At 70.3% G+C, this 62671-nt stretch overlaps 2 protein-coding genes across 5 annotated transcripts; both read left to right on the top strand.

The window, feature by feature from the left end:
• The first annotated feature begins 8810 nt into the window (after positions 1 to 8810).
• Positions 8811 to 26557, top strand: NADSYN1 (NAD synthetase 1). Of its 4 annotated transcripts, none has more exons than XM_084907063.1 (21): positions 8811 to 8936; positions 10257 to 10317; positions 10479 to 10595; positions 11067 to 11120; positions 11411 to 11500; positions 11625 to 11676; positions 12255 to 12343; positions 13114 to 13231; positions 14506 to 14637; positions 15089 to 15163; positions 16443 to 16567; positions 17250 to 17298; positions 17920 to 18022; positions 18264 to 18432; positions 18972 to 19107; positions 20501 to 20607; positions 20823 to 20954; positions 21197 to 21266; positions 22062 to 22190; positions 25648 to 25824; positions 26296 to 26557. In XM_084907063.1, exons 1-21 carry the CDS (start codon positions 8852 to 8854, stop codon positions 26344 to 26346), a joined length of 2121 nt encoding a protein of 706 aa, XP_084763189.1. In that variant the 5' UTR covers positions 8811 to 8851; the 3' UTR covers positions 26347 to 26557. The 4 variants fall into 4 exon arrangements, with proteins under 4 accessions (XP_084763189.1, XP_084763190.1, XP_084763191.1 ...); XM_084907064.1 differs by having other exon boundaries at positions 8815 to 8936; positions 10257 to 10287; XM_084907065.1 differs by lacking the exon at positions 8811 to 8936 and adding an exon at positions 9002 to 9432.
• Positions 26558 to 37773: 11216 nt separating this feature from the next.
• MRGPRG (MAS related GPR family member G) lies at positions 37774 to 38628 on the top strand (the record flags this gene model as incomplete). Its single annotated transcript, XM_084907113.1, has 1 exon — positions 37774 to 38628. One exon carries the CDS (start codon positions 37774 to 37776, stop codon positions 38626 to 38628), a length of 855 nt encoding a protein of 284 aa, XP_084763239.1.
• Between the last annotated feature and the right edge of the window lie 24043 nt (positions 38629 to 62671).

Raw genomic sequence — 62671 nt, 5'->3', positions numbered from 1 at the left:
AGGGGGCCACGCTCCGGGCGCTCACGTCAGGGGGCCACGCTCCGGGCGCTCACGTCAGGGGGCCACGCTCCGGGCGCTCACGTCAGGGGGCCACGCTCCGGGCGCCCACGGCCTCTGTCACGGGGCCACGCAGCCCGGCGCTCCTTCCGGCAGAGCCCGCCAGCAGTCCTGCCGGGACAAAGGTGCGGAGGACACTCAGGAGCTGACCCCCGGGACCCAGGGCGACGCAGTCAGGGCCACGCTGGAACCGTGCGGGCACACGCTCGCTCGCTCGGGGCCCCTCATCGCAGCGGCTCTGCCGGCACACGCAGGGCCCAGACAGCAGGTACTAACAGCGGGGGTGTGGATGGAGGCCCTCCCGTGGCAGACACAGCCCTGGCCAGTGAGGCTCCGTGGGGAGAGCACCGGCTCTCGGAGGGAAGGGTCCCAGGTTTGATTCCGGGTCAGGAGCCTGTATCTCGGGGGCAGACTGAAGCCGTGGCCCGGGTCCCGGCCGGGCGGGCCAACCAACAGCGTCTCTCACATCGATGTTCCTCTCCATCTCTCCCCGTCTGCACGCCCGCTGACCCATGCCCCTCCTGTGTGTCCAGGCACATGCCCACGCACACGCGGTTCTGCGGTCAGAGCTGAAGCGAAGGGAGGGTGTGTGAACCCCGCCTGGCCATGGAGTGGCGCCACGGGAACCGAGGGGCTGGCACCCCCCGGCGCCCCCACAGCTCCCTCAATGGGAATCTGAGCTCCAGAAACAGCTGAAGGAGCCGTGGTCCTGAGCATCTGGGGTGACGCGGTGACACGGCTGAGGGTCAATGTCTGGTTGCCGCCCGGCCCACGTGGCTCAGGGCTGAGCATCGACCGAGGAACCAGGAGGTCAGGGTTCGAGTCCCGATCGGGGCACATCCCAGATTGCGGGCTCCATCCCCAGTGAGGGGCGTGCAGGAGGCAGCCGGTCCATGATTCTCTCTCATCATCAATGTTTCTCTCTCTCCTCCCTCCCTCCCTCCCTTCCTCTCTGACATCAATAAAAATGTTTAAAAAGAAAATGCTTTTGATTGCTGATCCGTTGTTTCAGACACATCCATCCTTTACTAAATGTTTACGTCGTCAGGCCCATGGCAGCTTTCGGGGCGTCTGAGGCGTAGGAATGCGGGGCCGCCCCACAGACCCACGGCCAGGGGCAGGGGCGGTGACTGCCCAGGGGCCCAGGGGTCACGGGCAAGGCTGGACCCGCTCCTGCTGCCGCTCCGCCCACCAGGGTTCCGGTGTGTGACCGGAGCGCCTTCTCACACTCGTCACGGAAATGAGGTCGGGGTGCTGAGCCCCCCCCCCACCCAGTTCCCCTAAGAGCATGACCACAGGGCTACCTGGTGCCAACACCGCCCCCCTGGGGACCATGCCAGCACGGCACCCATGCCACCGCGGGGGTCACGCGGGCCCGGGAGGCTCGGCAAGCTCTGGTTCCCACTGGCCCTGAGGGGGTGCGCCCACAGCCCCCTCCGTGTTTGGTTACCCCTCAGCGCAGTGGCTTACACAGTCTTACCGCCCCTCACTGTTTCTGTGGGTCGGGAATTGGGGAGAACCTGGCCAGGCAGCCATGCCTGGGGTGTCCCGGGGCGGCTGCCATTCAGAGGGTCCCCCAGGGGTTAGTGGGGGGGGGGGGTCCCCCACAGCACAGTGGCCTTGGGGCCGGGGGCGGTTGGGGACCGGCGAGGCTCCCGCACGCGGGACAGAAGCTGCCTTTCCTGACCACCCCGCCCCGAACACGCCGCCCCTCGGGGAGGCGGGAGCGTCAGAGGGACACGAGCTGTGTCTCCGAGCACCTGCCCCGCCGCCACCGTGGCCGCCCCAGGCCCGCCCAGGCCTGGGCAGCTGGCACCACCAGCCCATTTCCCAGGCAGACAGGTCATTCTCGCTAAAGGGGCGCAGCTGGAACCGGGAGCCCCACCCGCCAGGCCCGGCCCCGCCCCGATCTCGGCCATCCCCGCGGCCATCGGGCAGCGGGCGGTCTGCTCCGGGGACGCCCGCGGAAGGCGTGGCACAGACTGAACAGCGGCAGCTGCGCACCGGACTTCGGACGGCACCAGCGACCAGACCCAGGACCCCGAGCAGGGCAGCTGCTCGGGAGGCCAGGCAGGCCCCCCACACACACCCGCCCCCGGAGGTCCAGGCCACGCACAGGGGGCAGCGACCCTGCGGGGGTGAGAGCCACAGCGGGTGAGCTGTGCACACGGGACACGCGGGCGGCGGTGGCACGCCCTCGCTGAGATCAGGTGTGCCATCGGTGAGATCAGGTGTGGGCGGGCACGCCCATCCACCGGCACCCGGCCGAGGACAGGCCGCCATGAGAGACGATTTAAAAAGCCAGGGACCAAACCCCTAAACTGGCCACAGGGGGTTCTCCCTCTGTGCCTGGTCTTCTGGCAGAAACGCACTCCTTCTCTAAACAGTGTCCGCGTCACTGCCACTCTGCCCGCGTTCCCAGTATTTCTTCCCGTGTCCTGCCGTACTCACCGGGCGTACCTGCACTGTACAACCTCGTTTGTCAACACTCTGCTCTGAAGCTGAGGAGCTACAAGCACTTGTCTCCCAACTATGGTTTACTGTTTAGTGCTCTCTTCAGGGAAGTCCAGTGAGCTGTTAGAATTCCGAGTGAAAGGGTGTTTTTTTAAGACAGCTCTCGGAATTCTAAGAGGCAGAACCCCGGGACCGTGTGTGTGTGGCTCTAGCTGTGGGTCCCCTGTCCCCACCGGACGGTGAGTGGGCTGTGGGGTGATGGGGTTCACCTGAAGCCGCCTACACCCCGCCCCGCCCTGCGCAGGCTGTGTGGCCGCCCCCGGGGCCCCCACACGCCTTCCCAGGCCTCCTTGCCCGCCGCCCCAGGCGTGCGGCCCCTCTGAGCCGGCACCGGGGAGCTCTGGCCCGGCTGACCCTGGCAGGGTGGGGTCCTGGACTGGGGTCCCAGCCGGCCCTCTGGGCGGCCTCTGGAGATGGGCGTGTGCCGAGGGGGAAGGAAAGGCAGCTCAGGCTCGGCTCCGAGAAGCCGGACCCTCCGCGCTCAGGATCACACAGGTTAAATGTCGGACACGCCGGCCGCGCCCAGGCCAGCACAGCCCACGCCGGGATGCGTGAACTCCGGCCTGCCTTCTCCCACGCGGTGTCCCGAGCTCTTGCCCAACACACACCCACACGCCTCCTCCTTCCCACACCCCGTTCCCACCCAAAGCCTGGGCTTCTCCCCTCGGCCCTGCCCGGGCACGGCCACCAGCCACCAGCCACCCACGTTCACTCTACAATACGGTGGCCAGACGTCCTGCTTTTTCACAATCTGTCCTGAGGCTAAAAAATCGGGACTTTTTTAAAACACCGCAGGACAAATTGTTAAAAACCGGGACTGTCCCACCGAAGCAGGACGTCTGGTCACCTTCCTCTACAAACCTGCCCCCCCCCCCGCCCCCAATCAGGGGAGAGGGCTGTCAGGAGTCCACGGGATGGCTGGGTTCCGCCTGCACACCCAGCGGGCTTCCCCGGGGCAAAGTGTCTGCAGGCGGAGACTCCATCCTCCCCGACCGGCCCTGCCGCCTCCTGCGCCCTCAGAGGCCCGGCCTGCCCGGCCGAGCTCCCGGCTCCCGCAGCCGGACAGCCAGCCCCCGCCGGGGGCTGAGGCACCCACAGCCCTCGGCAGGTGCCTGGCGCCGGGACAGCCCGGGCAGCGACAGGCCACACGCTGCCCTGGACGGAAACGCCCCCCATCGCCTGCGCCCTCCTCTCGGGGCCTCTGGTCAGAAACCTTCCCGGACCCGCGGGACCCTCCCCCAGTCACCGATCGGGAGAGGCCGCTGTCCTGGGGCCGGGAAGGGAGAGAGGGCCCCACTGACCCTTCCAGGGAGTGGGGAGCGCCTCCCCGGCCTCCAGCAGCTCCTCCGCGATCTCCCCGTCAGAACCGGCCCCGGGGGCGCCCCCCAACGCCCGGGGACACTGCGTCCCGTCGGGCGTCCGCGGTGAGCCAGCCCCGCCCCCAGTCCCGGCCTCCCCGCCCCTGGCCGCCGCGACCCCCGCCCTGCGCGCGGCTCCGGAGCCCGGGCCCCGGCCTCACCTGCGAGCACCGCCCCCGCCCCGGCCCCTCCGCCCCGGCCCCTCCGCCCCGGCCCCTCCGCCCCGGCCCCTCCGCCCTGCGCGCGGCTCCGGAGCGCGGGCCCGGCCTCACCTGCGCGCACCCCCAGCCCCGCACGCGCGGCCGCTCACCTGCGCCCTGTGATCCGCCACCTCCGCGGCGCGCGCAATCCGAGCCGGCCGGAGCCCCGCCCCCGCGCTCACGTGGTGCGGCGGACGGCCAATCGGAGGCGGTTCCTGCGGGCCGAGCTCCCCGGCGCCTCACGATTGGCCGCTGGGCCTCGCCCCGCCCCCTGGGCTGACGCCTGGCCACCGCACGCGCCAATCCGCGGGGATCCGGGCGCGAGATTGACGGCCGGGGGGCCGCCCCGGGGCCGCCCTGCGGGCGAAGGGCGGGAAGCCGGCACGGGGGCGGGGTAAGCCCGGGTGATCGCGGGCCGCTGCGGGCCCCGCGCCTCCGTCCCCTCTGCCAGGAGCCTCGGAGCAGGGCAGACAGAGCGTGCGGGGGCCGGTGCCGGTGCCGGGGCGCACACCGGATTAAGGCGACCAGACGTCCCGCTTTTGGCGGGACTGTCCCGATTTTTAACAATGAAAGTCACACCGAAGCCGGTGTGGCTCAGTGGATAGAGTGTCTGCCTGCCTACTGAAGGGTCCCAGGTTCGATTCTGGTCAAGGGCAATGTACCTTGGTGGCGGGCACATCCTCAGTGGGGGGTGTGCAGGAGGCAGCTGGTCGATGATTCTCTCTCATTGATGTTTCTAACTCTGTCCCTCTCTCTCTGAAAAAATCAATAAAATATATATTTTTTAAAAACAATTAAAATCGGGACTTTTTAAAAACGCTGCGGGACATATTGTTAAAAATCGGGCGCAGGCAGTAACCGGTAGACAAGCCGGTGCGCTGGAGTCAGGTGCGCGGAGGGTGGGCGAGGCCGCAGGCGGGCCCAGGTGTGTGGGGAGCGGAGTGGGGTTTGGGGCTGGCAGGCCGGGCTCTCTGCCGGGGGGAGGCCATCGCAGGGCGGTTCCCGGGAGGTGGCCGGACCTGGACCTTAGGGTGTTGGTCACCCGGTGCAGAGATGGGGGGTGGGGGGAGGAAGCCACATGGCTGGGCACGGGAGAAGCCGAGTGGCCAGGCACGGCCCTCGGCCGTGGCCAAACGCATGGGAAGCTGGGATGGACAGAGAGCCCCTCAGAGCCGCCCCACTGGGCAGGGAGGGCCCGACCCTGCGCTCAGGCCTCCACCGTCACCGGACACCCATCGGTCCCGGGAGATGGGGCATCCTGGCCAGGGCGTGACCTTGAGCTAGGCCGCTGTGCAACGGGGCCCTGGAGAGGGTGGGCAGCTGCAGGCCCGCAGGACCCCGCTTCCCACATCGGGGTGCCGGGGCATCTGCGTGGCACCTCTGTGCTCCTCACAGAGACCCTGGTTTTTCTGCAATTTTTTTATTTAGAAAAATATCAAACCAGCCAGCCAGTTGAACATACACTGAAGGGGCGCCCCTCCACGGAGATTCTGCAGATTCATCGTTCCCCTCCCGCTGTGTGTGACCCCCACCCCCCCAGGGGAATCAGCGGCCGGCGAAACTCCCTCCTAAACCCCAGCACCGCGTCCTACAAACCAAGGCGTTCTCCTTCCTGGCTGGAAGTTACCACCTGGCACCGCCGGCACCCAGTGTCCTGTCCGTGTTCCGTGCCCCCTGTGCCGGCTCCGTGCCTTATAGCTTTTCTAAAACCCCAGGATCCTGCCCGGACCCACAGGTGCACTTCCTGCCACGGCTCCTGAGCCTTCCTGAGCCTGGAGCGGGGCCCAGGCTGCTAACTTGCGTGTTGCATCTCTCCGGGCCTCCGTGCCAGGCCGGTTCAAAGAGCCGCGGCCGCGTTGGCTGCTGGCCGGCGTGGGCTTGGCTGCTCTCCTCGCCGGGCACTTGGGCTGCGCCCTTCGGGGTGGGATCCGGTGGGGCCTGCGGCTGTCCTGTCCCCGTGTCCCAGCCGGAGGGCACGGGCCGCCTTGTCCGCTGGCCGAGGGGCAGGGGGCTGCGTGGACCGGGAGCTTTGCCTCCATGCTTCCTCGCGTGGTTAATAAGTAACCTATGCAGTGACACTTTGAGACCGGGTCCACCTTTCACCCGGCCACCCAGCAGCTAACCGCGGCTCTTGCCAGCTACTGAGTCACAGAGTCTCTTTCCCCTAGCCAAGGCCACTTAGGAGCAAATAACGTACACGCCAGACGGAGCGCGTCAAACTCCAAGGCTGACACGGGCCAGATAAACAAGGTTAGAGCGGAAGTGGCCGCAAAAGACAAAAGCTTCAATTTTCATTGAAATGTGGGTTCATTTCGATAGAGACATGCTGAAGACAAAGGGCTGAAATAAATGAGTCATCGTTAGCACAGAATAATAGAACATTTTATTTTACTTTTTAAAAAAATGTATTTTATTGATATTTCACAGAGATGAGGAAGGGAGAGAGATAGAGAGCTAGAAACTTCGATGAGAGAGAAACATCAACCAGCTGCCTCTTGCACACTCCCTACCAGGGATGTGCCCGCAATCAATGCACATGCCCTTAACTGGAATCGAACCTGGGACCTTTCAGTCCGCAGACCGACGCTCCACCACTGAGCCAAACCGGCCTCGGCTTATTTTACTTATTTTTTATTTTTATTTTTAAAATATATTTTATTTTACTTATTTGAAAAGCATATATATATATATATATATATATATATATATATATATATATATTTACAGGGAGGAAGGGAGAGGGATAGAGAGCCAGAAACATCGATGAGAGAGAAATATCCATCAGCTGCCTCCTGCACATCCCCCACTGGGGATGTGCCCACAACCAAGGTACATGCCCTTGACCAGAATTGAACCTGGGACCCTTCAGTCCGCAGGCCGACGCTCTACCCACTGAGCCAAAGCGGTTTCCACATAATAGCACATTTTAATAAAAGTCAATATTTTTTCTTGAACATTCACTTACCAGACGCTGAATAACTGCACACATTAATAAGCGTAATGCAAATAAACATATTTTTCTCGTTCTCCGAAAGGGAAATATTTCCTGTTGCTCACACCAAACAAGTCAGTCCTACACTAATGATGTGGCCACCGGCTGCTAAATATTCTCTCTTCGTTATTACTGGAGAGAAATGGTGTGCCTGCGCATAAGGCGTGTAAGGGAAATGAATGCAACACGTTCGTAACCATCAGTCGTTAGCGAGCATTGTAGTTTGTTATTAGTAATTATGTGTAACAGGATATTGTAAACAGTAAGTTACAAAATTTTTATTAAAACGTTTCTTACAACCCTGGCCGGTTTGGCTCAGTGGCTGGAGCGTTGGCCTGAGGACTGAAAGGTCCCGGGTTCCATACTGGTCAAGGGCACAGGCCCGGGTTTGGGCTCCATGCCCAGTAGGGGGCATGTAGGAGGCAGTCGATCAGTACTTCTCTCTCATCATTGATGTTCTATCTCTCGTTTCCTCTCCCTTCCTCTCTGAAATCAATACAAATATTTAAAACAAAAACAAAAACGTTTCTTACATACCGTTATCTCGGCGGGGCCGCAGTATTCCTGTGTGCCGCGAGTTTGACAGGCTCGCTCCAGACAGTCCTGGCCCCTCTTCCATGACATTCTTTAACGATGAAACTGCCGCTGAAACCCGTGTGGCTCAGTGGATAGAGCGTCCCAGGTTCGATTCCGGTCAAGGGCATGTGTCTTGGTTGCGGGCACATCCCCAGTGGGGGGTGTGCAGGAGGCAGCTGATCAGTGTTTCTCTCATTGATGTTTCTATCCCTCTCCCTTCCTCTCTGTAAAAAATCAAAAAATATATATATATATGTATATATATATATTTAAAAAGATGAGATGGACCAGAGACTGCCGCGCCCCCTGTGCACCCGTTTCGGCGGGTCCCCATGCTGGGCACCCGGCACCTCGCACAGACTCTGCTGAGACCCCAGACCTCCCGGGTGCCCGCCCGCGGAGAACCTCAGGCCGGAGGAGCGCTCCCAGCACGGCTGCCTCGGCCTGGCCTCTCATCTTCCTCCGAAACCTATGGGCCCCCAGGTGGCAACCAGGGGAGCAACGGGACGGACAGCCGCAGCTGCCCCCCGCCCCCCACAACAGGCTCTAAGGCCCATGGGACAGTGGTCGGCAAACTCTTCAATCAACGGAGCGGCAAACCGTGGCTCGCGAGCCGCAGGCTGCGGACCAGACCACTGCCTGGACTAAACGGCGGTGAAATCTCTCTGCAGCCCCGCCCCCTCTGGTCACAGCGGAGCGCCGTCGGCGACCTGGCGACCAGCCCGCCCGCCCGCCCGGGGGCGTGGGAGCCGCGGGCACAGCGGGCGGGGCGGGGCCGGCGTCCCTCAGGGGCGGGGCCTCCGTGCGCACGCGCGGCGTGGTCCGCCGGCGGCTGGGGGCGGGGCCTGGCCGGGGGCGAGGCCTAGCTGGGGCTCGGTCCGGTCTCCGCCCGGCCTGGGGGCGCGGCCCCGGGAGGCCGGCAGAAGGAGCCGAGGGCGCAGCGGGCGGGGGCGGGGCCTCCCCTGCGCATGCGCGCCCGCGGTCCGCCTGCGTCTGCTAGGGGCGGGGCCTGTACGGGGGCGGGGCCTAGCTGGGGCTCGGTCTGGTTCCGCCAGGCCTGGGGGCGGGGCTGAAAGGGGGCGGGGCATAGAGGGCGGGGCCTGGCCTGGGCGGGGGCGGGGCCCGGGAGGCCGGCAGAAGGAGCCGCGGGCAGGATGGGCCGGAAGGTGACCGTGGCCACCTGCGCGCTCAACCAGTGGGCTCTGGACTTCGAGGGCAACCTGCACCGGATCCTAAAGAGTGAGCGGCAGCCGTACAAACAGTAAAAACGCCCGTTTTTCAGAAAAGTCCGAGGCAGAGAGGGGCGGGGGCCGGAGGGGCCGGAGGGGCGGGGCCAGGTCCCCCTGGCCGATCGCTGGCTCCGGACACACAGCCCCGCCCGCGGCGGCCACGCGTGTGCGTACTCCCGGGTGCTGGGGGCGTGTGGGTGCCGGGACACGCGGGGCGCACACCTGGCAGGAAAAGTCTGGTCGCAAGTGCAGAGCGGGGGTGGTTGGTGGGTTGGGGCGTTCCCGCCCTCAAATGTCTCTGGGGTCCCACCTGCCATCTGGAGCGGTAGCTGCCCTGGGGGGGCTTGTGAAAGGGGAGAGGGTGCTGGGATGTGTCCCACCGCGGGTGGTCCCTGGTGCGGAGGACCTGCCTGGGTGGGCATTGGGGGAGCGCCCAGAGGAAGTGGAGTAGAGCGGAGGAGCTGAGAGACAGGGTGCTGTGGCCAGGCGGTGGGGTCACTTTGAGGGTGAGTCACCCACCTGCCCTGGGCGCCCTGCGGGGGGTGGGGGGGTGGCCCTGCGGGTTGTCGGCACAAGCTGCTGAGGCTGGAGGGTCGCCAGGGGCAGTAAAAAGGGGACTGGTTTCAGTGGGGACTGGAACCATTCCTCTTCATCCTTTCTATTTTCTTTCTTTCTTTTTTTTCTAAAAAATATATTTTATTGATTTTTTTTACAGAGAGGAAGAGAGAGGAGTAGAGAGTTAGAAACATCGATGAGAGAGAGCCATTGATCAGCTGCCTCCTGCACACCCCCTACTGGGGATGTGCCCGCAACCCAGGTACATGCCCTTGACCGGAATCGAACTCGGGACCTTTCAGTCCTCAGACCGATGCTCTATCCCCTGAGCCAAACCGGTTTCGGCAATCCTTTCTATTTTCTTCACCAACTGCTGTCCTCTCCTCAGCTCAGAGCAGATCTGCACACAGCGGCCTCGCCGGGCTGTCCTGGGGAGGGGCTGGCTAACCCGGGTTCATGGTGCAGCCACCCACTGTGCCTCCACGCCGCCGCCTCCCTGCCGGGCGGGGCCTCCCGCCTCGCTGGTTAATGGTCCACCAGGAGCGACTCCTCCGCCCAGGGCCCGCCCAGGGCCGGTCAGCGGGCAGCAATGCCCGTCTCAGGTCTGCAGGCGTGAGCGGGTCGATGCCCTGCAGCTGCCTCGGGGCCAGCGGGTTGCCGGGCGCGTCCTGCATTGGAGGTTGGGTCTTCTCACGCCTCCTCAGCAGGTGTGGGTGCCCTCGAGTGTGTGGGTGCTGACGTTGGCGGTCCCCCCCTCCCCCGCCCGTCCATGTAGGCATCGAGATCGCCAAGCAGAAAGGAGCCAGGTACAGGCTGGGCCCAGAGCTGGAAATATGGTGAGAGCAGAGCTCGGGAACACAGTGTGGAGGGGTGAGGGAGGGGGTGCAGGGAGGGGGCCGCAGCAGCGCACCTGGGCCACTCCCGGGCGCTCTGACTTGACCGGCCCGTGGGCTGCGTCCCCCTGTCCCCGCCTCACCGTCTGTCCCTCCCTCGGCAGCGGCTATGGGTGCTGGGACCACTATTACGAGTCGGACACCCTCCTGCACTCTCTGCAAGTGCTGGCCGCCCTGCTGGAGGCTCCGGTCACTCAGGACATCATCTGCGACGTGGGCATGTAAGTGCTGACGGCGCGATGACCGGCCAGTGCAGGTGGAGGCCCTCAGGTGGAGAGGGAGAGACAGGTGCAGGTCACATGGGTGGAGGTCACATGGGTGCAGGTCCATAGATGGAGGTCACATGGGTGGAGGTCACATGGGTGGAGGTCACATGGGTGGAGGTCACATGGGTGGAGTTCACATGGGTGGAGGTCACATGGGTGGAGGTCACATGGGTGGAGGTCCACAGGTGGAGGCCCACAGGTGCAGGTCACAGGGTGGGCCCTGGCCTGGGTCTGGGCCACACGTTACTAACAGCTCGTTGGCGGCCCAGGGTCAGCTCTGCCCTGTCTCCATGAACACGGCCGCCTTCGCTCCCGCTCCCCCGGCATCAGCGTGCCTGCTCCTCCCTCCTCCTCCTGTGCTGTGACGCTGGCCATGGTCTGAGCACACGGGTGGGCGGGCGTTCACGGGGCGCCCTCTCCCCGCAGGCCCGTGATGCACCGTAACGTCCGCTACAACTGCCGGGCGATCTTCCTCAACAGGTGGGCGCGGCTCCGCGGGCGCTGGGCGGGCGGGCGCTGGGCGGGCGGGCGGTGCCGGCCGCGCTGCCCCTCCGGCCCGCCCCCTGACTCGGGCTCCGGGGTGTTAGAGAGAGACCCCGGTGAGGTTTGGGCCCTGGGCCCGGGGGAGGGAGGTCAGCGCAGGAGGGTGGGCTCCCCCTGTGCCCCCGCAGCCCCGCAGCGATGCCCGCCGGGCGCCAGCCTCCTCGCCGGGGTGGCCGTGGCTGCCTCGTGCCGGCCTCGGCCTCAGGGGCACCCCGGCCCGGCTGCAGGCGCATCCTGCTCATCAGACCCAAGATGGCCCTGGCCAACGAAGGGAACTACCGCGAGCTGCGCTGGTTCGCCCCGTGGTCCCGCAGCCGGTGAGTCCGCCCCGCGCGGTCTGGGCCTCGCCTCCGCGTGTCTTTTGTTGGCCATTTCTGCCGGCTTCAGGGAGGGCGGGAGGGAGACCGCATGACCAGCCTCGGTCCCGCCGTCTCCCTGCAGGCAGACGGAGGACTACTTCCTCCCGCGGATGCTCCAGGAGGTGACCAAGCAGGTGCGCTGCGGCAGGAACGCACTCCCGCTCCGATGCGGCCGTTCGGGGTGGGCGGGGGTCGCGGGGGGCCGCGGGGGGCCGCGGGGGGCCGCGGGGGGCGGGAGCCCCCACGTCAGCTACAGTGACAGGACCACGTGAGCCGTCGGCCGTTTCTGACCCGCATGGGCGATTTCCTGGTGTGCCAAGTGCGTGGGCGCGCAGAGGAGGCAGAGGCGCTCGGCACCGGGTGGGAGGGTGGGGGAGAGCGGGGCAGGGGGAGCCTGGAGGGGCCCTGGGCGAGGGAGAGCTGTTGTCAGCGTAACCGTGGTGACGTGGCCCTTTGCACCCGAGCACATGCGGAGCGGATCCTGTCGCTGCAGCCACGGAGCTCCGGGCGGCTCCGGCTCCGGCTCCGGCTCCGGCTGGTGGACGTGGGACCAGAGGCCCCGAGGGGCCGCGGGGAGGGCCCCCCATGCCGGCTGAGGGCGCGTTGGGGCTGGGAGCAGAGTGGTGGCCCGTGTCGGTCCCGGCAACAAGGAGTCCTAGGGCAGCACCAGGCCTGACGGCGGCCACGCTCCCCTCTCTCGTCCCGCCCGCAGGAAACCGTGCCGTTCGGCGACGCGGTGCTGGCCACGCGGGACACCTGCATCGGCAGCGAGATCTGCGAGGAGCTCTGGACGCCCCAGAGGTCAGCCCGGCCCTCCTGGCCAGCGGGGGCACGGGGCTGGTGACTGTCCGGAGCCGGCCTTGGGCCGAGGAGACAGGAGATGCCTGGGAGCTTGCAGGCTGGGGGTCGGGCTGGGGGTCGGGCTGGGGGTTGGGCTGGGGGGCGGGATAGGGGGCAGGCTCGGGGGCGGGTTGGAGGGCGGGCTGGGGGGCGGGCTGGAGGGCGGGCTGGGGGGGTGGATTGGGGGGTGGGCTGGGGGTCGGGCTGGGGCGGCGGGCTGGGGGGCGGGATGGGGGGCAGGCTCGGGGGCGGGTTGGAGGGCGGGCTGGGGGGCGGGCTGGAGGGCGGGCTGGGGGGCGGGCTCGGGGGCGGGCTGGGGGGTGGATTGGGGGGTGGGCTGGGGGGCGGGCTGGGGGCGGGCTGGGGGGTGGGTTAAGGGGGTGGGCTGGGGGGCAGGCTCGGGGGCGGGCTGGAGGGCGGGCTCGGGGGCGGGCTGGGGGGGCGGGCTGGGGGTGGATTGGGGGGTGGGCTGGGGGTTGGGCTGGGGGTTGGGCTGGGGGGCGAGCTGGGGGATGGGCTGGGGGGCGGGCTGGGGGGCGGGCTCGGGGCGGGCTGGAGGGTGGGCTGGGGGGTGGGCTCGGGGGCGGGCTGGGGGGTGGATTGGGGGGTGGGCTGGGGGGCGGGCTGGGGGCGGGCTGGGGGTGGGCTGGGGGGTGGATTGGGGGGCTGGCTGGGTGGGGTCGGGCTGGGGGCACCGCGGTCTCTTCACCCCTCACCGGCTCCGTCCGCAGCCCGCACATCGCCATGGGCCTGGACGGCGTGGAGATCTTCACCAACGCCTCGGGCAGCCACCACGTGCTGCGCAAGGCCCACGCCCGGGTGGACCTGGTCACCATGGCCACCGCCAAGGTGGGCACCGCCGGGCGCTGTGTCTCGCTCTCACCCAGGTCCCGGTGCCTGGCACAGGCGTGGCCCACGCACGGGGGCCACTCGGTCCTGCTGGTGCGGCCGGCGCTCGGCAAGCGGCCTGGCTCCTCGGCGAGGGCCACCGGCCCGGCCTCCTTCAGCCCTGCACCGCCCTGCCAGGCCGGCCGTGACGTCCCTCTGGAGCGGGGCCCGGGCACACCTCCAGCCTCCCGCCCTCCCCTGGCCTCCCCTCCTCCCCTCCCCCCTGCCCTCCCCCTCCCGCCCTCCCCCCGCCTCCCCCTCCTCCCTCCCCCCCGGCCTCCCCCTCCCGCCCTCCCCCCGCCTCCCTCTCCTCCCCTCCCCCCCGGACTCCCCCTCCTCCCCTCCCCCCCGCCCTCCCCCCGCCTCCCCCTCCTCCCTCCCCCCCGGCCTCCCCCTCCCGCCCTCCCCCCCGCCTCCCCCTCCTCCCCTCCCCCTGCCTCCCCCTCCTCCCCTCCCCCCCGCCTCCCCCTCCTCCCCTCCCCCCCGCCTCCCCCTCCTCCCCTCCCCCCCGGACTCCCCCTCCCGCCCGGCCTCCCCCTCCCCCCGGCCTCCCCTCCTCCCCTCAAACCCCCCCCTGCTTCGGGACAGGTGACACGGGGGTGGGGAGCGGGCTGAGCCATTGGCCGTTGGCTTCGTGGTGGAGCCGGGGACCACCCACACGTTTACTCTTTTTTTTTTTTTAATATATTTTATTGATTTTTTACAGAGAAGAGGAGAGGAATAGAGAGTTAGAAACATCGATGAGAGAGAAACATCGATCAGCTGCCTCCTGCCCGCCCCCTCCTGGGGGTGGAGCCCACAGCCCGCACACGTGTCCCACGGGGACCCGCCCGCACCTCTCGGCCCGTGGGGGACGCTGGTGGCCGGGCCACTGCCTCTTGCTGGCCACGGAGGCCGTGTGTTGGGTGGCTGGCGGGACAGGTGCCTCAGCCGAGCTGGGTCAGGACCTCGGCTTCGTCACTGGGTCTGTCTTCCCGGCACCTTCGTGTCCCTCCTGAGTGGGAGGGCCAGCGCCCTGGGGGGCTGGGGGGAGCATGGACGCTCACGTCCCGCCGGGGACCCCTGGACAGCGCGGGTGGCCGCAGGCTGCGGGCTCCTGTGCGCGTTTCCTGCCGCAGACACGGCCGTGGACACAGCCGTGGCCGCGGACATGGCCGTGGGTGCGGGCAGGGTCTGCCGCCTGCGGGCGGGGGCGGCCACGGCACCGGCCTCGCTGACCGCCGGCCTGCCCGCAGAACGGCGGCATCTACCTGCTGGCCAACCAGAAGGGCTGCGACGGCGACCGGCTGTACTACGACGGCTGCGCCATGATCGCCATGAACGGCGCGGTGTTCGCGCAGGGCGCCCAGTTCTCGCTGGACGACGTGGTGAGAGCCGCCGGGCCCTCCCCGTCGGTGCTTGTCCCCCACAACCGGGCTGTCCGGTGGGGCCCCGGGGGCCGCCTGGCGCTTCCCCTCCACCCGCTGCACCTGCCCCGGCACGCCCCCAGGGGTGCCCTGAGCGGCTGTGGGAGGAGGAGGCTCTGTAGTAACGAGGGGCGACCTGCCCCCCCCCCCCCCAGCCTGTGGCGGGCGGTTTGGGGGACGGAAGCGCTGGGGGCGGGTTCGAGGCGGGAGGCAGGTGGAAAGGCCTGAGGACTGTCCTCCCGCCTCCCTCCGTGCGAGGGACCGCGGCTGTGATTGCCGAACGGACGGGACCTCAGTGCCCAGGACCCCACGGCTCTGCGCCCGTCCGGGGCCACAGGCCCCCCCTGCCCTGGGCGCCCGTTCGCTCTCAGGGTCAGCGGAGCGGCCCCAGGCCTCACCGTCCTCCCCGCAGGAGGTCCTCACCGCCACGCTGGACCTGGAGGACGTCAGGAGCTACCGGGCCGAGGTGTCCTCCCGGAACCTGGCGGTGCGTGGGCCTCGCAGGGCGGGGCGTGGGCGCCTGACGGGGCGGGGCGTGGGCGTCTGAGGGGGCGGGGCCTGGGCTCCTGGCCGGGCCGTGCGTGGGTGCGTTGATTCCCACACCACAGCTCTCTGACCCAGCTCGGCCCGTGGTTTGGTGTATTCGTGCATAGACTGCAGCCATCACCAGAATCAGGGTTAGAATGTTTATTTTCTTTTTCTTTTAAAAATATATTTTATTGATTTTTTTTACAGAGAGGAAGGAGAGGGATAGAGAGAGTTAGAAACATCGATGAGAGAGAAACAACCATCAGCTGCCTCCTGCACATCCCCACCTGGGGGTGTGCCCGCAACCAAGGTACATGCCCCCGACCGGAATCGAACCCGGGACCTTTTAGTCCGCAGGCCGACGCTCTATCCACTGAGCCACACCGGTTTCGGCCATTTCTTTTTTTTAACTTAAATTCTTTGTTTACAGTATTACGTAGTCTCCTTTCGCCCCACTGACCTCTCCCCGGCCGCTCCCACCCCCCATTTCTTTTTAAAAAACTTGTTTGTATTGACGTCAGAGAGGAAGGGAGGAGAGAGAGAGACATCCATGAGGAGAGAGAACCATGGATCGGCTGCCTCCTGCACGACCCACACTGGGATGGAGCCCGCAACCCGGGCCTGTGCTCTGACGGGATCGAACCCGACCGCCTGGTTCTGAGGTCAATGCTCAGCCCCGCCGTTAGGGCTGGGACATTTCAACACCCCGGGAGGGATCCTGACCCTCACTCCGCCGCCCTGGCGATCTGCCTGGGGCTGTGGCCCTGGGTCCGGGCAGCGGGCGGAGGCCTCCCTGTGTGCTGGGCCGGCTTCCCACGGGGCCGGCTGCGTCCACGCTCCTGCACGTGGCGGGCTCCACGCCTCCTGCTGGCTGAGGACGGGCCAGGGCGGACGGACGGCGCTGTGTGTCCCTCGTCCTGGGCCGGCCCGTGGCCTGCTCCCACGTTGTGTGCGGATGACCGTGCGCAGGGAGCTCGGCCCCGGGGCTCCCGGGTGTGGCCGCCCAGAGCGCTGGCTCCCGGGGCCTTCCACGGTCCGCCCTCCTGCCTCCTCACCGGGCGCAGGGCCGAGGGCCCGCCCGCACCTCCCGCCGCCCTGTGCGGGGGCCTCTCTGCTGCGGCATGGGGGGCGGGGGGAAGGGTCTCCCTGCGGCTGAGTGCATCCCACGGCGGGCAGAGTCCACGCTGCCCTGCGGGGCCCTGAGTGGCGCCGGGTCACCATCCGCCTGACCTCCCCAGGCCAGCAGGGCGAGCCCCTACCCCCGCGTGAAGGTGGACTTCGCCCTCTCCTGCCACGAGGACCTGCTGCAGCCGCTGTCGGAGCCAGTGGAGTGGAAGTACCACAGCGTGGGCGAGGAGATCAGGTGGGCGGGTGACCAGGTGGGCGGGGAGGTCAGGTGGGCGGGGCTGTCAGGTGGGCGAGGACATCAGGTGGGCGGGGAGGTCAGGAGGGCGGGGAGGTCAGGTGGGCGGGGAGGTCAGGAGGGCGGGGAGGTCAGGTGGGCAGGGAGGTAGGTGGGCGGGGCGGTCAGGTGGGCGGGGCGGTCAGGTGGGCGGGGCTGTGGAGCCCTTGGTTGGGGGTACGCCTCGCACTGTGGGCTCACAGTGTGGATGCTGCAGCCACAGCACCTGGGCCACCCCAGCTCTGAGTGAGCTCCCCCTGAGACCTCGGGACAAAGGCCTGTGTGCTCCCTTCGGAGTCTCAGTTTCCCCATTTCAAAACGGGGCGATGGCAGCACCCCCCTGGCCAGGGCCGTTTCGAGACTAAAAATCCACCAGTTCAGTGAGGGGCTCAGTCAGACCAGGTCCACAGGGCCCAGGGCTGCAGGCGGGTCTCCCTGACCCACCTCCCCCAGGCACCTCCCCCCCTACCCCCCCAGGCACCTCCCCCCCCCCCGGATCCCCCCAGGCACCTCCCCCCCTACCCCCCCAGGCACCTGCCTTCCCCCCCGCACCCCCCCAGGCACCTGCCTTCCCCCCCCTGCCCCCAGGCACTGCCCCCCCGCCAGGCACCAAACCCCAAACCTAACTCCCGTGTGCTCCCAGCCTCGGACCCGCTTGCTGGCTCTGGGATTTCTTAAGACGAAGCCAACAGGTGAGACCTGGGGCTGCGCTGCTGCTCACTGGTTTGCGTCCATCCCCAGGCCCGTGGTTTGTTGTCAGGCTGTTTCCTTTAGATGCATATTTACTATGTTTCAAATTTTAATACATTTTTTATTTTATTGAAGGGAGAGGGAGAGAGAAGCATCGACGATGAGAGAGAATCACCGATCGGCTGCCTCCTGCACGCCCCCTAGTGGGGATCGAGCCTATAACCCTGGCCTGTGCCCAGACCAGGAATCAGACTCTGGTTTCCTGGTTCATAGGTCAAAGCTCAACCCCTGAGCCGGCCTGATGTTTGGTGTTTAAGCGCAGGCACGCCGGCGTGTCCCGTGGGACGGGGCTGGAGCTCGGTCTGTGCGGCCAGGCCAGGGCACGGAGGCTGGGCCCCCTGGCCAGCTGTGGGTCCGGCCGTCTCCGATGCCGTGGCGTCCACCTTGGCCGCTCCCCCCGCGGAAGGCCTGCCCCTGGGGCCCCCGTGGGGTGCGGGCCCCCGCGCAGTTTTGTGGGCGCTCGTCGAGGCTGGCGGGGGTTGGGGGGGGGGGTGGGCAGGTGGGAATGGGGCTGGGCGCTGCGTCCCCAGGCCGGGCTCAGGCGGTCCGCTCGGCCCTTGCAGGCGGGGTTCTTCCTGCCCCTGAGTGGCGGCCTGGACAGCGCGGCCACCGCCTGCCTCGTACACTCCATGTGCCACCAGGTCTGCGAGGCCGTGCGGAGCGGAAGTAGGTGGCCCCTGTGGCTGAGGGAGGCGGGGGATGGGGAAGGGATGGGGAAGGGCTGGGTCCGAGCTCCCTGCCCGTGGGCGGGGCCGGAGAACCAGGTCCCGGAACGCAGGGGGCTGGGCTGATGCGCTGAGCCGTCCCAGTGCCGGGCCGCGGCCAGCAGGCCGTCCAGGTCCCGGCTGGTCCTGGCCCGTGTGCTGCACGGCCCAGACGCCGGCCGAGCTGTGTCGGCGTCTTCCAGATCCCGAGGTGCTGGCCGACGTGCGGGCGCTGGTGGGCGAGGCCGGCTACGCCCCCCAGGACGCCCGTGAGCTGTGCGGCCGCCTGCTGACCACCTGCTACATGGCCAGCGAGAACTCCTCCCGGGAGACCAGCGACCGGGCCCAGGAGCTGGCGCAGCAGATCGGGAGGTGAGGGGTCACGGCGGCGGCCGGGGCCGCGCCCACATCCGGCAAACACGCTCCGGGGCTGAAGGTCACTGCCTCGCGGCCTGAGCCGGTCCCGGAGCCCGGGTGTCCGTGTCCCCGCCCCCTTCCCGCCCTCGCCCCACGTCCCCTGTGCCCGGGGAGGGCGGGGACCGGCCTCTCTCCAGAGGGGGACTGGTCCTCTGTCAGGGCCCCCTGATGCCCCATGTGACCCACGTCGGAAACATCCTGGAGGCAGAGCCAGAGGGATGGGGGTGGACGAAGTGGCCTCGGGCTGGACGATGGGGAGACAGCTGGGGTCCAGGGTCTCCTTTGGGGTGATGGAAAGTTCTGGAGACAGAGGTGGTGACTGCACAGCACTGCGGACACACCACGTGCCACTGAGCCCTGCATTTGTAATGGTCAGCGTGATTGTGTGCTGTGTGCGCTTCGCTGCATGCACAGGCATACGCGCCCCTCACGCTCACTCTCACACTCACCTCTAACGCACGTGAAAACGCCCCTCACGCCCGCCTCGCCTGCAGCCACCACATCGGCCTCAGCATCGCCCCCGCGGTGACGGCGGTGCTGGGCATCTTCAGCCTGGTGACGGGGAAGAGGCCTCTGTTCGCGGCGCACGGCGGCAGCAGCAAGGAGAACCTGGCCCTGCAGAACGTGCAGGTGCGCCCCCACCCGCCCCCCCCATCCACCCCTGCCCCGCCCCATCCCCCGTGGGGCCCGGGGAGCCCCAGAGACACTGACCTGCTGGTCAGGGCCCGGCTGGCGTGTGCCCATGTGTGAGCGTGTAAGAGTCAGGGTGCACACAGCAGGCATGTGAGTGTAAGTGTGCAAGAGTAAGCAAGTCTGAGGGGGTGGGTGGGTGAAGGTGTGTGTGAGCAAACCATGTGAGTTGGAAAGTGTGTGAGTGTGAGTGTGCATGTGGTTTGTGATCATGTGAGTGCACGAGGGTGTGTGCACATGAGTGTGGATGCATGGGTGTGAATCGACATGTGTGCGTGTGAGATGTGAGTGTGCACGGTGTGTGTGTGTGCTCAGTGTGTGTACAGTGTGAGTGTGCAGTGTGTGTGTGTGCAGTGTGTGTGCACAGTGTGTGTGTACAGTGTGTGCTCAGTGTGTGTACAGTGTGTGTGTGCACAGTGAGTGTGTGTGCACAGTGTGTGTGCACAGTGTGTGTGTACAGTGTGTGCTCAGTGTGTGTACAGTGTGAGTGTGCACAGTGAGTGTGTGTGCAGTGTGTGTGCACAGTGTGTGTGTACAGTGTGTGCTCAGTGTGTGTACAGTGTGAGTGTGCACAGTGAGTGTGTGTGCAGTGTGTATGCACAGTGTGTGTGTACAGTGTGCGCTCAGTGTGTGTACAGTGTGAGTGTGCACAGTGAGTGTGTGTGCAGTGTGTGTGCACAGTGTGTGTGTACAGTGTGTGCTCAGTGTGTGTACAGTGTGAGTGTGCACAGTGAGTGTGTGTGCAGTGTGTGTGCACAGTGTGTGTGTACAGTGTGTGCTCAGTGTGTGTACAGTGTGAGTGTGCACAGTGAGTGTGTGTGCAGTGTGTGTGCACAGTGTGTGTGTACAGTGTGTGCTCAGTGTGTGTACAGTGTGTGTGTGCACAGTGAGTGTGTGTGCACAGTGTGAGTGTGTTCTGCATCCTCCCTGAGGGGCTGCCTCGGGGAGCCGGCACCGGTCGCTGTGCTGAGCTCGCGGCTCGGAGCGGCCTCTCCGTCCCCTCTGCCGGGCGTGCGGCCTCCGCTCCCCAGGATGGCCGGCTCCCCAGGACGGCCGGCGGGAAGGGAGCGGACGGGGTGGCCACATCCCTCCGGCCGCTGCGCGCCGTCCCCACCGACTCCCGGCCCCGGGCTTCCGCCCCTGACTCTCCCCGCCGAGCGCCCGGGGCCCGCGAGACGGCGGCTCAGGAGCCGGCGGGCCCGCAGCCGCCCTCCCGGAGCCAGGCGCCTCCACGGCCCGCGTTCCCGGGCTGTGTGGGAAGCCCCTCTGGAGCTGTGCTGGGACGGGTGTGAGGCCGCGCCCGCACGTGCCCACGGTGCCGCTCCCCCCGCAGGCGCGGCTCCGGATGGTGGTCGCCTACCTTTTCGCTCAGCTGAGCCTCTGGGCCCGGGGCGCCCCCGGGGGGCTGCTGGTGCTGGGCTCTGCCAACGTGGACGAGAGGTGCGTGTGCCGCGGGCGTGGCCAGGGCCTGGGCACCCGGCTCGGGCGGCAGGTGCTGCCCGGCGGGGCGCCCACCGCCTCTGCCGACTGAGGTGCACGGCGGGGGAGGGGGGGCGCCGAGTCCTGGCTCCACGGCCCCCGGAGAGGCCGGGCCCCCCACGCAGGGGGGCTGCACCCCTCGGGGCGGCCGCACGGACCCCCGTTCTCCCGCGCAGCCTCCTGGGCTACCTGACCAAGTACGACTGCTCCAGCGCCGACATCAACCCCATCGGCGGCGTCAGCAAGACGGACCTGCGCGCCTTCATCCAGTTCTACGCCGAGCACTGCCAGCTGCCCGCCCTGCAGCGGTGGGTCCCCGCCCGGGCCCGGGCCCGGAGCCGGCACCTGTCCCCCGTGGCCCCAGCCTCCTTGTCTCTCCGCCGCCCAATCAGGCACCGGCCGCCTGGTCCCCACCCCCCGCGCCCCACCCCCGCGCTCTCCATCCCTCCCTCCGTCCCTCCGTCCCTCCGTCCCGGCTGAGTGGGGAGCCTGGCGGTAAGGTTGACCTGTTGGCGTCTGGCCGCCCTGACGCTCCTGTGTCTCGTCCCAGCATCCTGGCCGCCCCGGCCACCGCCGAGCTGGAGCCCCTGGCCGACGGACAGGTGTCCCAGACGGACGAGGTAACGTGTGGCCTCCGTGTCCTCTGTGGCCACGCCCGTCTCCTGCCTCCCTGCCTCTCCGGCCTCGGCCTCCCTGCCGCCCGCGGCCGCCTCTGCCCCCTCCCATCTCCGAGGAGGACCCTGCTGGGTTAGGGTCCACCTCAGACCCAGGCATCTCTCCCGAGATGCTTCACTGCACCTGCAGGACTCTCTGCAGATAAACCCACAGTGTGCAGGCCCTGGGCGCAGGGCGAGGGCCGCAGTGCCAGCCTCCACACTACATGCCTGGTTCATCCTTTTTAACTTTTACTTTTCAAAAAGGTTTTTGTATTAATGTCAGAGAAGAAGGAAGAGGGGGAGAGAGAGGAACATCAGTGAGGAGGGAGAATCATGGATCGGCTGCGTCCTGTACACGCCCCCCACTGGGGATAGAGCCCCCCACCCGGGCTTGAATCAAACCCAGGAATCAAACCCAGGACCCTCCAGCCAACACTCTACCTACTGAGCTAAACCAGCAAGGGCATCTTTTAATTTTCAGAATTAGAGAGGGAGAAGGAGAGGGAGGGAGAAACGGGGTTGTGTTCCACTCTAAGTGTTCACGGTTGACTCCGTGATGGGGGGATCGAACCCACAACCGTGGCGCATGGGGACTTTGCTCTAACCACCGAGCCCCTGGCCCGTCCTGCTTCCTGACAGTGGCCTCCTTCTCGGCCCGTCGGTGTTGGGACCGAGGCCTGGGGGAGCCCTGCCCGGCCCGGCTCCTGACCCTGACCCGCCCGCCCGCGCCCGCGCCCGCGCCCGCGCCCGCGCCCGCAGGAGGACATGGGGATGACGTACGCCGAGCTGTCTGTCTACGGGAGGCTCCGGAAGATCGCCAAGGCCGGCCCCTTCAGCATGTTCTGCAAACTGCTCCACCTGTGGAAGGACATCTGCACCCCCCGACAGGTACCCCCCCCGACGGGAACCCCCCCCCCGACGGGAACCCCCCCTGACGGGTACCCCCCCCACGGGAACCCCCCCCGACAGGTACCCCCCCCTGACGGGTACCCCCCCGACGGGAACCCCCCCCCGACGGGAACCCCCCCCGACGGGCACCCCCCCGACGGGTACCCCCCCGACGGGCACCCCCCCCGACGGGAACCCCCCCCGACGGGAACCCCCCCCGACGGGAACCCCCCCGACGGGTACCCCCCCCCCGACGGGTACCCCCCCCCCCGACGGGAACCCCCCCCCGACGGGCACCCCCCCCCCCGACGGGAACCCCCCCGACGGGCACCCCCCCCGACAGGTACCCCCCCGACAGGTACCCCCCCCGACGGGCACCCCCCCGACAGGTACCCCCCCTGACGGGTACCCCCCCGACGGGCACCCCCCCGACGGGCACCCCCCCCGACGGGAACCCCCCCCGACGGGAACCCCCCCCGACGGGCACCCCCCCCGACGGGCACCCCCCCCGACAGGTACCCCCCCCGACGGGAACCCCCCCCGACGGGCACCCCCCCCCGACGGGAACCCCCCCCCGACGGGAACCCCCCCGACGGGTACCCCCCCCGACGGGAACCCCCCCGACGGGAACCCCCCCCGACGGAACCCCCCCCCCCGACGGGAACCCCCCCGACGGGCACCCCCCCGACAGGTACCCCCCACCGACGGGACCCCCCCGACGGGAACCCCCCCCCCGACAGGTACCCCCCCCGACGGGACCCCCCCCGACGGGAACCCCCCCCCGACGGGAACCCCCCCCCGACGGGTACCCCCCCCGACGGGTACACCCCCGACGGGTACCCCCCCCCGACAGGTACCCCCCCTGACGGGTACCCCCCCGACGGGAACCCCCCCCCCGACGGGAACCCCCCCCCCCCGAAAGGAACCCCCCCCCCGACAGGAACCCCCCCTGACGGGAACCCCCCCCGACGGGAACCCCCCCCGACGGGTACCCCCCCCCCGATGGGAACCCCTCCCTGACGGGAACCCCCCCCCGACAGGTACCCCCCCTGACGGGTACCCCCCCGACGGGAACCCCCCCCGACGGGAACCCCCCCCTGACGGGAACCCCCCCCGACAGGTACCCCCCCTGACAGGTACACCCCCCGACGGGCACCCCCCCCCGACGGGTACACCCCCCTGACGGGTACACCCCCGACGGGCACCCCCCCCTTGACGGGTACCCCCCCGACAGGTACCCCCCCGACGGGAACCCCCCCCGACGGGAACCCCCCCGACAGGTACCCCCCCGAGGGAACCCCCCCGACGGGAACCCCCCCCCCGACGGGAACCCCCCCCCCGACGGGAACCCCCCTGACGGGTACCCCCCCGACGGGTACCCCCCCCGACGGGAACCCCCCCCCGACGGGAACCCCCCCCCGACGGGAACCCCCCCTGACAGGTACCCCCCCCCGACGGGTACCCCCCCCGACGGGCACCCCCCCGACGGGAACCCCCCCCCCGACAGGTACCCCCCCCCGACGGGCACCCCCCCGACGGGCACCCCCCCCGACAGGTACCCCCCCCGACGGGAACCCCCCCCCGACGGGCACCCCCCCCGACGGGAACCCCCCCCGACGGGAACCCCCCCCGACGGGTACCCCCCCCGACGGGAACCCCCCCCGACGGGAACCCCCCCGACGGGAACCCCCCCCCCGACGGGCACCCCCCCCCCGACGGGAACCCCCCCCGACGGGCACCCCCCCCGACAGGTACCCCCCCCGACGGGACCCCCCCCCGACGGGAACCCCCCCCCCGACAGGTACCCCCCCCGACGGGACCCCCCCCGACGGGAACCCCCCCCGACGGGAACCCCCCTGACGGGTACCCCCCCCCGACGGGTACACCCCCGAGGGAACCCCCCCGACAGGTACCCCCCCTGACGGGTACCCCCCGACGGGACCCCCCCCCCCCGACGGGAACCCCCCCCCCGACAGGAACCCCCCCCCGACAGGAACCCCCCTGACGGGAACCCCCCCGACGGGAACCCCCCCCGACGGGTACCCCCCCCCGATGGGAACCCCTCCCTGACGGGAACCCCCCCCGACAGGTACCCCCCCCTGACGGGTACCCCCCCGACGGGAACCCCCCCCGACGGGAACCCCCCCCTGACGGGAACCCCCCCGACAGGTACCCCCCCCTGACAGGTACACCCCCGACGGGCACCCCCCCCGACGGGTACCCCCCCTGACGGGTACACCCCCGACGGGCACCCCCCCCTTGACGGGTACCCCCCGACAGGTACCCCCCCGACGGGAACCCCCCCCCGACGGGAACCCCCCCCGACAGGTACCCCCCCCGAGGGAACCCCCCCGACGGGAACCCCCCCCCGACGGGAACCCCCCCCCCGACGGGAACCCCCCCTGACGGGTACCCCCCCGACGGGTACCCCCCCGACGGGTACCCCCCCCCGACGGGAACCCCCCCCTGACGGGTACCCCCCCCCGACAGGTACCCCCCCCGACGGGAACCCCCCCCGACCGGGAACCCCCCCGACGGGAACCCCCCCTGACGGGTACCCCCCCCCGACGGGAACCCCCCCCGACGGGAACCCCCCCTGACAGGTACCCCCCCCGACGGGTACCCCCCCGACGGGCACCCCCCCCGACGGGAACCCCCCCCCGACAGGTACCCCCCCCCGACGGGCACCCCCCCCGACGGGAACCCCCCCCTGACGGGTACCCCCCCCGACGGGAACCCCCCCCTGACGGGTACCCCCCCCTGATGGGTACCCCCCCGACGGGAACCCCCCCTGACAGGTACCCCCCCGACGGGCACCCCCCCCGACGGGAACCCCCCCCGACGGGCACCCCCCCCGACGGGTACCCCCCCCGACGGGAACCCCCCCCGACGGGCACCCCCCCCGACGGGTACCCCCCCCGACGGGAACCCCCCCCGACGGGGAACCCCCCCCGACGGGCACCCCCCCCCCGACGGGTACCCCCCCCCGACAGGTACCCCCCCGACGGGTACCTCCCGGGGCTGGGGGCGGCAGGTGGTCACCTGGCAGCGGCGGGTGTGACGGGCAGGGCAAGTGGGAGCTTAAACAGGACGCTCTGCCTCACCGACACCGTGGGGCCTCCCTCGGCCCTGCCTGGCCCCGGCCCCGGCCCCGGCGGGCTCACCTCCCCACCCCCCCCTGTGGGGAGAGCATGGGCCGCGGTCGGAGTGCCGCCTGTCGCCGGCCTCGTTAGGGCCGCAGCCCCAAACCCCGTCCCCCGGCACCCGGTCCCCCAGCACCCGGTCCCCCGGCACTGCTCAGCGCTCCGCCTGCTGTGGAGCCGCGTGGTGACGGCTACCCCGCCCGCCCGCGAGGGGAGTGCCGCTTTGCCCTCTCCCGCCTCCGGGGGGCTGTGCCAGGCAGCGGGCCGTCAGCGGGCGCCGCCGGGTGACGTGCCGCCGGCCTCCCGCCCGCCAGGTGGCCGACAAGGTGAGGCGCTTCTTCTCCAAGTACGCCGTGAACCGGCACAAGATGACCACGCTCACGCCCGCCTACCACGCCGAGAGCTATAGCCCCGACGACAACAGGTTCGACCTGCGGCCCTTCCTCTACCACGTGGGCTGGCCCTGGCAGTTCCGCTGCATCGAGAACCAGGTGAGCGCCGGTGAGGCCGGGCCGGCACCGTGGCCGCCTCGGAGCCGCCAAGGCCCAGGGCCGGCACCACGGCCGGCAATCTGCCACCCTCAGAGCCGCCGAGGCCCGGGGTCGGCACCGCAGCCGGCACTCTACCGCCCTCAGAGCCACTGAGGCCCGGGGCCGGCACTCTACCGCCCTCAGAGCCGCTGGAGGCTCGGGGCCGGCACTCTGCACCCTCGGAGCCGCCAAGGCCCAGGACCGGCACCACGGCCGCCAAGGCCCAGGACTGGCACTATGGCCGCCTTGGAGCCGCCGAGGCCCAGGGCCGGCACCGCGGCTGCCTCGGAGCCACTGAGGCCCAGGGCCAGCACTCTGCACCCTCAGAGCCGCCGAGGCCCAGGGCCGGCGTCGGCGTTCGGCACGCGCGGTCCGGGCTGCTGAGGTTCCCGGCGTCTTGTCCCCCAGAATGAGCGGCCGGCCCTCCTCCAGGTGCTGCAGCTGGAGCGGAGGGAGCGGCAGGAGCTGGACGGCGTGGACTGACTGGCCCGGCCGGCGTGGACGGCCCCTCGCTGCCAGGGTCCCACGGGGTGGCCGCCTCGCTGGTGACCTTGGCTGGTGACCTCGGCTTTGACCTTGAGCGGGAGCCCAGCCTCTCCCTGCCCCGGGCAGGGGAGTGTCAGCAAGTCTCGGTTCACGGGAGAGGGGTCTGTAAGTCTGTTCCTTAAAATAAAAAAGGCTGCAATACAGAGAAGGCGGTTTCTAGCCCCTGACGTGAGCGCTCTCCCGGCCTCTGTCCTCGCCCCTGCGTGGCCCCGGCCCCCGTGGACCAGGAGGGGAGGGAGGCGGCCGGGCAGGGCCCTGGCGGTGCTCCCCGCGGCCCCTCTGCCTCCTCCCCTCGCTCCTGACCCGGCTCCCACCCCGTTCCTTTAGGGCTGCTCTCCCTCGCGGTTCCTCGGCCGCCACCACGTCCGTCCGAGCACAGGGACCTGCCGGGGACACGCCGTCCTCCGGTCTGGCCGTGACGCAGATGGGCGCGGGGGAGGGCAGGCGGTTCGGACACAGCGAAAACCCCGCTGTCCTGACCCGGCTGGGGCTACAAGGCTAGAGGTGTGCCCCCCGCACGGCCGGGGGAACCTGGGGGCTGGGCAGGGAAGGACTAACGCAGACAGAGAGAGAACACAGCTGCGGCCACGGGGACGCTGCTCTCGGGCGGAGAGACAGCGCCAGGCCTGCATGCCGAGTATTTTATAGCCGATGCCACGTGGCAAAGGAAGGGCGTGGTCGAGGTGTTTACAACGTTCTCGTGGTGTCGGATCCACTCAATCCCGTGCACCTGACCTCCACCCAGCCTTGTTCTGGCAGCACCTGCCCCGCCTCCCGCAGCCCATACCCCTTAGCCACCCGGGACCACAGGTTCGGACCATCAGGTCACGCTGACAGCCACAGCCTTTGGCTGTCGTTGGGCCGGCAGGGCTCTGCCCTCCACGCTGGGACCTGCCCGGGGCTTTGCCATGAGAGGACTGTGCCCTCTCGTCAGCCCGAGGCTTGAACCTGTCCAAACGCTGTAGGCGCTCTCCACACAGGCGGCCTGGCCAGTGTTGTTCAGTGGTTAGAACGTCTGCCTGCGGACTGAAGGGCCCGGGTTTGCTTCCCGGTCAAAGGCAGTCAAGGGCGGTCAGGGGCGGTCAAGGGCAGTCAGGGGCGGTCAAGGGCGGTCAGGGGCAGTCAGGGGTGGTCAAGGGCGGTCAGGGGCGGTCAAGGGCTGTCAGGGGCGGTCAAGGGCAGTCAGGGGCACGTACCTCGGTTGCAGCTCAATCCCTGGCCCGGTCAGTGGACGCAGGAGGCAACCAATCAGTGTGTGTCTGTCTCTCCCCGCCCTCCCGCGCTCTCTAAAGGTCATCGGGGAAAAAACATCCTCAGGTGAGGATTAACCAAAAACAAGTAAATCAGGAGAGAACGGCTCTTCTCTCTTTGGAAGGAAGCAGCCGGGCCCCCGGGCACCCATAGGCCTCCCTGTGGCCGGTGCCGGCCGCCGTGGGTCCCCGCGGAGGGGAGGGTGGGGTTCCGGCCTCTGCAGACCGCCGGCTCCCTCGGCTCCCAGCACCGGGCCGGTGACTCACTTCCCCGGAAGCCGCCTCCGGCTGCACGGCGCTCTGGCCGGCCGGCCGGCTCCCCTCGCACGGTCCGCGGCCACAGAAGGGGAAGCGGGGGCCCCGTTTCCTTCCACACGTGACACCTGCCGCCCGGGCCAGTGACAGCCCGGGGGAGGAGGGCAGCCCGCACGCACGGCAGCCGCCGGCCGCCGGGAGGGACCGCGTGTCCTGCTGTGGGACCTGGGGGGGGGACTGGCTGCGTGGGACCGAGAAGGCGTGGTCACTCCAGCCCGTGGGCCCTCGGCTCTGCCGGCAATTGTGGCGCCTGCTCCTCCGGTGTCACCCTGGGAGCTGTGGGAAGAACCCCAGCGGGACCGGCGTTGCTGGCATCACGGGGACCGGTACCCGGGCCACGCCAGCACCGTGTGATCGGTACCCGGGGCCACGCCATTAACGTGTGATCGGCACCTGGGGCCACGCCATCACCGTGTGATCGGTACCCGGGGCCGCGCCATTAACGTGTGATCGGTACCAGGGCCAGGCCAGCACCGTGTGATCAGTACCTGGGACCATGCCATTAACATGTGATTGATACCTGGTGTCACGCCATTAACATGTGATTGGTACCCAGGGCCATGCCAGCACCATGTGATCGGTACCTGGGGCCACGCCATTAACATGTGACCGGTACCTGGGGCCACGCCAGCACCGTGTGACCGGCACCCGGGGGCACGCCATCACCGTGTGATCGGTACCCGGGGCCACGCCATTAACGTGTGATCGGTACCAGGGCCAGGCCAGCACTGTGTGATTGGTACCTGGGGCCACGCCATCACCGTGTGATTGGCACCCGGGGCCACGCCAGCACCGTGTGATCGGTACCCGGGGCCACGCCATCACCGTGTGATTGGCACCCGGGGCCACGCCAGCACCGTGTGATCGGCACCCGGGGCCACGCCAGCACTGTGTGATTGGTACCCGGGGCCACGCCATCACCGTGTGATCGGCACCCGGGGCCAGGCCAGCACCGTGAGTGACCAGTGAGGACCGGTGTGAGGACCCGATGGCCACGACGGGGCTGCCTGGACACGGTCCTGGAGCACCTGCCGTCGGGACCGCTGCTCGGGAGGCCGAGGCCCGGGCGTCCCGGCGTTTGTGGGCCGTGAGAAGAGGCTGGTGTGAGCCGTGGGACTGGGCCCGGCTCTCTGCTCTCGGCGGCAGTGTGGCTCCTGGCCTGGCTGGGCCGGGGCCACGCGGCAGCTAACGGGGCGCCCGGACCTCCCCCAGCTGCTCGTGGGAAACGTCCGACCCCCAGACCCTGGGCCAGCGCCCGGCTCGGGGCTCCGGGCCGAGTGTCCGCCCAGGAGCCGGGAGGTCCCGGTTCGAGTCCGGCAGGGCACCTGCCCGGCTGCAGGCTCCGTCCCGCAGTGGCGCTGCAGGAAGCAGCCGGTCAGGGATTCTCCCTCCTCACTGATGCCTCTCTCTCTCTCTCTCTCTCTCTCTCTCTCCCTCTCCCTCCCTCCCTGAAAGCAATAAAATACGTTAAGAGAGAGAGAGGAGCTCAAACCACCTGGCACAGGCCCCGCTGCAGGCGCTGCTGGCTCCCCCCCCCCCCCCCCGCTAACATCCACCGGCCCGGCCTGGCGGGGGGGGGTCAGTCTCGGACCCCAGCGCCTGGTCGGGGCTCAGGCCCAGGCCCACGCGTGTGCAGGGCCGCGGGCAGCCCCGAGCTGCTCCTGCCTCTTACAGCCGCTTAGGGAGCCCAGCCCAGGAACCCCCACTCTTATCAGCAGGAAACCGCGCAGACGCGCCTGAGTGACCGAGTGACCAAGGCCGCCAGACGCCGCCAGACACCGCCTGGGTCTGCCCCAGACCCGGCCGGGTCATGGGTGAGGGGTCAGGAGGCCAGCGTGGGGCTCATGGCCAGACCAGCCTCGTCCAGGTGGGAGCGGTTCCGAGGGTCAGCCCCCGTTCTGCCCCGTCTCGCTTCACGCCCCCCCTCGGCCCCACCCGCCCCAGCCTGGCGCGCCTACCTGCACCCCAGGCTGCAGCCCACACCCCCATTCTGCTCAGCTCACACCCACCTGCCCTGGCACCCACCGCCCAGGGCACCCACCGCCCGGGGCACCCACCGCTCGGGGCACCCACCGCTCGGGGCACCCACCACCGGCCCCGGCAAAGCCTTTAGCCGCAGAGGGCACTGGGCGCAGCCGCCCTCACCTGCCTGCGAGGACACCTGGCCTCCGCCCCCCGGGCCCACGTGGCTGCCTCCCCCCGGCCCACGTGGCCGCCTCCCCCCGACCCACCTGGCCTCCGCCCCTGGGCCCACGTGGCCTCCGCCCCTGGGCCCACGTGGCCTCCGCCCCTCGGTCCCACGTGGCCTCCGCCCCTCGGTCCCACGTGGCCGCCTCCCCCGACCCACGTGGCCTCCGCCCCTCGGGCCTCACGTGGCCTCCCCCGGGCCCACGTGGCCTCCGCCCCTCGGGCCTCACGTGGCCTCCCCCGGGCCCACGTGGCCGCCTCCCCCCCGCCCACGTGGCTGCCTCCCCCGGGCCCACGTGGCTCCCAATCGGGGTGGGAGGAGGCTGCCAGGGCTGGAGGCAGAGCCCACCCCACACCTCATGTCCCTGTAGGACTGGGAGCCGGGGCAGGACTGGGAGCCGCGCGGGGCAGGACCGGCGGGACAGGGTCCAGGAGGCCCTCGGGGACCTGCGGGTGCGGCCAGGCTGGCGCCCCGGCTGCTGAGCTCAGAACCGGGAGGAACACGGCAGCTCTCCCCCCAGAGCGTGGCCTTCGGGGACGGTGCCCGTCACCCGCTGGTCACAGCCGGGCTGGGGAGCGGAGGGCACGGCCAGGACGGAGAGCGGAGGGCACGGCCGGGCCGGGGAGCAGGGGGCACGGCCGGGGAGCGGAGGGCAGGGCCGGGACGGAGAGCGGAGGGCACGGCCGGGCCGGGGAGCAGGGGGCACGGCCGGGGAGCGGAGGGCACGGCCGGGACGGAGAGCGGAGGGCACGGCCGGGCCGGGGAGCAGGGGGCACGGTGCCCAGCGAGGGCCTGCGAACCAGCGTGTCGGGCCCGAGCCCCGCGTGCCCCCCGGACCTCACGCCCAGCAGGTGACTGGACTCCGGCCTGCCCGACGGGGCGCAGGCATTCGGTCCCCGGTCCCCCATGCGGGGGCCGGCCCTCAGAGCCGGCGAGGGGTGAGGGGTCGGGGGTCAGAGGCCCCGCCATGCTGTCCCTGCCCCTCAGGGCTGGCCTGCACCCAGCGTTGGGCAGGTTGGGGTGCAGGGACCGGAGCCCCGGCCGCTGCCCTGCAGGGGCGCCCCCCCCCCCAGGACAGATGGCCGACCGCGATCACTCAGTTTGGGGAAACAGACCCAGAGGGGGAAGTGGCTCAATTCCGCTCTCGGGCGGATGCCACCTCCCCCGGGGCCGGCGAGCCGGCAGGAGCCGCATCCCGCCCGCCGGCCCCCAGCAAACCCTCAGCCCCGTCCCCGCCCGCCGGCCCCCAGCAAACCCTCGGGTCCGAGGTCCCTGAGCCGCTCAGACCCGGAGCTGGCCGAGCAGGGCCCCGTCTGCGCCCGCGCCCCGTCTGCGCCCGCGCCCCTCGCCTTGTGGGCAGACCCGGCCGGGACCTGCACAAGCTCACCCTTCCCAGGGGGTGCACCCTCATGTCAGGGGTGGGGGTGTCCCCACGTCTCCCACCAGCCCCTGCAGCGGCTTCCCTGAGGAGCCCCAGAAACGCAGAGTCCTGGGGTCCCCACAGGAACGGAGCCCACCCCCCCTGCTCCGATGGGGCCGGCGTTCTGTCTGCCCAGGTCGGCCTGCTCAGCACCCTCCTGGGGCCCCCAGACCTCAGGCCCCGGGACCCGGAGGGCTGTCCCCACGCTGGGCGGGGCCTGGGCCCGGGAACCAGGCAAGGACAGCCTGGGCCTCACTGACCCCCGAGCCCGCAGCCCCTGTGCTGCCCCCAGAGGCACGAGGGACCCCCGGGGGACAGCCCCTTCGGGGGCCTCACCGGCTCCTGGTCAGGGCGGGGGGGGGGGGGCTCTCAGGTCCCAGGAGCCGCATGGCCCGAGGCCGAGCCTCCCCCGCCCCCCCTGGCCCGGGGCGCCGGGCTGGGCCGGGACCGGGTCCGAGGATCAGGCCTCAGCCAGGCTTCCCGGGAAGGGAGGGCCCCCCCGGGGACCCGCAGGAACGCGGCCTGGACAGCCGTGCGTCTCAGGACAGAGGCCTGTGGCCCAGGGCCTGGGAGGGCCCCCCCCCCCCCCCCCCCCCCCCCCGCTACAAGCTTGGATGTGTTTTCACCGGGCGAGGCCACGCTCAGCGCAGCTATTCAGTTATCTAAGAAGCTGGAAGAACACAGCAAAAACATTCAGCCTAACACATGACCTCCGAGTGCTCTTTATATTCCATGTGCTGACACATTGTTTTAGTGACTGCAGAGAGCGGGGGGGAGGAGAGACAGAAACATCCATGATGAGAATCTTCCATCGGCTACCACCCGCACGCCCCACACTGGGGATCTAGCCCGCATCCCGGGCCTGTGCCCTGACCAGGACTCGAACCCTGACCTCCTGCTTCATAGGTCGATGCTCAACCCCTGAGCCACATTGGCCGGGTAGTGTTATCTTTTTTTCATGACCCAGGCGGGGGCGGGGAGGGGCCTGGGAGGACCAAGGCTCGGTTCGGGGAGGAGCCTGCAGCCGAGATACGTGCCCTTCAGTCCACAGGCCGATGCTCTATCTACTGAGCCACACTGCCCAGGGCCTCACCTCATTCTTTTTTTTTTTTTTTTTAATATATTTTATTGATTTTTTCAGAGAGGAGGAGAGAGGGATAGAGAGCTAGAAACGTCGATGAGAGAGAAACATCGACCAGCTGCCTCTTGCACACCCCCTACCGGGGATGTGCCCGCAACCAACGTACATGCCCTTGACCGGAATCGAACCTGGGACCCTTCAGTCCGCAGGCCCATGCTCTACCACTGAGCCAAACAGGTTTCGGCTCACCTCATTCTTTAAACTCCTCACAGCACAGGCCCGGGCTTCCCCTGTGCTGGGCACGGATCCAGCACATGACATGCGTGGCGTCACGTAGACCTCACACGTGGGAACTGAGGCTTGGAGAGGCAGAGACCCCAGGCCAGGCCCCTCTGCCCTGCTGGTGGCAGGAGGCAGCAGGCAGCCCCGGGGGAGGGCCGAGCAGACCAGCCTGGGAGCGGGAGGGGGGCAGGGGGCTGCGGGGGCCCAGCCTCAGGCCGGCGCCCTCGCCCCGCAGCCCATGGCACCTGCTGTGCCCACAGCCTGTCTCTCTGCCCCCCCCCCCTCCCATGCTGAGGTCGGCGTGGGGCGCTGAGGCAAACCAGTTCCTAGAAATAAAAACCACCGCAGGGCAAGGTCTTCCAACGCCGACCCACCGGGCACAGCCACCCCGGTTCCTCCTTGTGCTCAGGGCCACGACCTCGGCCGCAGCGCCCAGTAGGTCCCAGCACCGGGACAGGCGGCCCCTCAGCCCCTCAGCCCCGCGCCTGCTCCCGCCTGCCTCCGTCCTTCCCGAACCCAGGCCCGGCTCCCTCTGCTCCGCCCAGCCCAGCGGCTCCCCTGCGGCAGTCCGTGGCTGGTCCCGTGGCGGTCAGTGGCAGGTCCGTGGCTGGTCCCGTGGCTGGTCTGTGGCGGGTCCCGTGGCGGGTCCGTGGCTGGTCCTCAGAACTGTGAGTACCACCCTGTCTCGGGGACAGTCGTCCGGGGTGGGTGCTCTGCCTCCCGACGGCGATGGGAACACGCAGGCCGTCTCCAGCGAGCCCTCCCGCATGGCGAGAGCCTCTGCCTCTCCTGTGCGCCTCCGCTCCCTTCTCCCTCGAGGTCCCTCGTCCTTGGTCCGGGGGCCCCTGGGGCCGCAGGTGACCTCGTCCCAGAGCCCTCACCTCCTCCCGCAAAGACCCTCCCTCCCAGCCACGCAGCCGGGCCTGGACAGGGACACGCCTCAGGCCGCATAGCCCGGGAGCCACGCCACACGGTGTGCTGCCCTCATTGCCGACACGGGGTGGGGGGTGGACACACACACACACACATGACACTTCTCTGGGAGCACCATGTGCCTGAGGGGGCGGCCGGGCCGGGCAGGGGGGACAGAGCGAGGGCGGCCGGGCCGGGCAGGGACAGAGCGAGGGGGACAGAGCGAGGGCAGCCAGGCCGGGCAGGGACAGAGCGAGGGCGGCCGGGCCGGGCAGGGACAGAGCGAGGGCGGCCGGGCCGGGCAGGGACAGAGCAAGGGGGCAGCTGGGCAGGGACAGAGCGAGGGCAGCCGGGCCGGGCAGGGACAGAGCGAGGGCGGCCGGGCCGGGCAGGGGGGACAGAGCGAGGGCGGCCGGGCCGGGCAGGGACAGAGCGAGGGGGACAGAGCGAGGGCGGCCGGGCCGGGCAGGGACAGAGCGAGGGCGGCCGGGCCGGGCAGGGGGACAGAGCGAGGGCGGCCGGGCCGGGCAGGGACAGAGCGAGGGGGACAGAGCGAGGGCGGCAGGGCCGGGCAGGCGGGCACCTGGAGGCAGGGGGCGCCCAGCACGCTGAGTGGGCCCGGGACCGTGTGACAGACAAGCCGCCCGTGACGTGAGGACAGACCCCCCTCAGGACCTGAGTGCTCGCGATGAGCTCGGTCCCGGGAGCCACAGAACACAGCCCCGCAGCCTGGGCGGGGACCCCCGTCGGGGACCCAGGGCCGGAGCTCTGAGACAAAACGGGAGAAGCGTTCTAACCCCAGAGGACCCGTGGGCTTGGACCCGGGCGAGGCAGGGGCCGGTGGGCGGCAAAGGGGCGGGCGGGCGGGCGGGCGGCCCCTCAGACCAGCCACGGCGGCACCGGCCAGGGCCCACGCGGGATCCAGTCCTGAGCCAGGTGCCCGGGCCCGGCATGGGTCAGGCCGAGGAGGGGAACAGGCCCCGGGTCCGGGCATGCTGCGGCCTCACGGCAGGCAGGGCCAGGCCGGGCCCGCAGCCCGGCTCACACGCACCCACACCCGCCGCAGGGCCGCAGCAGGGCCCCCCCGGGGCCGCCGGCAGGGGTGCCCCCCGTGGCCCATGGCCCGTGGCCCGTGGCCGGGGAGGCCTCGTGTGCGGAGCCGGGCCGGCGGGCGGGGGAGGAAGGGAGGCCGCCCACGCAGCTCCTCTGAGCTCACCGGGACGGGAGGCCCTCCGCCCACTTCCAGGGAACTGGCCCGGCCCGCGGCCAGCCGGCCGGCCCACGGGGGCCCGGGGATAAAGGCAGCGACGGCGGCCGGCTGCTCTGAAGCCCCGGAGCAGGGGAGCAGCTCAGCGCCCCGCCCGCCTGCCCTGCCCCCAGGTGAGGAGCCTGCTCCCCCGCTCCCCCGCCTCCCCCGCTCATCCCCTCCCCTCTCCCCTGTCCCCCCGGTCCCCCCCCCCCTCACCCCTCACCCCTCACCCCGCTCCCCTGCTCCCCTGCTCCCCCGCCGGGCTGAGACCCCGAGGACCGGCCTGGGGAGGGACATGGCGGGACGGGGAGAGAGCGGGGGTGGAAGCCGACTCACGGGCAGTTTTTAAAAACGTATTTTCCTTTTGATGTGGGAGAGGCAGGGAGAGGGAGAGGAACATCAGCGATGAGAGTCATGGACCCGCTGCCTCCTGCACACCCCCCACTGGGACCGAGCCCACAGCCGGCCTGTGCCCACAGCCGAATCTGACCTCACCTGGCTCGTGGGTCCACGCTCAGCCCTGACCCCCGGGCCAGGCTGTGGGCAGTTTCTAAAGCCAGGGCCCCGGGTCCTGCGGGGTGTGGGGGCAGGGGCACCCTCCTGAGAGCTCTGGGGACCACCTGGACCACCCCATGGCCCCACCCCCTCACTCACCCCACCTCTGTCCCAGCGCACACACACACTCACACAGTCACACACACACACTCACACACACTCACACACGCTCACACACACTCACACACACTCTCACACACACTCTCACACACACACACACACTCACACACACTCACACACACTCTCACACACACACACACACACACACACACGCTCCGGGACAGCCCGGAGGCTGGTGGGCTCCCTCGGTGCACGCTGGGAAACAGGTCCGGGGGGGAGGGTCAGCAGTCACCCCACAACACCCGAGGCCAAGCTGGCTCCCTGCACCCCCAAGAGCGGACCCCTGTGGGCTGATCTCGGGGTAAGGCCGAGGGGGCCAGCGTGGGGAGGAGGGCGAGGAGACGTGGGGTGTGCTGGAGGCAGGGGCTCAGCCGAAGGAGGTCCCAGGGCCCCAGGGAGGTGGGACCCCGTGAGTGGGGAGGGGACAAGGCGCTCGGTGCCCAGGGGTGCCGTGGGCCCCCTCTGTGCCTCCCCCTCCCCCTCTGTCTCTCTGTCTCTCTGTCTCTGTGCCTCCCCCTCCCCCTCGGTCTCTCTGTCTCTGTGCCTCTCCCTCCCCCTCGGTCTCTGGTTCCCTGGCTCCCTGGGTCTCTCTGTCTCTGTCTGTCCCCCGATGGCCCTCTCCCCCACCCCCTCACCTCACTCCGCGGTCCTGACGGCCCCTCAGCGGACCCTCCGGGCCAAGCGCAGGACGGTGGGTCCGGGGGGCCAGCAATGGCCGTGCCCACTCCCCCTGGCGGACGTCCTCGGCTGGGACCGGCCGGCGCAGACACCGGCCAGCTTCTCCCCGAGGCCGGGCTGAGGCCGGTCCCCAGGCCCCGAGCTCACGGAGGAGGAGGGAGAAGGTGCCACTCGTGTGGTCCCCATGGCGCCCGCACCTGCAGGACCTGCCCCCCACCCAGCCTCTGCAGGCCCCCCTCACTGTGCGGCCCCCTCATCAGCCTCTGCAGGCCCCCCTCACTGTGCGGCCCCTCACTGTGCGGCCCCTCACTGTGCGGCCCCTCACTGTGCGGCCCCTCACTGTGCGGCCCCCTCACTGTGCGGCCCCCTCACTGTGCGGCCCCCCTCACTGTGCGGCCCCTCACTGTGCGGCCCCTCACTGTGCGGCCCCTCACTGTGCGGCCCCCTCATCAGCCTCTGCAGGCCCCCCTCACTGTGCGGCCCCTCACTGTGCGGCCCCCCCCTCACTGTGCGGCCCCTCACTGTGCGGCCCCTCACTGTGCGGCCCCTCACTGTGCGGCCCTCACAGGGCAGGGTCTGAAAACCTGGTGCATGCTGTGCCCGGCTAGCTGGGCGGCTGGCGAGGAGGGGGAGGGGGAGGGGGAGGGGGAGGAGGGGAGGGGTAAGAGCCCCCCACCTGGCCAGTCTCATTTTTTTAAACCCTCACCCAACGATGTGTTTGATCATTTAGAGCAGGGGTCCTCAAACTTTTTAAAGTGGGGGCCAGACCACGGTCCCTCAGAGAGCTGGAGGGCCGGACTATATGAACTACTAATTCCTACTGTAACACCTCGGCTGCGCTCACTGCCCAAAAAACCTGGCGGGCAGGATCAGACTCCCCTGGGGGCTGCATGTGGCCCGCGGGCCGTAGTTTGAAGACCCCTGATTTAGAGAGAGTGGAAGAGAGAGGGAGACAGAGAGAAACATCAGCGTGAGAGAGACACATGGATTGGCTGCCTCCTGCACGCACCCGACCAGGGCCTGGGATGGGGAGGAGCCTGCAACCCGGGCGTGTGCCCATGACCGGAATCGAACCCGGGACCCTTCGGCCTGCAGGCCGGCGCTCTATCCACTGAGCCACACCGGCCGGGGCCGCCTGCCCGTCTTCACCTCTGAGGCCCTGGCCGCCTGCCCCGTCCGTCCTCCTCTCACAGAGCGGCCGTGGGGCCCGAGGGCTGGGGATTCGCCGGAGGGTGGATGTGGGGACCCTGCCCCCCCCCCCGCCCCCCGGGCGCGAGGCCACAGCTCTCTCCTCCCCCCAGGTCGCTCGCCGCCATGTTCGGGCCGTGGCGCACCTTCACCACCGTGGTCTTCTACCTGCGCCTGGCGCTGGGCCTCGGCGGGCTGCTGGGCAACGGGCTGCTGCTCTGGCACCTGGGCCTGCACGTCCCCAAGGGCCCGCTGGCCGTGTACGCGCTGCACCTGGCGGCCGCCGACCTCCTGTTCCTGGGCTGCCAGGTGGCCTTCGCGGTGGCGCCGGCCCTGCCGGGCGCGCCGGCCACGCTGCCCTTCGCCGTGACCTTCGTGGCCTTCGCGGCCGGGCTCTGGCTGCTGGCGGCCCTCGGCCTGGAGCTGTGCGCGGCCGAGCTCTTCCCCCGCTGCCACGCGGGCTGCCGGCCGCGGCACAGGGCGGGCGCGGTGTGCGGGCTGCTCTGGGCGCTGACGCCGCCCGCCGTGCTGCTGCCCGCGGACGCCTGCGGGCTGCTGCGGGGCGGCGCCCGCCCCGGGGCCTGCCTGCGGCTGCACGCGGCCGGCGCGGCCTGGCTGACGGCGCTGGTGTGCGCGGCCTGCGGCGCGGGCCTGGCGCTCCTCCTCCGGGCGGCCTGCTCCGCGCGCCCGCGGCCCCGCCTCCACGGCCCGGTGCTGGGCTCGGCGCTGCTGCTGGCGCTCTGCGGGCTGCCCTACACCCTCCTCTGGAGCCTGCGGCCCGCGCTCAGCCTGCTGCCCCTCTTCCCGCCGCTGGCCAACCTGCTGGCCTGCGTCCCCGCCGGCGCCCGCCCGCTGCTCTACTGCTCCGCCGGCCGGCAGCCCGGCACGCGCCAGCCGCTGCGGGCCGTGCTGCAGAGGGCCCTGGGGGACGGAGCCCCGCCCGGGCCCGGGGGGCTGGCCCTGCCCATGGGCACCGTGTAGGGGCCCCACGCCCCGCACGGTCCTCACCCCTCACCCCTCACCCCTTACCCCTCACTTCTCACCCCTTACCCCTCACCCCTCACCCCTCACTTCTCACCCTTACCCCTCACCCCTCACCCCTCACCTCTCACCCCTCACTCCTCACCCTCACCCCTCACCCCTCACCCCTCACTTCTCACCCCTTACCCCTTACCCCTCACCCCTCACCCCTCACCCCTCACCCCTCACTTCTCACCCCTCACGCCTCACCCCTCACCCCTCACCCCTCACCCCTCACCCCTCACCCCTCACCCCTCACTTCTCACCCCTCACGCCTCACCCCTCACCCCTTACCCCTCACCCCTTACCCCTCACCCCTCACGCCTCACCCCTCACCCCTCACCCCTCACCCCTCACCCCTCACCCTCCACCCCACCCCACCTGCTCTGGGGCCCAAGGGCCGTGGATGGAGTGACAGCCGGTCCTGATCCCCGCAGAGGATGAATGGAGCACGAGGGAGCCTCTTGGGGGGCTGTCCTTCAACCTGCCCTGCCTCACAGCAGGTCTCCGAACCCCCAGTTCCAGAACCCCTGGTCCCAGAACCCCTGGTCCCCGAACCCCGAAACACCAGGTCCCCGAACCCCGAAACCCCAGGTCCCCAAACCCCCGGGACCCCAGAACCCCGAAACCCCAGGTCCCCGAACCCTGAAACCCCAGGTCCGGAACCCCAAAACCCCAGGTCCCTGAACCCCCGGGACCCCAGAACCCCGAAACCCCTGGTCCCCGAACCCCCAGGTCCCCAGAACCCCAGGTCCCCGAACCCCCAGGTCCCAGACCCCCACGTTCCTGAACCCCAGGCAGCCACCTCCAGGCCTTCCCGCAGTCTCTTCATTGGCCACCCGGTGGGGCTGCTTCCCCACCAACTGCATCCAGTGGGGACACTGCAGAAGGGGCGCCCGGCCTTCCAGCCCCAGCCCCAGGGACCCAGCGCTCTGGTCGCCCTGCACCTCTCCCCGCCCCGCTCCGCGGTCCCCAGGCCCTCCTGTGGTCAGACGGACGGATGGACGGACAGAGGAGTGACGGAGGCCATGCTCCCCACGGTCACAGCACCACCCACCTCCTGGTTTCCAGTTAAACCGGGGTCACGCCCGACACGCAGGACCCGCTGAGGGGCCAGCTTCGGCCCCATGCGCCCGCGGCCCGGGCCCTCCAGCCGATGTTTGTAACGAACGGATCCGTGCCTGTTCTCACCGAGGGACGGAGACGTTCTCACCGAGCGGAGCCCCCACGGCAGGGCGGGCGTGGTCAGGCCTCCGCCCGATGTTTGTAACGGACGGATCCGTGCCTGTTCTCACCGAGGGACGGAGACGTTCTCACCGAGCGGAGCCCCCACGGCAGGGCGGGCGTGGGTCAGGCCTCCGCCCGATGTTTGTAACGGACGGAGACGTGCCTGTTCTCACCGAGCGGAGCCCCGGCCCCCGCGGCCGGGAGGGTGAGGGTGGGGGGGGTGCAGGCCCTCCAGCCGATGTTTGTAACGGACGGGCCTGTTCTCACCGAGCAGAGCCCCGGCCCCCGCGGCCGGGCGGGTCTGGGTGCAGGCCCTCCAGCCGATGTTTGTAACGGACGGAGACGTGCCCGTGCTCACCGAGCGGAGCCCCCACGGCAGGGTGGGCGTGGGGCGGGCCGGCCCGAATGTTTGTAACGGACGGAGAGAGAGCCCTGGCCCCCGCCGCCAGGGCCCATAAAGTGCGCTTCTCCCCGGGAGTCGGCTGGTTCTTGTCGGGTCCGGGGGCGTGAGGAGCTGGAGGGGACCCTTCACCCCGGACGCCGCCTCGCAGGGGTTCTCCCGGGACCCGCGCCCGTCCAGCCGGCCCCCCCCGTTTGTCCCCAGACCGCCCTCAGCCTGGGTGGGTCCATCGGGGGGGACACGGGGGTCTTGGCTGTGGGAGCGGAGCCAGAGGGCCTCTGCCCTGGTGCTTCCCGTCAGGCCCCAAGGAGGGTGAAGGCCAGAGTGGGGGGCGGGGGGCAGTTCCAGAGGAGGGGCGCCCCGAGGTCCTGTCTGCAGGGCCCCCGAGGTCCTCAGCTGGGCGCCCGGTGGGGACAGGCGGGCAGTGTCTGGGTGTGTGATCCACAGCTGCCCAGACAGATGGCGAGTTTGGGGTGTGAGTTTGGGGTGTGGGGACCCCAGTCTGAGCCCCGACCGACTGAGCTGCGGTCCTGTTCTGGGCGGGGCCGGTGCGGGGCGGGCTCCGTCCTGCCTGGCACGGCTCTGGCTGGCTCCCTGGCAGGCCGCCCCCCGGCATGGGGCCCGGATCTGAGGGCTCGGGGACAGGCCCCGCCCCCGGCATGGGGCCCGGATCTGAGGGCCTCGGGGACAGGCCCCCCCCCGGCATGGGGCCCGGATCTGAGGGCCTCGGGGACAGGCCGCCCTCCGGTCCCGGACGGAGCGCCGTGTGCTGGCCTTCAGGCTTCGCTCCCGCCGGCGGCCTCGCGCCCGGGCCTCCCGCCGGCCATCGGGGTGGGAGGTCCCTGTGTCCGTCTGTCTGTCTGTCCTGTGACCCCGGGGGGTCCTGGTGGAGAGGGAGAGTGCTCAGCTCCTCCGAGCACGACGGTGCGGCTGGAATGGAGTCTGCCCAGCTGGTCCCGGGATCCGGAACCTTCCTGGCCCGCCCAGTCCTGACCCCTGGCCTGGAGCTTGAGGGGAGGAGGGATGGGAAGGCCAGGTGCTCCCTGGGGGAGTGCAGAGGGCGGAGGGCAGAGGGCAGAGGGCGAGGGCGGAGGGCAGAGGGCAGAGGGCGGAGGGCGGAGGGCAGAGGGCAGAGGGCGGAGGGCGGAGGGCAGAGGGCAGAGGGCAGAGGGCGGAGGGCGGAGGGCGGAGGGCAGAGGGCGGGGGCAGAGGGCGAAAGGCAGAGGGCAGAGGGCAGAGGGCGGAGGGCGGAGGGCAGAGAGCGGAGGGCGGAGGGCGGAGGGCGGAGGGTGGAGGGCAGAGGGCAGCCATCCCAGACTCTTACAACTCCTCATGCCAAACAACCACGGTGCGTGCCGACGCCCCGGGGGCCTGGGCGGGAGCGCCCCTCCCCGGACGCCAGGGCGGCCTTCGAGGGGCCTCTCCCGTGGGCACGCCTGCTCACCCAGCCCACGGCGCCCGGGGCAGGCCTGGCCAGCTCTGGGCCCGCGGCCAGCCGGGCACACAGGCCGCAGACGGCCCTGCCCCTGGCTGCCGGCGCCGAGCAGCGGGAACCGCGCTTTAACGGCCGGACTCCGGCCTGGGTCAGACGCCCCGGCCGCCCGCACGCGGTCTGCCCGCCGTCCCCGCCCGAGCCCGCGGCCCCCCACCCGCTCGTCCTCCAGAGCCGAGAGCAGGCGGCCGTCCTTCGCTCCTTTTCTCTTCTGTTTCTGAGGGAGAGGGAACGGGGAGGAGGGCTCAGTGTTCGGTGGACAGAGCGGTGTCCCTTCGTGTTAACGTGGCACCGAGTTCCCGGCGAGGGAGCCCTCCCCCCGACCGCCCGGCAGCGCCAGCCAGGCCCCCGCCCCCGCCTGAGCGCGCCGAGGTGCCGGCTGGGGCTCCGGGGAGCCGCTCCGCCCCCCCCTCCCCGCAGCACCAGAGCGGCCGGAGCGGCCAGAGCGGCCGGAGCGGCCGGAGCGGGCAGGGGCCGGAGCGGCCGGAGCGGGCAGGGGCCGGAGCGGCCGGAGCGGCCGGAGCAGCCCGAGCGGGCAGGGCCGGAGCGGGCGCATGGCCGGCAGAGCTCCCGCAGGGGTGCGGGGGCGGCTGTGGAGCCGATTAAGGACATTTGGCGGCTCCGGTGGGGAGCCCGGCAGACAGACCATCACCACCATCACCACCACCATCACCACCACCATCACCACCATCACCACCATCACCATCACCACCATCACCATCACCACCATCACCATCACCACCATCACCACCACCACCACCATCACCACCATCACCACCATCACCACCATCACCACCATCACCACCATCACCACCATCACCACCATCACCACCATCACCACCATCACCACCATCACCATCTTCACGATCCCCCCCACTCAGGGCATCCCCCCCGCTGCCAAAGATGAAAAGGGGAGGAGGAGCCGCCCCCCTCGTCCACGGGGCACCTCTCTGGTCCCTGCCCGCCCTCCGTGCGCCTCAGCCGCCCTGGGCCCGCACACAGGCCTCCCCCGCTGAGCGGGGCTCCACGCCCTCGGGTTGGCTCAGAGCTCTAAACCCAGCCTCCTCGGCAGGTGCGCCCCCCGTTGGCGAGCTCAGGTGACACGGCCATGGCTGCTGCTAACGTAGTGCTCACTGCCTGCACCCGACCCAGGCTGCCTGGCGCTCCGTGGGCTGCCTGGGAGGGGGCGGCTGCCTGGGAGGGGGCGGGCTGTCTGGGAGGGGGCGGGCTGCCTGGGAGGGGGGTGGGCTGCCTGGGAGGGGGCGGCTGCCTGGTGCCCCATAGGCTGCCTCGGAGGCGGGGGAGAGGAGCCGGTCTTCGAGAGGCAGGGTAAACTGAGGTACACAGAGGCTGAGGGCCTGCTGGGGGGGGCATCCCAGTGGCTCTGGGCGATGTGGACACAGCCAGGCCGTGGCCTTTAGGCGTTCTGCCTCCACCTGGGTGTGGGATGTGGGGAGGGAGCGGCCGGTCCTGCTCAGGAGGGCGTGCGGGTGCCCAGGCCGCCCGCGGAGCCCTGCCCTGAGCCTGCCGCCGGGGCCAGCAGGAGGCGGTGTGCGGGGAGAGGCTGCCCCGGGAGGCGGACGCCTGAGGGGCCCCGGGCCGGCCGCTGACCCTGCAGGCAGGAGGCTGTCCCTGCCCCGGCGGAGGCTGTGGGGCCTGGGGTCCCCGGTTTCCCAGGAAAGAGCTGCTGGGGGAGCCCCCTTTCACCCTCCCCCCAGGGAGGCAGTGGGTGGGAGGGGGGCCGGGCAGGGGGCCAGTGCTGGGCGGGGGGCCGAGCAGGAGGGGCCAGGCCCCGGGCGGGGGACTGACCTGCGATCCGCTGAGCCCGGCCCAGGATGTGCTGGGGGTCCGGTCTGCCCCCCCCCTGTGCCCCGGCTCTGCCCCCACTCCGCCCGGGGGGGGGTGGCTGGCAGGAGAGTCTTCCTGGGCGTGTGCCTTATGGGACCCTAAGCAGCTGCCAACGGGGGAGGCAGCCAGGGAGCGCCGCCTGGCCCGCCGCCCACAGCCCCAGCCCGCCGCCCGCAGCCCCCAGCCCCAGCCCCCAGCCCCCAGCCCCCAGCCCCCAGCCCCAGCCCCAGCCCCAGCCCCCAGCCCCCAGCCCCAGCCCCAGCCCCAGCCCCAGCCCCCAGCCCCCAGCCCCAGCCCCAGCCCCAGCCCCCAGCCCCCAGCCCCAGCCCCAGCCCCAGCCCCAGCCCCCAGCCCCCAGCCCCAGCCCCCAGCCCCCAGCCCCCAGCCCCCAGCCCCCAGCCCCCAGCCCCCAGCCCCAGCCCCCAGCCCCAGCCCCAGCCCCAGCCCCAGCCCAGCCCCAGCCCCAGCCCCAGCCCCAGCCCCAGCCCCAGCCCCCAGCCCCAGCCCCCAGCCCCCAGCCCCCAGCCCCAGCCCCAGCCCCAGCCCCAGCCCCCAGCCCCAGCCCCAGCCCCAGCCCCAGCCCCAGCCCCAGCCCCCAGCCCCAGCCCCAGCCCCAGCCCCAGCCCCCAGCCCGCAGCCCTGGAGGCAGAGGTGGAGGAGGCGGAGGAGGCCCCGCGTCCCGCTGGCGGGGGCGAACACTGCGGCTCCCGGAGCGTGGGGGGGCGGGGGGGGGACGACAGTGTGGTCCGGCAGGCCGGGCTCCTCCACCCCCCGAGGGAGCCGGTCCTGCCTCATCCTGCACCGCCCGCCCCGAGGAGCCGCAGGTCCCGCGGAGCAGAGCCGGGAGGAGAGCCGGGAGGAGAGCCGGGAGGAGAGCCGCCCCTCATGCCCTGCTGCACGGTGAGCGCGGTGGAGCGGGGGAGGGGGGGGGCCGGGGGGGCGGTGCAGCCGGAGAGGGGGGAGGGGGGAAGAGGGAGGAGGGGGAGGGGAGGGGGAGGGAGAGAGGGAGAGGGAGGGGCTGGGGCCAGTTTTGTGTGATGGGCAGAGGGCGCCCGCAGTTCCCCCTGCAGAGCCCGCTGCATTGCACCCCTAGCTCGCCGAGTGTCTCCCTGCTCGGGGTAGCGGGGTAGGGCGGCAGGGGGGCAGGGGGGCAGGGGGGCAGGGGGAACAAGGGGCAGGGGGACAGGAGGCTGGGGGAACAGGGGTAGGACCAGGGGTCAGGGGGACAGGGGGGCCGGGGGGCAGGGGGGCAGGGGGGCCGGGAGTCCAGGGGGACAGGGGGTAAGGGAACAGGGGGGCAGGGGCCAGGGGGGCAGGGGGTAGGGGAACAGGGGGCAGGGGGCAGGGGGGCAGGGGGTCCGGGAGTCCAGGGGGACAGGGGGTAAGGGAACAGGGGGGCAGGGGGGCAGAGGAACAGGGGGAGGAGGGAGGACTTCAGCGGCCGCTTGTCCCTCTGGGTCTGAACCCCTCCCCTCGCCAGCGCCAGCCTGCCCCCCGCCCACGGCCCGCACTTTCTGGAAAAGCGGCCGAGGGGGTGTTTGTACGGCCGCGCCGGCCGGGCACCGGGGGGCAGCGCTGGGCGGCGTGGGGTGCTCGGGTGCAGGGCCCCCAGCATGGACGCTGTGGAAGTCCAGTCCTCCCACTCCCCAGCCTCCGGCCTTGGCTGGCGGGGAGGCGCGGGGAGGCGCGGGAGGGTCTGACGGGCGAGGGGATCGGATCGGCAGACCTCAGATCCTCAAGCTCCTCTCCCCAGCCTGGGAGGGGCGCCGAGGGGTCCTGGTCCCTCCCGGCTCCTCCCAGGGGCGGGGCCTGACCCCGGAGGGCCTCCTTCCAGCCTCCGAGAACATGGGGGGCGGGGGGACGGGGGAGGCAGAGCCTGGGGTGCAGGAAGCTGGGGGCGTGTAGCAGGCACTTTGGGGTGCGCCGGCTGGTGGCGGCAGGGCAGAGGAGGGGGCAGGGCAGAGGAGGGGGCGGGGCTGAGCTCCTGCCTCCCTTCCCCCGTCCCCCGTCCCCCGTCCCCCGTCCCGTCCCGGCACCTGCCCCCCATGCTCTAGTCACCTCCTTCCCTCCCTCAGCCTGGGCCCCTCCCCCAGGCCCTCGCCGCCTCCGGCCCCCCTGAGCCCCCCTGCCAGGGTGCCCACCGGCTCCTGCTCCTCTCACACGGCTGAGCCTGGGTGCGTGGCCCCACAGGGGCACCCCTGGTGCTGCCAGACAGAGGCCCGCTGGGTGCCCAGCGCCAGGGTGACCCGGTACGTCCTGAGGCTCTGCGGAGCCTGGGCCCCAGCTGGCGGCCTCACGCCTCAGTGAGTCAGGAGCAGCATCGGGTGGCACTCCTCGGCGGGTACGTCCTTCGTCCTTGTCACACACGTGTCATCAGACGCCTGTCCGCCCGGGGGCCGTGGGCCACGGGGACCGGTTCCTCACGCCCGTCCAGACTGACATATGGCTGCCAGGCCCACCCCCAGCGGAGCCTTCAGAAGGCACAGCTGCTCTCCTCGCCCCTAGATGTGCCCGTCCTGAGCCTGAGGCCACAGAGGCCACAGAGGCCACGGAGGCCACCGAGGCCACGGATGCAGCCGCGCCTGCTGCCCTGGCCCGGGGCCGGCCCGTCGCTGCCGCCGGCTCCCTGCCGCGGGCTCCCTGCAGCCGCTGCGGCCCCGGCCTGGTCCGGGCCGTCCTTGCCAGGTGAGAAGGAGACAGCCAGGTGGCGCAGGCTCCTGGCACGGAGGCCGGTCAGCTGCTTCCAATTACCGCCCCGCGGGGCCGCGCGGGCTGTGCCCAGAGCTCCCGCGGAGGCCGGTGCCAGCCCGAGCTGGGCTGTGCGCGCTGTCCTGAGCGGGCACTTCGCACCGGGGAGGAGGGCGGTGGGGGCGGAGCTGGCCACCCAGCCTCCGCTCGGTCGGCCAGAGCTCGGCGGGAGGACTGGGAGGATGGGCGGGGCCGGGGAAGGTGCGGGAGGCCTCCCCAGGGCCTGGCGGACCCCAGCTGGGGAGCCCCCTCGCCCCGCTTCTCTCCACACCTGAGCCGTGGTCCCTTCCTCTGGTTTGCCGATCGCTGCCGGCCTCGGTGCCCTGCCGACACCTGCCCTCCGCCTGCCCCTCGGAGCGCCCCTGACCTCCTCGGAGCCGGGAGCCCTCAGTCTCCCCTGCACAGTGGGCTGCCGGGCCAGCACACAGACGGGCACCTACACCGCAGGCATCTACTCTCCGACAGCCTGGAGGCTGGGCGTCCGAGCTGAGACCGAGGCCTGGGAGGGCTGTGGCCCCTGAGCCCTCGCAGCGGCCCTGGGCTCCGGGAGGCATCCAGCTGGGCCCCGCCAGGCGGCTCCGGCCGCGAGGGGATGGCTTTTCCTGCTTCCCCAGCAGGGGTCGCTGTGGGGTAAGGGTTTGCTGAGGCGGCTGGAGGGTTTTGTCAGATCTCATCCTTTCACTGTGGGCCGGGGGACAGGTGGGGAGGGAGGGGCGGGGACAGGCGGGGACGGAGGGCCGGGGACTGGCGGGGAGGGAGGGCCGGGGACAGGTGGGGACGGAGGGGCGGGGACAGGCGGGGACGGAGGGGCGGGGACAGGCGGGGACGGAGGGGCGGGGACAGGCGGGGAGGGAGGGACGGGGACAGGTGGGGAGGGAGGGCCGGGGTAGGGGTGCTGAGGCTAGAGCTGTGCCCAGCTGGGCAGCCTGAGCCGGGCGGCGGCTACCCGTGTCCACAGTGACCACCACGGACGGGGGTGGATCAGCGGGGATTGCGGTGAGGGACCCGCCCTCACAGGCCTCTGCCCCCCGGCTCCCCACCCGGCAGACACAGCCGGCGTGTGAGCCTCCGCCTGGCCCACGGCCGAGGCTCCGGGGGGTGTGCGGCCCAGGGCTGTGCCTGGGCGGGGGAGGCGTCCCTCCCTCCTCCTCCCTCCTCCACGGTCACCTTTCCCCCAGGACCAGGTTTCACGCCCCGAGCAGGAGGCCCCGGGGGAGCCGGCGGCACTCACACCCCAGCGAGAGCCAGCAGGAGCCGCCGCTCCCCGGACAGGGCGGAGCCGGGTGTCCGGAGGCCATCGAGCACGGAGCCCCGTCCTGGGCGGAGGGCCTTCTCAGGAAGGGGTGACCAGCCGGCAGCGGAAGCCCAGGGGGCCCCGAAGGAAGAGGGTCCACCCTAACCCCGCCCACGTGGGCCCCGGAGCCCGGCAGGCCTGCCACATGGCCCCCCGGTGCCGGCCGAGCACCCCCACACCCACAGGCAGGGGTCCGGGGCAGAAGGTCCCAGGCGGGGGTCCGGGGTCAGAGGGTTGGAGGTCAGGAGGTTGGGGGGCGGGGGGTTGGGGGTCAGGGGGTTCTGGGGGCGGGGGGTCTGGGGTCAGGGGGGCGGGGTCAGGGGGTCAGGGTCAGGGGGTCCAGGGGCGGGGAGGTCCAGGGTCAGGGGGTCCAGGGGCGGGAGGTCCAGGGTCAGGGGGTCCAGGGGCGGGGGGTCCGGGGTCAGGGGGTCCAGGGTCAGGGGGTCCAGGGGTGGGGGGTCCGGGGGCTGGGTCTCTGGGGTGGGGCTGGGGCTTCCTCTCTGTAAAAAAATCAATAAAATATATTAAAAAAACAAAGAATATAGATGTGAAAAAAGGGAGGTGGGAAACTCCACTACATTCATCTCGTTATCACTACCGTGCGTCAGCCTGAGCCAGGGCTGAGATGTGTGTGTGAGAGAGACCCACAGAGACAGAGAGACAGAGGGACAGGGAGACAGAGGGACAGAGAGACGAGGGACAGGGAGACAGAGGGACAGAGAGAGGGACAGAGAGACAGAGGGACAGGGAGAGAGAGGGACAGACAGACAGAGGGACAGAGAGAGGGACAGACAGACAGAGGGACAGAGAGAGGGACAGAGAGACAGAGGGACAGACAGACAGGGACAGACAGACAGAGGAACAGAGAGACAGAGATATGGACAGAGGGACAGAGGGACAGAGACAGGAGGAGGAGATGGCAGAGGAGACGGGAGGATTCAGCCGTCGGGCAGCAGGCCTGGTCAGGAAGGCCCAGGCGGTGCAGCGCCCCCCAGAGGCCGCCCGGGGAATCGCAGCGGGAGCCCAGGTTCCCGGAGAAGTGAAAGCAGCTGTTGCTCATGCCCACACCTGAGGTGCCTCAGCCGGAGACGTCACCCACAGGCCCCGGCGGGGGGCAGGTCACCGCCTCTCCACCTCTCCGCTCGTCCCGCACCCACTCCTCTCCACGCGGGGGGCAGGTCACGGACGGCTGGAGGGCAGGGCTCGGGGCGGCCCCAGCGTGCCCGGCTGCCTCGGCCACGCCCCGCTGCCTGGCCTGGAGCCGGCACCGCCTGGAGGAGCCAGGGGGACAGACTGGCCCCTGGGGAGCGGAGGGGACGCAGTCAGACGTGGAGAGCGGGGCCACGGCCAGGCACCTGCTGGTCAGCGGTGGACGCCGCAGCGTTTGACCCCCCTGAGGACGCTTTCTCCCGGATTTAAAAAGTACATTTTATTGTTTTTTACAGGGAGGAAGGGAGAGGGAGAGAGAAACATCGATCAGCTGCCTCCTGCACACTCCCCACTGGGGATGTGCCCACAGCCAAGGTACCTGCCCTTGACCGGGATCGAACCCGGGACCCTCCAGTCTGCAGGCTGAGGCTCTATCCACTGAGCCACACCAGTCAGGGCTCCGTGGGTTCTTTAGAGAGAGTGGCAGGGAGGGAGGAAAGGGGGTAGAGAGACATCGATGTGAGAGAGACACACCCATTGGTTGCCTCCTGCTCAGCTTGTGCCTGACTGAGGTGGGGGATTTGAACCTGCTACCCAGGTACGTGCCCTTGACCGGGAATCGAACCTACGACCCCTCGGTGGCGGGCAGGCGTTCTAACCACTGAGCACTGGCCAGGGACGGGGCCTCGGCCAGGGAGGACCGGGCCGGGCAGGGCCCGCAGCAGACAGTGTCCGGAGCATCCGCGAAGCCTGCAGGCGCTCCAGGGCGGACTGGCCTTGGGCAGCATGGAGGGCGGCAGGGACCAGGTGTCCACCCTGCCCGCCACCGGGGCGCGCTGCTGCCCAGGGCACCCAGGCCGGCGCCCAGCCCGGAGCCAGGGTCCGGCCGAGTCCACCCTGCCCGCCCCGGGGCGCCCTGCTGCCCGGAGCCAGGGTCCTGCCGAGTCCACCCTGCCCGCCCCGGGGCGCCCTGCTGCCCGGAGCCAGGGTCCTGCCGAGTCCACCCTGCCCGCCCCGGGGCGCGCTGCTGCCCGGAGCACCCAGGCGGGTGCCCAGCCCGGAGCCAGGGTCCGGCCGAGTCCACGGTGCCTCTCCACCCCGGCCTCAGTCTCCCGCTGGGAAACGGGAGTCACTGCGAGGGGCTGGGTGGAGAGGAGGGAGATGGGGTACAGGCGGGGGCGGGGCGATGGTCTCTGCCGTGTTCCAGGGTGAGGGTGAGCCCAGAGAGCCTGGGAGAGGGGCCCCTGGAGAGGGGGTTCCTGGGGGAGGGGGTCTCTGGGGGAGGGGAGGGGCAGGGCTGGGGTCCCTGCGGGAGGGGAGGGCGGGCAGCTGAGGGCCAGCGTGGCCTAGGATCCCTGCGCTCCGGCTCCTGGCGATCCCGCCCGGGTTTTGCAGCCGCCCCTCCTCCCCTCTCCTCCCTCCCCCCTCCCCCCACCCCTCCCTCCTCCTGCTCCTTCCCTCCCTCCAAACGCGGGATCCGTCCTCTGGCATTTCCTGCGCCCGCCCGGGAAGCGCCGCAGTGGAGCCCGTGCCCCGCGCCCCGCGCCCGCGCCCGCGCCCAGCTGCCCGCACGGTAGGAGCTGCGGGGGGTGGGGGCGGACAGACCGAGGCCGGCCAGCGGCCCGGAGCGCCCGGCGTCTGGCGGGGGAACAGCGATCCCTGGTGCCCGGCCCGGGGACGGGCTCCCCTCGGACCCGCCCGGACCGCGGGGCCCGGAGCGGAGGGAGCGGCCGGTCTGCCGGGCCGGCCTGTGCCCGCCGCCCGGTGCCGGGGCCCAGGGGCGGGTGTGCGGGGAGGGCCTGCCGGGCGGGGCTGCGGGGCTGCGGGCTGGGTTCGGGTGGCCTCCCGCTCCGCTGGCTCTGGCAGCTGGGCCCGGTCCATGGGCGAGGGCCCACCTGCTCCCCTCCAGCCGCCGCCTCCCCGGGCGGACCCCACGGCTCCGGAGCCGGAGAGCGGTGCGGAGCAGCGCCCGGAGGTGCTGGGTGCGGGAGGTGGGGCAGGACTGGGGACCAGCACGGCCTGGGCTGGGCCAGGGCCGCCCGGGTGGCCGGGTGAGGGTGCCAGGGCCTGGGTGTGGACGGCCCGGAGGGTGGCTCCCCGTGGCTGGGCGGGACCAGGCCGCTGGCTGGCGTCTGCTCTGCCCGCTTTCCTCACTTCCTACAGGGAGACTGTCCGTGTGTGTCTGCCGTGGCCCGGCCCCCGGGCGCCTGCTGCGGTGGCCCTGGCATCGCCCCAGCCAGCGGGTCCGGACAGACGCCGGCCTGGGCCCTGGGGGCTGGAGCTCCTGGGCCGTGTGCCGGGCGGGACCCCGCGGAGGGTGCCTGCCCAGGCCTGCGTGCCCCCTCCCTGGCCTCCCTGGCCGGGGGCCTGGCGGCTCCTTGAACTTGACGGGCTGTGCGGACAGCAGGCAGCTGGGGGGAGGGCCGTGGGGGGCGTCTGCCTGCCCTGGGCCGGCTCCCGCCTGCGGTCCCATTGTCTGCCGCACGTGCGGGGCGGGCGGGCGGCGGCCGTGGGTGCGGGTGTGGGTGTGGGTGGCGGCTGGCGTGGAGGAGGTGACAGAGCCGATGGCCGGGCGGGCCGCGTGCAGGTGCTGGCAGTGCCTGGTGCCCGGAGGCCCGTGTCTGGGGCCGGTCGAGCCTGCAGAGGACGCCCCCTCCCCGGCCTCCCCGCGGGGGTGCCCGGCGCTGGTGCCGGACCAGCTCTCCTGGACTCTCCCCCTGGAGGGATGGGTCGGCTGCGCGTGGGGGGAGCTCCTGATGGGACCGGCTCCGGGCTCCTTGGGGGACCGTGCTGCACGCTGTCCTGTGGGGAAGCCCGCGCTGGCGCAGGCGCACGTGTGCATGGACACGCACACGGCAGTCCTCGCACACGGCAGGCCCTGGCACACGGCAGTCCTTGCACACGTGTGCAGGGACATGCACACGGCAGTCCTCGCACACGTGTGCAGGGACATGCACACGGCAGTCCTCGCACACGTGTGCAGGGACATGCACACGGCAGGCCCATGCACACGGCAGTCCTCGCACACGTGTGCATGGACACGCACACGGCAGTCCTCACACACGGCAGGCCCTGGCACACGGCAGTCCTTGCACACGTGTGCAGAGACATGTACACGGCAGGCCCATGCACACGGCAGTCCTCGCACACGGCAGTCCTCGCACACAGGTGCACAGACACGCACACAGCAGGCCCTTGCACACGTGTGCAGGGACACGCACACGCAGGCCCTCGCAGGGTGGCAGCGGCCGGCGGGCGGGCGCCGTTGTGTTGGGAGCCGGACGCGGGGGCGGCCCGGCAGGGGCTGTGCCGTCAGGGGGGGACCGTCCGGTGCCCGGCGCCTGCGGTGGAGGGATTCGCCGGGCAGGGCGAGCTTCGGGAGGGCAGCCCTGGTCCGTCCGGTGTCCTCCCCGCCGGCCGCTCCGGGCGCCGCTGAGCAGGTCCCGTCCTCGGTGGGGACGCGGCGAGGCGGGCGGAGACCTCGGCTGCCGGGCCGCTGTGTCCTCTCAGCGCACCGCTAGCTGCCAAGCCAGGCCGGAGCGAGTGGTGTGGGGTGGGCGCGCGCTGGGGAGTGGGCCCTGCTGTGTGCGTGTGCCCAGGACCGCCACCCACGGCCAGGGCAGGCGTGGGGCAGAGCCGGCAGTGACCCTCTGGCCGGGACAGGCCACGGGGGGCGGCATGTCACAGGGCTGAGCTGGGCCAGCCTGAGGGCTTCAGGGGACCCCCCCACAACCCCGAGGAGGAACCTCTGGATCCAGGGTCACAGCCCTGAGGGTGCGAGGAGGGGCCAGCAGAGCTCTGCCAAGGTCACCGGACCATCCAAGGTCACGGGGCCACGGAGGGCAGCTCCCCCCCCCCCCCCCCCCGCAGGGCTCAGTCCGGCCGCCAGCTCTGAGGGCTGTGGGAGCCCCCAGGGCGAGCGAGCCCAGTGCAGCCCCCAAGCCTGCTCCACAGCCTCCCCCAGCGCCGGGCCCTGTCTGGGGAGAGGACACCCGTCCCACAGGCTCTCTGTTCTGGCTCCTCCCGTCCTGCCCCCCCCCCCCCATCCCCCCAGATCTGAAACATGAGCCAGCCTGGCCGGTCTGCTCAGTGGATAGAGCAGGCTTGATTCTGGTCAAAGGCATGTGCCTGGGTTGTGGGCTCCATCCCCAGTGTGGGGCGTGCAGGAGGCAACTGATCAGGCTCTCTCTCATCACTGATGTTTCCATCTTTCTCTCCTCCCGTCCTCTCTGAAAATAATAAAAATACATTTAAATAAATATATATGTATGAGCCACACCACCTGCTCAGCACCCCCTGTGAGTCCCAGTGGGCTCAGAGTAACCCCGACTCTGATCCCTGCTGCCTGTCAGCTCCCTCCCCTCCTTCCGGCGGGAGACCCTCTGTGCCGGACCCTCTGTGCCGGGACCATCTGTGCCGGGACCCTCTGTGCCGGGTCCTCTGTGCCGGGACCCTCTGTGCCGGACCCTCTGTGCCGGACCCTCTGTGCCGGGACCCTCTGTGCCGGACCCTCTGTGCCTGACCCTCTGTGCCGGGTCCTCTGTGCCGGGACCCTCTGTGCCAGGATTCTCTGTGCCAGGATTCTCTGTGCCGGGACCCTCTGTGCCGGGACCCTCTGTGCCGGACCCTCTGTGCCGGGACCCTCTGTGCCGGGTCCTCTGTGCCGGGACCCTCTGTGCCGGACCCTCTGTGCCGGGTCCTCTTTGCCGGGACCCTCTGTGCCGGGACTCTCTGTGCCGGGACCCTCTGTGCCGGACCCTCTGTGCCGGGACCCTCTGTGCCGGGACCCTCTGTGCCGGACCCTCTGTGCCGGACCCTCTGTGGCGGATGCTCTGTGCCAGACCCTCTGTGTCAGGACCCTCTGTGCCAGGATTCTCTGTGCCGGACCCTCTGTGCCGGGGGACCCTCTGCCGGGGAGCCTGCTGTGTTGGGAAGCTCGCTGTGCCGGGACCCTCTGTGCCAGGACCCTCTGTGCCAGGAAACCCTCTGTGCCGGACCCTCTGTGCCGGATCCTCTGTGCCGGACCCTCTGTGCCGGGTCCTCTGTGCCGGATCCTCTGTGCCGGACCCTCTGTGCCGGGAGACCCTCTGTGCTGGGAAACCCTCTGTGCCGGATCCTCTGTGCCGGACCCTCTGTGCCAGGAGACCCTCTGTGCCGGGACCCTCTGTGCCGGACCCTCTGTGCCGGGACCCTCTGTGCCGGACCCTCTGTGCCGCCCGAGGCGCGTTCTGAGCGGCTGCGCTGTCTGCTCGGCAGTGTTGCCGCTCTGTCCTCTCCGCCTGCTCTGCCCGCAGAGGACGGTGTGGAGTGGGGGCGGCTGAGCCCCCCACGGCTGTCCGCACCGGGTCTGGTCCCCTGCCGCCTCAGTGTGTGCTCCGGGCTCTCTCCAGGCCTGCGCGCAGTAGGCGCTCTGAGCACAGAGTTGTTGCCCAGGGAGGTCAGTGGCCGGGGCCGGGCGCCCCTCCTGCGCCCCCACCCCCCCCACCAGCTCCGGCCTCCCAGCTGCCTCCCGCCCGGCCGGTGCTTCCTGGGGGGAGGGAGCGGGCAGAGCGGCCGGCCTGGCAGGAGGACCTGGCATTTTACTTGGCGAGTGGAGTGCCCGGGCCCCCTGACCGCCGGCCGCCGAGGAAGGGCTCAGCGGAGGTAAAGCCCACAGCCGGCCTGCTCAGCAGGTTTTGGGGGACACCCCACCCCCAGGCCAGGCTGCCCCTTGTGAGCAGACGGGGATCACGGCCCCTCGTCCACGCAGGGGCCTCGCAGCCGGGGCAGGCCCCTCTGAGGGGGACAGACAGGGCCGGGCGGGCAGAGAGAGGTGGTGGCCTGGATGGCCGGCCCAGAGCCGGGGGGAGCTGGCCTGTCCCCTCCCGGCCTGGAGCCGAGCCTCAGCGGCCTCCGTGCTGCCCCCGTCCCACCAGCCCGGGTAGCGGGCATGGGGCACTGACTGGGCGGCCTCACAGGGAGGCCAGGGCTGTGAGCTGGGCGGGAGGGGGAGGTGGCTGAGCTGGCGGCCGGGTGCCCACGCCCGCCTGTGGGTGCGGACGCAGAGGGCCGTTAAAGAGGCCGGTGCCCACTCCGCCTGTGGGTGCGGACGCAGAGGGCCGTTAAAGAGCCGCCTCATGTCCCACCACCGTGGCAGCAGCTCCCAGGATTGTACGCTGTCTATTAGGTGACTGCGGGCGGAGCCGCTAAAGGTCCCGGGCTGTGTGCCGGGGGCTGCGTGCTGAGGGCTGGGGGCCGGGGCCAAGGGCTGGAGGCCAGGGGCTGGGGGGCGTGGGACCAGGCGCTGCATGCCGGGGGCCGGGGGCTGTGCCGGGGGCTGGGGGCTGGAGGCGGGGGCCGGGGCTGTGCCGGGGGCTGGGGGCTGGAGGCCGGGGGCCAGGGGCTGTGCCAGGGGCTGGGGGCCGGGGGCCGGGGGCTGGGGGCTGTGCGGGGGCTGGAGAACGGGGGCCGGGGGCTGTGCCGGGGGCTGGAGGCCAGGGGCTGGGGGGCGGGGGCTGTGCCGGGGGCTGGAGGCCGGGGGCCGGAGGCCAGGGGCTGGGGGGCGGGGGCCGGGCGCTGCATGCCGGGGTCTGGGGGCTGGAGGCTGGGGGCCGGGGGCTGGGGCTGTGCCGGTGGCTGGAGGCCGGGGGCCGGGGGCTGGGGGCTGTGCCAGGGGCTGGGGGCCGGGGGCCGGGGGCTGAGGGCCGGGAGCTGCGTGCTGGGGGCCGGGGGCTGCGTTCCAGGGGCTGCGCATTCTGCTTGCCCATCAGCTGACACGGGAAGGCCAGGCCCCCACCCCAGGCCAGAGTCACGCCAGTCCAGCAGACGCAGGCCCTCCCTGCCCCACGCCGGCCTGGCCACGCTCCGTGCCCTGCCCCCGGCTCTGTGCCCTGCCCCACAGGCCGCCCTGGCCTTTAGGCTCCACCCGGGAGGGGCTCTGCCGAGCTCTGGCCCCCAGGGTTGAGGTGTCTGCCGGCTCCCTGGGGACGGCCAGGCGCCCGCACACCGGGCTCGGGGGTCGGAGAGCTGCTGTCGCTGCCCGGGGTGCTGGCCGGAGTGGAGAGCGCATCTGGGCCTCATTGACGGGGTGGGGGGCACGCCCTCCTCTGCCGCCATCCCGTCCCCCTGGGGGGGCGCCCGTCCTCCGTGGCCGGGGCGGCGAGGGCGCTGGGCTGGGCTTCCCTCCCGGAGTCCGTTCCCCGCCCCCAAGCCGGCCCGCGTCCGGGAGGGTCCCTCTGGGCCACACGCCTGCGGGCGAGCGTCCGCCCAGCGCGGGCGCCTCTGGCAGGGCTCCCCGTGGGCAGGGGCCAGGCCTCCTCCTCAGCCCCGGCCAGGGCCCAGCAGGGCCTCGGGGTGCTGGGGGGCCGGAGGAGGGGGTCCCCCACCACGCACGGCCGTTTCAAACGGAAAAAAGCCCCCACAGACTAAGAAGTTAGGAAGCCGAGGGACACCTGTTCCCCCCCCTCAGGCCCCTCACCGCCTGCCTCCTGCTCGCCTGCGACTCCGCCCAGGAGCCCCCAGGCCCAGAGAACCCCACTTCCCCTCACCCGCCCCCTGTGGGCCGGGCAGGGCGGCGAGGGGGCTCCCCGGACCCAGAGCAGGCCGGCCGGCGGGCCCCGGTGCCGCCTGAGTCCCGGGCCCGTCCTCCTCCGGCGGAGAGAGGGCGGCACATCGGAGGAGCCCTCACCGCCCGCCGGGGCCCGTGTGCCAGGCCTGTGCCCGCCGCCCGGACCCGCCTCAGCCCCGAGGCCCTGCGGCCCCGCCGGCTCCAGCCTCACCCCCAGGGCGGCGCCCAGCTGCCAGCGGTGCCAGGCGGGTCTCCGTGCCACGCGGCTGCAGCGGCGGCAGTCTCCGCGTCCCCGTCGGCCTCACTGGGCTGGGCCGCGGGCGGGGGGGGCCCTGGCCAGGCCGGCCCGTCGCCTCCGCAGAGCCTGTTCCCGGACCCCGGCCTCTGGCTCCGCACCCCTGCGGGGCGCTCGGCGGGGGCAGGGGGTGCCAGCGTCCGGGCCCTCGTCTCACTCAGCACCTTCCTGGGCGGCCGGCCCTTCGGGGGGCCTCGCGTGGGCTCCCCTCGGCCAGAGCTCTTTTTCACTTTCGTTTTATTTTTTATTGATCTCCGAGAGGAAGAGGGAGAGAGACAAAGACCTCAGCACCAGTGAGAGCCGGGGATCGGCTCCTCCCACAGGCCCCGCCCGGGGACTGAGTATCCTGTCACATCACATGTTTATGTCTAAAGCTGATAGTCCTGGAAAACATGAAAATATTCATTTTTCTAATTTTATGGAAAATATAGAATATCTTCACAGAATTTTGATTTTTTTCTAAATGTGAATATTTAAAAATGATAGTATCTGGTAGAAATCCATTTACTTACATTTTAGGATACAAACAGCAGCTATTGTGCCATAGACAGCGTTCTGGAAAAAAGTGTCAGCAACTTCCAATTGCAGTGAATTAGCAAGAGTTCATAGGTCAGCGCTCAACCCCTGAGCCACGCCACGGGCCCGGCAGGCGTTCCCTCGCCCAGGCGCCGGCAGGCCCCGCGGGCTCGGCCTCGGTGTCCTCACCTGTGCAATGGGCCTCCCAGCCCTGCCTGCCGATGCCGATCTGCCGGCCGCAGCCTGGTTAGGCGCTGCCAAGCCCCGAGCTCGGAGCCGGAGGGGCCGGGCCGTCTCTCCGCCCCTCTCCCCGCAGCGCCTCCCCCTGCCTCCCTCTGCCGCCTTCCCCTGCCTCCCCCTGCCGGACTCCCAGTGGCCTCCCCCTGTCCGCCTCCCCTTGTCGCCTCCCCCTGCGGCCTCCCAGCGGCTCCCAGCCCTCCCGGCATGTGTGGTGTGACTATATATGGATGAAGCCACAAACACACACGTCATGGCTGCGGTGCAGACATGATGGGGCTGCTGATGCTCGCGGTCCCGCGGGGCAGACTCGGCCGGCTGCTCCCGCGCCCTGCTGCTTATGGACATGCCACCGTGCTCCCAGCCGCTCTCCCGCGCTCCCGCCCGCTCTCCTGTGCTCCCGCCCGCTCTCCTGTGCTCCCGCCCGCTCTCCCGCGCTCCCGCCCGCGCTCCTGTGCTCCCGCCCGCTCTCCTGTGCTCCCGCCCGCTCTCCCGCGCTCCCGCCCGCTCTCCTGTGCTCCCAGCCGCTCTCCTGAGGGCCCACCCGCTCCCTGCTGCTTATGGACAGGCCACCGAGCTCCCGCCCACTCTCCCGCGCACCCTCCCATCAGATCGGGTGTGCTGGTGTCCGGGCTCCTCTGGGGTGTCGGCCGGAGGGGGACCGGGTGCCCGGGTGCACACCTGGACGTGGCTGGTGTGTGTGAGTGTTTGAGTATGTGTGTGTGTCTGTGTGTGTATGCGCACAAGTGTGCGTGTGTGCGCGCATATGTGTGTCTCTGTGTGTGAGTGTGTGAGTCTCTGTGTGTATGCGCACATGTGTGTGTGCATATGTGTCTCTCTGTGTATGTGTGTCTATGTGTGCACATGTGTGCACGTGTGCATGTGTGCCTCTCTGTGTCTCTCTGTGTGCACGTGTGTGCGCATATGTGTCTCTGTGTGTGCGTGTGTGAGTGCACATGTGTGCGTGTGTGAGTGTGTGCATATGTGTGTCTCTCTGTGTGTGAGTGTGTGAGTATATGTGTGTGTCTCTGTGTGTGAGTGTGTATGTGTGTGTGCGCACATGTGCCCATGTGTGAGTGTGTATGTATGTGTGTGTCTGTCTATGTGAGAGTGTGAGTGTGTATGTATCTCTGTGCGTGTCTGTGTCTGTGCGTGTGTCTGTTCATGTGTGTGTGTCTGTGTCTGTGTGTGTGAGTGTCTTTGTGAGTGTGTGTGAGTTTATGTCTCTGTGTGTGCATGTGTATGTGTATGTGTGTGTGTCTGTGTATGTGTGTGTGTGAGTGTCTTTGTGAGAGTGTGAGTGTATGTCTCTGTGTGTGCATGTGTATGTGTGAGTATGTGTGTGAGTATGTGTGTGTGTATGTATCTCTGTGTGTGTATGTACGTGTGTCTGTGCATGTGTATGTGTATGTGAGTGTGTGTGAGTGTCTGTGTGGCCTTTCCCCAGCAGACGGGGAGGAAGGACGCACAGGGAACTTGGAGCTCAGGTCCTGCCCGGGGGTGGCAGGGCGGGCACCTCGGGGTGTGAGGAGGGTGGAGTCTCCGGCCTTGGAGCCCTGCTGCCCCCTCCCCGTCCTCCGGGCACACCCCTGCCCCGCCCCGCCCCCGCCCCCCGGGGAGCCTCTCAGGCCGGGCACCGGGCAGAGGTGCGCCAGGTCCCCAGGCGTCTCTTCCTGACCAGCACCTCCAGTTGGTTAAACTCAGGGAGCCTGGCCCTGGCCGGTGTGGCTCAGTGGATAGAGCGCCAGCCTGCGGACTGAGGGGTCCCGGGTTCGATTTCAGTCAAGGGCATGTCCCGCCGTTGCAGACTCACCGGGCCTGGCCGGGGCGTGTGTGCAGGAGCCGATAGTGTCTCTCACACGATGTCTCTCTGCTGTCTCTCCCTCTCCCTCCCTCTCTAAAAATCGATGGAAAATACGTCAGGTGAGGATGAACAATAAACAATCACCAGGCTGAGTCACAGGTGGCCATGGTAACGCCTCTGCGAGTGACGTTACTCGTAGGTGACGTAACCGGTGGGAACCTTTTCCCCATCGCCGTGGGGAGAGGGGACCAGGGGACAGGCTGGGGCCATGTGGGTCAGACCCAGAGCCCCCTGTCCTGGGGGCTCCAAGTGCAGCCAAGGGGGTAGGGGTGTGGGGGGGACTCCTCCCTGCACAGGGGACCCCCGCACTCCCGGCGGCCAGCGGCCTCAGGAGCCCCCCTGAGCCCGGCCCCCAGCTCCGGCTGCGCCCGGCTCTGGCCGCCGAGTCCCAGACGCCGGGCGGAGACGGGCCGGTGACCGACTGCCCAGGTCGTGTGTCTGAGCCGCGTCTGCGTTTCCGTTTGTGTCTGAGCCCGGGAGCCGGGGAGCGGCTTGTGGATTGGGCCGAGTCCCCGGCGGCCACTCATCACCGCCCCCGAGCCCGGAGCCGGAGCCTCGGCCGGAGCGGAGCTCACACCGGGAGGGACCGCCCCCCGAGCAGAACGCACATGGGAGGGGCCGCCCTGGAGCGGAGCACACACGGGAGGGACCGCCCCGGAGCGGAGCGCACACGGGAGGGGCCGCCCCAGAGCAGAGCGCACACGGGAGGGACCGGCCCCCCAGCCCGGAGCCCCAGCCTCGGCCGGAGCGGAGCGCACACGGGAGGGGCCGCCCTGGGCCGGCCGGAGGGTCTGTCCGCCAGGCCGCCCGGCCGCCCGGCCGCCTCCCGCAGGGCACCGGCCGCCCAAACTGGACCGCGCTCCAGGGACACCCCCAGACCGCCAGCCGCACTGCACCCGGTACCCGCTGTGTGGGCGCACACAGCGCCTTTTCCGTGCTGGGCACCGCGTGCCGGCGCTGGCTTTTCAACCGTCTTCACCCTCCCGCCCCCCTCCCCGTGCAGGCGGCACCGGGCTCACCGCCCCAGGCCACCACCAGGAGCCGGGCTCGCTGGTCTCCCATGTGGCGCGGCCGTGACCCTGGTGCCGGGAGGGACGCAGGCTCACGGGGCTGCGCGTCTCCGTGCTGATGCTTCCCTTTCCTTTCCTTTCTTTTTTATATTTTTATTGGTTTCCGAGAGGCAGGGAGAGCGGGAGAGAGGAACATCCATGGTCAGAGGGGTCATGGATCGGCTGCCTCCCGCACACCCCCCTGGGGTGGAGCCCTGACCTCCTGGCTCGCAGGTCGATGCTCAGCCTGAGCCGGACCCTGGAGCCTCCGGTGGGATTCTCCTGCCGTCCCGCCAGGAGGGGGCTGGGCCCCGAGACCTTGGCACAGAGGCCAGGCCTCCTCCCGCGCCATGGGAACCGTACACACGGCAGGGCGGGCGGGGCGGCCGGACACACGGCAGAGGGGCAGGGCGGCCGGACACCGCCGTGGCCGAGCCCGGGCCGCCTGCTCTCCGGGCTGCGGGCAGACCCTGTGCCGTCCCCCCCTCACTCCCGCCTTGGCAGCGGCCGGCAGGGGGGCACCGGGGAGAGCGGCCCTCCAGCCGGGGCGGGCCCTGGACACACCCGGCATTGGCCAGCGGAAGGCAGCGGAGAAGGTTCTGGAAGGTCACAGCCCACACCCCTGGGTGCGCTCCAGGGGGACGGAGCCCAGGCTCCCCGAGACGCCTCCCCGCCTGGCGCCCCCGCCTGTTCTTGCCCGCGGAGAGCTGTGAAGGTGAGAGGGCGCAACCTCAGGTGGTCACTGAGCACCTGCTGTATACACCCCCTGGGCCGGAGCCCGGGGCATTCCTCAGCACCGCCTGTCTGCAGGGGGCTGGCTGGGCACTGGGCCGCCCCGCCCCGCCCCCGCCTGCCCTGATAGACAGTCTTGTCCTGTGTCCTGTGCCCCCTGGGGTGCAGTGCCCTCCCCCCTCGCTGCCTGCAGCCTGGAGACGGCTCCGCAGTCGGGAAGAGGAGGCTCACACTTGAGGAGGAGCCCCAGTCCTCTGGGGGGGTCTGGGCTCATGGGCAGACACCCCCAGTCCTCGGGGGGGGGTCTGGGCTCATGGGCAGACACCCCCAGTCCTGGGGGGGGGGGCCCTGGGCTCACGGGCAGACAACCCCAGTCCTCGGCGGGGCCCCAGCTGCTCGGTGTGGCTGCGGCACTTGGTACGCGGCACCGAGCTCTGCACCGTCTGCAGGGCCCCGGCCGGCGTCCACCCGCCACCAGCCGACCGGCAGGCCTCACCTGTGAGCAGCACGGTCTTGGCGTGTCTCCCTCGGCCCCACGGGACTGGATTCCCTGGTGGCCAGTTCCCCGGCGTCCGCTGTCGGTGGGAAGGCCGCGGGCGCTGGGCGCGTGGTTCGGCTCCCAGGCGGCCCTCCGCCCGCCCTCACGGACCTGCCTCCCTGCGGCCATCGCTGGGCCGAGGGCTCAGGGTGAGCAGACAGGAGCCGTGTCCAGCCCCGCGCCAGGCCCCTGTGGTCAGGGAGTGTGGGACACCGGCCTGGGTCCCCTCTGCCCGGCTCTGCCAGGCTCACCTGGGCCCAGGCGCACAGGCCCGGCCCCGGGAGGCTGCCAGCTCAGCGGCGGGGCGACCCCTCGGGCTGGGTGAGCCCGGCTGGCCGCTCCTGCCCGCGGCGGCTCTCCCGCGCGGAGCCAGGAGGGAGACCTGAGCACAGCAAGGCCACTTCCCGGCCGGCACGGCTCAGGGGTTAGCGGTGACCTGGGAACCTGGAGGTCAGCTTTGATTCAGGGAGGTCGGGGCACAGGCCCAGGGTGCAGGCTCGATCCCCAGCGGGCGATCCAGCCGATCCCTGATTCTCCTCGTCACTGATGTTCCTCTCGGTCTCCCTCTCCCTTCCTCTCTGACATCAATAAAGATGTATTTTTTAAAAAAAAGAAAGAAAAGGAGCCGAGGCTGGTGTGGCTCAGTGGATAGAGCGTCAGCCTGCGAACTGAAGGGTCCTGGGTTCGATTCCGGTCAAGGGCATGCACCTTGGTTGCCCAGTGCGGGGTGTGCAGGAGGCAGCTGATTTCTAACTATCTCTCTCCCTTCCTCCCTGTAAAAAAATCAATAAAATATAAAAAAATAAAAATAAAAAAGAAAGAAGAAAACAGCTGCCTGCAGGGAGGACGCACAGGCCGGCCTGCCCTCCGTGCGGGGCAGGAGGGGCTTCATGACGTGGCGTGAGGTCCCCGGGGCCCAAACCCGTGTCCTGTGCAGGTGTGGGCCTGAGGCCCAGGGCCGGGAGAGGGGGCGGTCCCCGGCTCCTGGCTGGGCTCCTGGCACCCCCTGTACTCAGTCTCTCCCCCTCCTGCCTGGCCCATGGCCGAGAATGTCCAAACAGCACACTGC

The sequence above is a fragment of the Pipistrellus hanaki genome, assembly GCF_964339955.1.
Source record: "Pipistrellus hanaki genome assembly, contig: scaffold_39, whole genome shotgun sequence".
Classification (NCBI taxonomy): domain Eukaryota; kingdom Metazoa; phylum Chordata; class Mammalia; order Chiroptera; family Vespertilionidae; genus Pipistrellus; species Pipistrellus hanaki.
This window is presented reverse-complemented; position numbering and strand designations above follow the sequence as displayed.

What these genes read in the sequence shown, in the direction of transcription:
- NADSYN1 (XM_084907063.1), top strand. Translation starts at nt 8,852, where the DNA reads ATGGGCCGGAAGGTGACCGTGGCCACCTGCGCGCTCAACCAGTGGGCT. An exon ending in TGTCCTCCCGGAACCTGGCG is followed by an intron (nt 15,164 to 16,442) that starts GTGCGTGGGCCT and finishes TGACCTCCCCAG; the next exon opens with GCCAGCAGGGCGAGCCCCTA. An exon ending in CAGCTGCCCGCCCTGCAGCG is followed by an intron (nt 20,955 to 21,196) that starts GTGGGTCCCCGC and finishes GTCTCGTCCCAG; the next exon opens with CATCCTGGCCGCCCCGGCCA.